Source organism: Lytechinus variegatus, chromosome 17, assembly GCF_018143015.1.
Source record: "Lytechinus variegatus isolate NC3 chromosome 17, Lvar_3.0, whole genome shotgun sequence".
Lineage (NCBI taxonomy): Eukaryota > Metazoa > Echinodermata > Echinoidea > Temnopleuroida > Toxopneustidae > Lytechinus > Lytechinus variegatus.
In genome coordinates this window covers 13,732,622-13,804,710 of record NC_054756.1, presented here as the reverse complement: position 1 = coordinate 13,804,710, position 72,089 = coordinate 13,732,622, and the positions used below count along the sequence as shown (strand labels likewise).

The 72,089-nt window shown below is 36.1% G+C and overlaps 2 protein-coding genes and 1 long non-coding RNA gene across 3 annotated transcripts; all 3 read right to left on the bottom strand.

Annotated features, from left to right (window-relative positions):
• Positions 1-857: 857 nt before the first annotated feature.
• Positions 858-2,832, bottom strand: LOC121430687. The gene is made up of 2 exons (XR_005972056.1): positions 1,856-2,832; positions 858-1,514 (listed from the first exon to the last, which is right to left on the bottom strand). It is a non-coding gene; the product is annotated as an uncharacterized LOC121430687 (long non-coding RNA).
• A 4,501-nt stretch (positions 2,833-7,333) lies between these two features.
• Positions 7,334-17,527, bottom strand: LOC121430951 (O(6)-methylguanine-induced apoptosis 2-like). The gene is made up of 9 exons (XM_041628387.1): positions 17,357-17,527; positions 14,653-14,774; positions 13,914-14,015; positions 12,927-13,103; positions 11,604-11,715; positions 10,862-10,965; positions 10,119-10,183; positions 8,486-8,676; positions 7,334-7,859 (listed from the first exon to the last, which is right to left on the bottom strand). The coding sequence occupies exons 1-9, from the start codon at positions 17,433-17,435 to the stop codon at positions 7,783-7,785; spliced, it is 1,029 nt and encodes a 342-aa protein (XP_041484321.1). The 5' UTR covers positions 17,436-17,527; the 3' UTR covers positions 7,334-7,782.
• Positions 17,528-33,994: 16,467 nt separating this feature from the next.
• LOC121431250 (deleted in malignant brain tumors 1 protein-like) lies at positions 33,995-71,352 on the bottom strand. The gene is made up of 8 exons (XM_041628760.1): positions 71,277-71,352; positions 46,878-47,189; positions 41,582-41,890; positions 40,818-41,141; positions 40,059-40,379; positions 36,215-36,292; positions 35,557-35,638; positions 33,995-34,335 (listed from the first exon to the last, which is right to left on the bottom strand). Exons 1-8 carry the CDS (start codon positions 71,350-71,352, stop codon positions 34,110-34,112), a joined length of 1,728 nt encoding a protein of 575 aa, XP_041484694.1. The 3' UTR covers positions 33,995-34,109.
• Between the last annotated feature and the right edge of the window lie 737 nt (positions 71,353-72,089).

The window sequence follows — 72,089 nt, the reverse complement described above, 5'->3', positions numbered from 1 at the left end:
AGTCTACTGAGCTAATCGGGCATGCAATGATGATCTTGATAGGCCATTTCCAGAGCTACCAAGTCTCACGCATTATGCGTGAGACTCAAGCATTTTGGACTCGTGTTCATCCCCTCAAATCTCTGTCTCACGCAACTATCACAGCCTATCCCCATATACATTGTACACAATGTCTGTGATCTCACTCAGATTCGCAGAAATTCTCACGCATAGCTGGTCTTTGAACTTGGCATCTCTGCATTTCATTTAGCGATTAATCGCAAACATTTGTGTTACGGGACCCTGGTTAGTAAAACTGACTGGCATCCTTATGTAGAGGATTACACGTAGGTCAGTGTGGTATTGTCTAGTTTGAAATTTCATTATCTTTTGGGCTTCCTCCTATGTGTTTTGTATATATAAAAAGAAATGTCTCAAATGTGCAATTCTCAATCCGTAAACATCAATTACAAGATATCATTAGCCTGGTCTGAATTTGTGTGCTAAGTCAGAAAAGCCAATCGTGATGCAAAACTCTTAAATGCGCAACTGGATCTCAGTTCACTCTCGACTGTCTGGGAATAGTAACAAGGATGGTTTTCCTCACAGTTTAGAGCCTGGGAAAATGACAGTAAAGCATACAAAACATGCAATGTAAACAAAATTGTGACATTTTCTGTATTCCAAACATTCAGTACAGAGCTACACCAAGGCAGAATTATGGCTTGTATTATTTGCTTTTAATTATCCATGTACACCTGTAGAAAATCATGATTTGATATCAGGAGTTGTAACTGTTGTAAAGTGCTACAATTTTTTGTAACATTAGGCAGCCGCAGATGTGTTAAAAAACTTCTATGACATACTTTTGCCACAAAAAATAATGTAATCGCTTTGGGAAGACCTTCATAAGGATCGGTCGTTACGTAAAGAAGCAGTGATTTAATCATGACAATCTGTGGCATGGCTTTATTTAGTTTATTATATTGATAATCAATAATGGAAAATACAGTTCTTTCATTTGTCAGTTACATGTATGTGTATATCTAGTTCTGAATAAAACTCGTTTATTATCACTTTTTAAAAAAATGTGATGTATAGCCTATTACGAGAGGGATCATTTAGGTAAAAATTCATACAGTATAAATTTTTTTTTTAGAGAACTATAGAAATTAACTTCATACGATTATTATGTCTGTAATTACATGTATAGTTAAAAGTAATTATGCTCTAGGTACATGGTTAGTGTTTTCACTTTCAAGGAAATTACTGAATTCTATAATATCCAGATCACTGTTGTGAAATTTTGGGAGAATGAAGATTCCGTGCAATGTGAAAATGACAATCACACAATAATTCAATACAAATAGGAAGTTTCAATATTCACGTTTATTTTTCAGGATTATTTTGTGTCATTATGTGGCTGCGCATTCGCATATGATCATTTTGTCCTCGTTTTAGGAAGTGCGTAGTCATTCCTTGGTGCCGAGTTAAGGCTTGCTGTATTGTTGTCTGATTTTTGTCTTAAATCAAACCTGGTGGGTGTTTCATAAAGCTGTTCGTAAGTTAAGAGCGACTTTAAGAACGACTGGTGATCCTTTCTTGTGGTAAATGTTATATACATTGGCGAAGGTTTAGCGCATAAGAAATGATCACCAGTCGTTCTTAAAGTCGCTCTTATCTTACGAACAGCTTTATGAAACACCTACCTGGTGGGTGTTTCATAAATCTGTTCGTAAGATACGAATGACTTTATGCACGACAGGTGACCCTTTCTTAATGATATCCCTGTATAATTGATATATGACCTAAGAACATGATCCAGTCGTGCGTAAAGTTGTGCGTAACTTTACGCACAGCTTTATGAAACACCCACCTGAAGATGCCAGGAAGTAACACTGAATTTCAGTTTTGGGTTATTTGTTTTTAGGATATTTCTTCGTCAACGCAGCGGAAATATATTGTACAGGTATCAGGCAATTTGAAAAATACATAATGCAGTATAATAGTTATATTGTATTGGATGTCTCTGAATGGAATACAAGAAATATTCCAAAAGTTCGGCAAAATATTCCACAAATCGCAGATGAGTGGAATATTGGCCCTAACGAGTAGAATATTTCTTGTACTATAATTATTACCATCTATCCCATCCCCCCAAGAAAAAGAGGGAGAAATTTGATTTTGAAAGTCATAGTACTAATCACATTTTGCCATTATCACTTATATTTTGGTCGTTGACATGCGACTTGCATGTAGTTCATTATGACGTCATGGAGCGTAGTTGTGCTCTATGCTGTGCATCGCATTGCTTTCATTGTTGTACGTGTTATATATTTCATGCATTCGCGCACGCGCCTGTTAAACAAGCTCTCATATTCAATAGCAAATTTTGTACAGGAGTCTATGGGATATTCGTCGAATTTCGGACCTTTTAGGGATTCTGCACAGGCAATCGATGCAGATCAAAATATGTGTTTTTAATGCATCGCTAGAACACTATATAGATGATAATTCATCATATTTTACCCCACCTATTAGGTAAATATCCATCAATGCATGGTATTATGATGATGGGCAATTGGTGTAATAGTTAGCATACCATCACAAGCAATGAAATGTCACAACGTATTCAACTAGTACTTTTGCAGGCCTGCAAGCTACTTTTTAAAAGGAGTTACTCCTTTTTTTTGTTGTTGAAAGTTTGATATACTAGTACAGTATATCACGTAGGTATTAGAAAACTCCTTTTTTGTCCAGATATTTTGTGCAGTCATCTATGGGAAATATTCTCTGACTCTTGTCTTTTTTTAATGAACCACTCTTATTTTGTATGTTTACAGGGGGCCGTTTCATAAAACTTCGTAATTTAAGAGCAATTTTAAGAACAACTGGTGATCCTTTCTTGTGGTAAATGACATTCCCCATTAAACGTTCATTGGTGATCATTTAGCACGCAAACAATGATCACCAGTCGTTCTTAAAGATAAATTCCAGTTTTGGTAACAATCTCAAAATGACTTTTTACAGAATCTAATATAATGACCACCCAGGTGTCTGTTTGTATGAATAAAAAATATGTGCCAAAGGATTCTGGAAGAAATTGTGTAATTGCTGAGAAATAAGCAGAATAAGCACGGATTCGGTCACTTCCGTCGGGTCTTTATTCCAGCAATAATTATACACTGTCCCACTCCTGAAGACGGACAGTCAACCTGTCCGAAACGTCGAGTCTCTCTACTAATCATCTCTACTCGCCGACGCAAGCCAGCATCTCCTCATCAGCTCTACTACTCAAGCTGTTCTCACTCAACATTCCTTCTGGTTTACAGTCCTTTTCAGGACTATTCTCAAGAAAGAATACTCTATTCTCAAATCTCCACTTTCTCGCCTATCCACTTCCTGCTCTTCTTCTATCCACTGCTTCTATAACACTCCACATGGTGTACCGTAAACCACATCAGCAACTGTCCCACGTGTGCCTATCTGTGTTGGTGATCTTCAGTGTGAACGTTTTTCAGCGTAGACTTCAAGATTTCACAAAGTTCAGTTTATGTAACTGTACCAGATCTAGATCCTCGATGATATAGTGACAATTAAGCCTGGTTTTACAGACTTTCTCATGAAATCAGTGTTTACTGCAACTACTGGTATTTCTCTTTAAAGTCGCTCTTGACTTACGAACAGCTTTATGAAACACCCACCTGGTTGGTAGGCCTGCTTTGGGGAAATTCTGTTAAAACTTGGACCTGCCTGATAGGAATGATTTGTCTCTTTTTTCATAGGAATAGTTGTACAATATTGGCTTTAGCTGAACAAATAGTGAAGTAAAGATGAACAAAAAAATGTAGGTTTGACATACAAAGAGGTTGATTATTTGGTTCCATGACATTTTCTCTGGCGACAATTGCTCTGCTGTAAATTCCACACTAAAGGAATAGCCAACTTCATTCCTGGATTTAACATTATATCCTATCCTAAAAGTAACCCTAAGCCTATCATAAAACCCTATTGCTACCCTTACCGTATATATAAAGCCCGGAGCAATTGTTGCAGTCCTGGGAGCGTTTCATGAAAGGACTTGTCGGACGTTTTATCCGACAAGTCCCATTTTATCCGACAGTTACTATAGTAACAATGCCTCTCAGCCAATCAGAATCAAGGAAAGATGTCAGATCTGACAACTTGTCAGACAAAAATGTTGATGAAACGGTCCCCTGAGCATATGTGTCTCCCGTTAGGGTATGGGATTGCCCCTATGATGACTGTATGTTGACTAAACTAAATGCTTTGAACCAGTGATCAAGAATGATTATGTTTATATAACCCCCAGTAGGTGTGATTTTATTATTGGTGCGTAAAAATTATCCAAGACTAAGATGGTGGGCAAGAATATATCTGTCAATTGCAAATTTCATTTTCAAAATAGATTAGTTTTAACTAAAACAAATTAATTTATATTTGTTGATTGTTTAGTTTAATTAGCTAATTGAATTAAATTACTGTAATTAGTTTGTTAGTTTAATTAATTAGTTAATTTAATGAATATAGTTAGTTTTATTAATTAGTTTGAATTTTCTTGCAATGCCCCATTAGTCACATAAATATTAATAATGATAATAAAATGATGATTATGATAATATTCCACTTTACTATTTGTAAATGTAAGAAGCAGACTATCATTCAATTGCAATGAATGCAGGACTTTCAATTAATTTTTGGACCAAAAATTGACTTGCGATCAATTTCGGGTTTCTTGCAATGTCCCGTTAGTCACATAAATATTACAAATGATAATAATAAAATAATACCATTACTATTCCACTTTACCATAGTGATTATTGCAAGTCTGATAAAAACAAATGAACAATGAAAATACACGTAGAATGGTATAAGAAATCACTGACAAGATCAAACCCAAAATGAAAGAGAATTTCCTGAAAGCTTAATTGGTCAGTTTTATTGGTGTTGATATGTTATACAGTATTTTTGTTTAAGAACCTTGAACTATACCCGAGTAGATAAGTTGAATATAATTTTTTATAATGTATTAATTTGAATGTAAGACTAGGAGATTATTATTATTAATATTTTTCATGGTGTATCATCTGGTATCTCTATGGGCTTCCAAAGGTAAATATAGATTTAATTACCCTGGCGTTAGCCTGTCTGGGTTTTTTTTCCAATTCACAAAAATTTCAAGGGAGTAATCCCTCCCACCAGTTACTCATTTACCTCGTCCTGGGTTGGGTGTGGCAAATGTTGCTTATGTCTTGCTAAAGGACATTAGTGCTGCGGGAGGGATTTGAACCTCGTACCTTGTGGTTCGGTGTCAGGAGACTTGTCCTCTGACAACCTCTTCCCCATATTGAATATTGTAATTGATTGTAAGGGACCTTATAATTGATTTTAATTGCTGATATCATTGATTGTGAGAAGGCTGAATCAAAATGGGGTATCTGAGGCTTTGTTTTTGTAAGTGTATATCATGGATTACCGGTAATGTGAATTTAACATTTCAGTCGTATTTTATGAAAAATTCATCTTGATTGTGTGCTGCATATGTATAACACATTTTTGGGGCCAGTTACACAAAGATTGTCATTTAAACACTCCTCTATGTTGTGATTTCAGTAAACCAAAGAGCACTCTTCTGATTGGCTGATAACAGAATTTTATTTGATTTTTTGGTTTTGTGTTTAAAATTGACTCTTTGTGCAACAGTCTTTGCCATTGCAGAGATATGAATGACTTATATGTAGTCAAGAAACTGTCTTCTTTACAATGTGGAGATGAAATTGATTATTGGCATTCTTTACAAATTATGAAGAGATTTATAGTTGTAATAAAAATGGACGTAAAGATATACATGTATTCAGTGTAGAGTGTACTTTGTACTCTTATATGCATGTTGAATATTGGGTGATTTCAACCTACAGCCAGACCAGTGGCAGGTCGTATGAAAGGTGTATGATCTCTGTATTCAGGGTGTGCTGGTGGACATATTTACAGGCTATCTAATCCAAATGATGCTAATAAAGTTAGAAAAGGTATTTTCCAATGTCATTTGGTATTTCATTAATCTTTATTGTTGGTGGTGGTGGCAGTGGGGGTGATAGAACAAACTAAAATCCAACTTCCTCAACCTGTCCAAAGTTCAGAATTCCAAGAAAAACCTTTTGTTTGGAAGGTGTGCATAAAATATCTTGGCTGTAATTTGCAGCAAGAAAAAAATGATAAAATCGTTTGAAAATTTATAGTTTGGAAAGAATGGTAGCAGAGAGGCAGCAGGAAAGAAAAAAAAATCTCCAGCGAGCAAAGAAACATGTTTGACCTCGTAATAATTCAAATTCAAGGGGGGACATGATTTTTTTTTTTTTTTGCTTAATTTGGATTAGAGAAGGTTGGCTTCTGCAGATCTGACCTTGCTATGAAACACAAGTCGTGCTTTACATAAATCTTGTTAATGATTTATTTCCCCTTCACCTGCTTACGTATTATAATTTGCAGTCAAGTATATCAATATATAGATTTTGCAATAAAAATGTACAATTATTACGTTTTCTATAACTTATGTACAAACTAAATGAAGACTCATGAATTGCTATTAATATTTCTGTTTTGTTTTTATTCCATACAAAATTGTAAAAAATATATATTTACACATATACACATCTGTTCAAATATATACATCTGTTCAAATATATACAAATAAAATACACATTTGATGCAATATGCATTACACCGAAATGTAAACAATTACAAAAACATGACACAAACGAGTAAGACAATGACTTTGGGTGCAGAAAATTATTGATCTTCGAAACAACCATGTTTGTCAGACACAAATATGACAACATTCATAATCGCAGCTTGTTTCAAGCTGTAGTAGGCAGTCTTTTTTGTGTTTTTTCAGAGGTAATAACACATCCTACACAACCAGGAGAATGATTTTGCTGATATCGCATAACAATCTGCTTCACATTTCTTTAAGAGATTGCTATACAAAAAGTCTAGTGTGTAGGAGATTTTTATTACATAATGAAGTTGAAAGCTTTTCTCTTATGACAAAAAATGCTAATTAAATTTAGTATAAGCAATAATATTCCCTGTAAATCCATAGAAATACACCGAATGTTGGACTGGAAAGCCATTTGAAAATGTAATTTTTCAAATAATCTAAGGAAAATATTAAAGATTGCACTTATAGACCAGTTTGAAGTTAATCCATGTTCCAAATGACATCTTATGTCTATTCATTTTAAAACATGGATAAATCTCTGTGAGTTAGATTAGACACAAGTAACAGAGGTGCATCATGAACAGCTTGTTATTTCCTTTTTGGAAAGTGAACAGCTCCAACTCTTGTCATGGAACAACGTTATTAAAACACAAGAAAAAAAAATCAAGGGATTTGATCTATCTATACTGGTAGTTAATAGCCAACAGACTCAAACCATGCTTTTATTCACATAAATCTTCTATTCAAAACATCAGTCACAGACACCAATATATTTGTTAATTGGAACTCAGACCGAGTCTTCCTTGGCAAGTAAAAAAGAACGTTGAATGAGGGTCTTCAAGTCAGCATGATGACTCGGCACTCTTCCCGCATTTGATGTAGATGCGTGTATTAAAGTAGTTGTTCAAGCCAACCAACAAACAAAATCTCATGTATGACTTCTGACGATCCTGCCTTTGATCCTTTCAAGCTCGTCTTCGGCAGTGCGTTCCTGACAATCTTGATTTTGATCCCCAGTCTTATGAGTTTTGTTACAAGTTTGATCTGAAAGCTGATCATGTTCAAGGTAGCGCCCATTTAGTCTGAGCGTTGTAAAGGAACGATTGCTTCTTGTTCTGTGTCTGCGGCCTGTATGTAGCTGCAGAAAGATACAAATAAAAAAAATAACGTGATTAAATTAATTCATCTAGTGATCAAAACATTGGCAAACAGTCATTCATTGAGATTGAATCAATATAATTCATTGAATTTTTGAAGAGGAGAAAAAGAAGGAGGAATAAATTCGGGCAAACAGAGCATATGAAAACCCATTTGTACACAATTTTTTTTTTACAGCCAATGGGCATACCTAATTTTAAATAAAGAAATATTTTTTTCTGTGGTTTGTGAATATTAATTTTATCTCACCATTCAAAATTTGCTATAATTGAATTACAATTTACATTAGACCATACAAAAATTCAAAGGGCCCTTTTTTTTAAGTTCTCGAGGTCTTTTGTGGGTAATTCTATGATAACAGGATCCACAATTTGCCACAAACCCCCCATGTAACTTTTCCCTGCTAACATTTGCTTCAAATGTGGCACCCTTGCGTACATTTGAGCTGAACAAGGATACATGGCGACACTGTTGTCAATCAATCTCTCTGGAATCGTGTGCAGGAATGACATCAAAATACTAGGGCACAAAGTTTGTGCAACGCTCGAATTGGACAGTCTTCCCATCATGCAACATCACACATCCGCACATGATATATATACTAACCTGGGCCAGGAAAGTCAGTATTCTGAGCTTCGCCCGTCCATCGACTGGTAGACGAGACAAACACCGATCCCGACATGTAATGCTTTGGTGGTCCCTTGTAGTTGACCAGTTCATAGCTACCTGGTCCTGGGTCTGGGAGAGGAGGGGGGAGGGGCATGGCTGGTGCGGAGATACACAGGTAGTGCTTCTTCCTAAAGTAGCAAAGATAAACAAGGTATTTGTGTGTTAGATTTTGGATTATTATGTGTTCCGACAAAAACCCAATGCAATGATTATATGGTATAACACATATTAATAATAATAATAAAAATAATAGGTCCATTTATATAGCGCAGCTACTATGTGCATATACTCTACTGCGCTTTGATAATTGGTATCATATTATTACCCCGGCTGTAGCTGAGCCGCCATATTAATAGGCGCTAAAGCGTTCAAGGAAAAATCCTACCGGGTACCCATTCACCTCACCTGGGTCGAGTGCAGCACAATGTGGATATTACACACAGCAGGTGTCCAAAAAATGTACACATGTAATGATTCGTCCAAAAGTAGCAAAGATAAATAAGGTATTTCTATCTTTGATTTTGGTTTATGATGTTTTCCAACAAAGACACACTGCATTGATTATATGGTTTAAACATCACTAGCTATCAAAGGTGCATACAGGGTGTACAACTCTGCCTCGGTCAACTCTCTTGGGACGACAAAAATCGGTTTGACTGAAGCAAACTTTGACTAATAGCTGTTATTAACATGTGTTTTGCTTATTCCTGTCTGAAATATTGCTTTGAGTAAGTTGATTGACTCATGCTGTGGCTCCATGACATTTGATCAAGCGACCATTGCTCCGATATAAATTCCACACACAAATCCAATGACTATCAGTAACTTCAACTTTGGATTTAACACTATACCCTACCCTAAACCTGACCTAAAACCTTATTGCAACTCTCACCACAACCCTACATATTTTAATAATAATAATAATATAGGGTATTTATATTGCGCACATATCCACCTTGTTAGGTGCTCAAGGCGCTCCTATATGAAAGGTGACAAGATAAATGACGTTTAGAGTACCCACTACTACTACTACTATTTCAACAAAATAAATCCCGGATCAATTGTCGCAGGAGCAACTGTCATATCACCTCTCCAGTATCTGACTGAAATGAATGTGATCTAAAATACAAAATTCTAGTCACTATTTTCCGTTGAAAATATATGGAGTATAGAACACGGGAGACTGCCATCATCAGTGGCAAAAAGCTTGGATGGATGCCACAGAAGGGATTTCTGAGATTGTTATATGAATGACTTTATGCAGAGAATAACCAATTTATTTCAATATCAAGCCACAGTCACACAGTAACATCAGTACCCAGACTGACCACAGCTATTACATTATTTTAAATGGTATACCATTGATCAATATGGTGTCAGTTTTGTTAATGTGACTGAAGCAGCATGCTTCTTCCATTAAGGTAGCAAATGCAGCAGTGCACATAAGCATTAAACAAATTCACTCAGCACTCCAATGTATCCCAAGCTATAACCTATTTCCACAGCTGTTAAATGTTGGTTTGTCATATTTTCATATATAAATAGTTTGATTTTTTTAAGGGAGACTTACGGAAACAACGTTCTTGTAGCCTCATCGACAGGCTCATGAGGGTGATAATGGCCTGGACCAGGATTCTGAAATATAACAAAAATAATCAGAGATGAACAATGAAAGGTGACGATGGATAAATGACATTTATAGTACCCACTACTACTACTAATGAGCAAGGTTTAGCGAAAGACTTATTACCCAAACATGTTTTCAATTCTTAGCTTGGATTTAATTGAATTCATTTCCATTTGACTAAGAAATATTACATTGATTTCCTTTCAATCTTGATCAACTACTTTACTGTTGTGAGCCAAACTAAAAGTGATATCATCACATTAAATAAATGCAAGCACCAGTTATGGACCATTTGATGCACATTTATCAGGTAATTGAGGCAATAGCTTCCACAATAATTTTCTTAAATATATGCTCAAGAATTGTCCTAATCAATAATATTACTAATTAAGAGTTTGGGGTGAATACAAAAATTGACACTCTATTTCATTAGAGAACTAGGAATAATAGCATCATTATTTTCCTTTCATTGCCTACAGCACTTCAAATTAAGTGTTCATAATAAGCTTATGATCATAGCCATCATTATCACAGCAATTATGGCCTAAGTGACATATTAACCTAAAAATTTTAGGTGATTCATGTCCGAACTATTAACAGGTTTGCAATTATGATTACAACATAAGCTGCAAGGGAAAACAATATTTTTTAGATTCTGAATAATGTTAAACAATCCCTTTAATTACCTTTGCTTTGTTTGGTATGAGGTCTCTGTTTGACGTTGATTTAAAACTGCTCATAGGAACTTTAGGTGCCTCTTTAGTTAACGTCTCATTGATTGTATAATGGCCTGTGTGGATAGGAAGGAACGGGAGAAAGAGAAAATAGATGGGTGAGAGATACAGAGAGAAAGGGGAAATGATAACAACAAGGAAAAGATGTTAATTCAATTCAATTAAATTCAGTCTTGTTCTATTATCTAATGCTTAATTCTTTTTGCTCACATTCTTAATTCACATATCACATTAGCATTACATTCATTAGCTACATTAACAAAGACAATAAAATTCGTCAGAGAAATGCTATCAGCAAAAGAATTGAAGACTTGTAAATTTTATAATGGAGAGGACTGTCATGGTAAAATTAATGGGGGAAAGACTTGGTGATTTACATCATTCTTTATTCGTTTTTATTACTATTAGTAATTATGTTTTGCAAGCTTTTCATTCAAAATTTTTCAAAAGATAAACAAAAATATTCAGTGATTAAACCTTTTTTTCTTTAAATTCATCCCAACTTCTTATGATTCCATCGGTTTTAGAGAGAAATATGAAATCAAAAGAAAATGAAATATGAAATTTGTATTTCATGTACCAGAATTTTCGAAACAATTAACACCAAAGCTCAAAAATTCAAACATGTGCCCCAATGTGAAAAAAAAATAGTCCTAAAAATGTATTCCTACCCTGATAAATGCTATATACTTACAAGGAGCTGGGGCAACACTCTGGACTTTGTTGTAGTCAACTCTTTTCGATGTTGATTTAAACGATGCTTGGAATTGGCTGCCATAATGTCTCCTCATAGTGCTGTCTGAAACCTAGAGTGTCAACAGAAAATTTCAATAGATCAAATATTGTGGTAACGGTCGATATTGTTTTTTTATTGTAATCATTTCTTTATTTCAAAGAAAAGCAGAATACAAATAAACAAAGTCAAACAATGAAGAGTAACAATCGAAACCAGGTCCATGAACCTGTACTGGTTCAAGGCAGGTTAACATGTATATAAAAAGTAAATTACAAAGGCATAACATATTGATTGCGAACAAAAAGCAATCATAGAATATAATGATAGTATTTAGTAGTCTTGTTGAAATACCTCAGTATTTCTCAAAGTCTACAATCTCAACTAACTTGGTGGGCGATTAATGCAAGGCCGAAGATTGCAAGTATCTTTCAGTTTGAACACAGAAAGTTTTTCACCATTTGATTGACAGGCACATTGCCATCACGTCCTCCATGAAAGGAAATACTACTTTCAATTCTTTTCTTTCATTATGTGCGTACTACTTGAATCAAAACTTGCTTTACCATAAAGTTACTTATGAGCGTAATCATAACGATTAAATACAATCGATCTGTAAGTCAGGCGAGTAGTTCAAAGTTTTATATCTGGTTTTGAGCCGCCAAAGAAGGAGAGGGCGAATTCACATCGCACTAGCTCAAGCAGCAATCGCCCCTATCAATCACCACCCTTAAATACTTTTCATGATTCAGTGTTTCTTTCATCCTCATTTCAAAACCCCTTAGTCACCCCCCCCCCCCCCCCCCCCCCCGCTTCTTCCATTTCTCCTCAGAATCAATTATCAGTTGGTAGAGCCTCAGTCTCACAACCGGGAGGTCGGGAGTTCACACCCCGGCCGCATCAGACCAAAAGACATTAAAAGATGGTAGTTGCTGCTACCCTGTTTGGCGTTCAACAAAGGGATAGAGCCTCGTCGATCTGCACAGCAGCTGCCGGGCTCATGATCAATTGGGCAAAGCAAATTTTCAGAGTATTTCATTTCATGTCTATTTCGAACAATAAAATATTTATTTTCATATTTTTTAAATTTCCAATCGCTCTTCCCTCCTACTCAAACCTTGAAAACCTAATACTTAAAACGTGCCTCCATCAGCAGTATTTCATCAAGTTCTTGTTATTATATTATTAATTATTATTATTACTTATTATTTGTACTGCGCTTTTCCCATTAGGCTCAAAGCACTTAAAAAAATTATAATAAACAAATGTTCAACAAAGTCTTACCTTGTAATGATTTGGTGCAGGTAAATTTGATTCCTTGTCCCTGGGTACCGCAATGGGTGTATGAAAGCTACTTGTTGCCGTGGCACTGTTGAAATCTTTCTTTGTGGTCAGCATACTAGGTAAAGCATAGGCCGGACCTGGGCCCGGGGTACTCTTGTGTTTCTTAGCTCTTCTTTCCTGTATCAATAAAAGTGCGATGAACAATTAGAAGTCTAATCACGATTTGTTGAAGAAAATTATCAAATTGAAAAGGCAATATTTACTTTTACTATGAGGAAAAAAATTACCCTCTGTGAAAAGCATGGAGTCATGAATGGAGTGTTCAAAAGCAATATACATTAACTTTGACAAAATTTTAACTGTTTTGTGTAATGGTTGTGGTTGTATTAAAAATAACTTGTCAATGTTAATGATGTATTTCCTCCATTCTTCATTCTTTTCATAAATTCCTTTTATTTTGAGCTCATTTGAATGTTCAGTATACCAATATATTTAATTTTCATTATTTTCTAACTTCTCATGGTTTACACATATATAATGCTTTTATTCTATTTTGTTTATTCATTTATTTATTCATTAGTTTTTATATGGGGGGGTATTTAATTTTAATATAAAATTACTATGGCCTGTATTTTGAACTGAAGTTGAATTAAACTATAGTCTGAAGTCGTGGTTTAAACTACGGAAAACCAATTGTAAAACATATCTCTCACATCACAGGTCCAATCTATGAATGCATTTGACATTAAAACTTTTTTTACTTTTCATAACTTCAGCACAGAATTATACTACATGGTGTAGTTATATTGGACAAAAGAATACGGGTAATTTAATATTAAAAATAATAAGCAAGAATTGGGCAATGAAAACAACAAAGGCTTATAGATGCATGGCATCTGTAAAACATAATAAGAATTATCATTAGAATGAAAATACACACTAATATTGTGGCAGAGGTTTTGGGATAAAAAGGAGGTATAAACTCACCTTGGAAACAAATCCCACTCCCATTCCTTTCTTTGAGAATGATGGTTTCACGAGGATAGGTTTAGTTTGGTCCACGTATGAACCGGGACCTGGATTTTCATTCTGGAAATAAAAACAAAATGCAATTAAAGTCTACACAAGTTGAATGATCACATGAGCTAAAAGCATATTACCAAGTCCATATTATGCCAAATATGAATTAGTTAACACTTAAAAATCAATGGATATCATGGATCTCCCAATTCAAACAGATTTACCTGCATACATGAACAGTACCAGTGTATATTATCACACTCAAGATGGGCAGTATAACCTACATGTACATGTGGCACCATATCCTATCACTTTTAGATCAATACTTGAATATACTATATTTTCAAATATCCTTTTCATTGCAAGAACTTGCTGAAATGACAACAGCTTAATATCAAAATGGAGACAGTCTGGGATATCTGATGATGTGGCACGACAAAGGGACACAAGTTAAGTGTAAAATCTTTAAGTAAAATAGAAAAAAGCTTTCTCAAATGGTCCCAATAGCAAATTAAGCTGAAACCTTTAAAACCAACACAAACATTCCGACAGCATGAGAGCAAATCAGCATTGTCAAACTATTTCAGCAGTTTAATGTGCACCATTACCCTCATATTTTCTTGTAGAAATTTCCTTATTTATACCATACATGTACTACTGTAGGATACACACTAGCACTACATTATCAACCAAAGAAGTAACTTACAAGTGTAATGTCATAGTTGAATCGTTTGGAAGTAGCACCAAATCCTCTTTGATCAGCATTATTGGTAACAATAGTTTGGTATTTACTTGGAATGGAAGATGTTGCTGCTATCACCCCTTGTCCTGCAGATGAAAAAAAAGTGGGAAACCTCATAAAAATCACAAAAATATAACAACACAATATTTGTGTCTCTTTAATTCCCTCTCAGATAGTTATGGAGAGATACAATTTCCTTGATCTTTCTCAAAACCCCGAACTGCATGTTCGAATATCTTCTACTCTTAACAATGTTCATTTGAAAGTGAGCAATAATGGAAAAGCTGATCCCGACGATAAGCTGGTTAAACTGGAAGTTGTTAAACCAGGGCCCTGTCTGATTGATCCAATCAACGTCAACTCTATGAAAATCCATCACTGTCATAATTTTTCCTCTGGAAAATTTTATTTTCTGTCCTTTGTAAACAAAGAGAAGCAGAATAAATTTTCAAGAAAACAATGAATGTATGAATATACAGCATATCTGGAAAGCATTTTGAACATGCATTTTATATATGTTGACATTGCAGGCCTTTCACTCAGAAGTCTTTACATCCTTTTTTTCCCCAGAGAGGGTTCATCATCATATGGAACACTCTCCAAAAATTTGGCTGCACATGTTTATTTTTAAAGAAAATGTTAACTTAAAGTAACCTGCTCAAAATTTGTTAAGCTTTTCTGAAATATTTTTTTTTTGTTAGAAAATGTCTTTTCACAAAATGAAATTTCCATCAATTTTTGTTGAATATACACATGTACATGTAGATCTAACCTGAGACCTATTAGTCTAATTTTAATTGCAATGTTTATGGCAAGTTCCCCCAAGTCCGCGCAGTCCCCCTTATCTGCGCGATTCTAGTAAAAGAAGATACGCAACAAACACAAACTTTACACATGCAACATATAGACAGATATTCATAAAAAAATCTGACTCAAAATGGTGGAAAAATAATGATTTTTTGGCATTTCATGTGACATCCTGAAAATGCAGCCTTTCTCATCAAAATACCCGAATCGTGTGCAAAGTAAATGGGTGCGCAGACATGGGGTACCTTTTTTTCAATCTGAAAATGACTGCCCAAGGTTTTTTCAAAGAAAATCCTATATTTCGTTCAAAGTTTTTTTGAGATATTTGGTACACTTACTCATAATGATATGAGGAACATTATCAACTGAAAGATTTTGTGAAATAAAAAAGATATTCATGTTAAATCTTAACTCAAATCGTTAGGTGCGCAGACTTGGGGACCACCATCATACATGTATTTTCAACTTCAGAAAGAGTTCCCCTTGTGACAGGCTGACAGCCACCCAAAATAAGAAAAGATTGTTGAGACTTCCACTTTATTCTCTTCCTGTTTCCCTAAAAAAATTGTGAGGGTGCTTGTTTCTTACCTCAGCTGGGACTCTAACTTGTAATAGCAGTCAAGATTCTGCCCGCTATGCTAGTGAGAAGCGCCGATACTGGCAGTTTTCTACTACCAATCATAAGACAGTTCTTTGACTAGTCAAGGCTTTCAGACCCTTCACTGACTAAATAAAATGATGTCTAAGACTATGGACAATAATACATGCACTCGATTCTGCTTGAAAATTTCACGGAATAAAGGCCATATTTTTGGTATGTATTTCCACAGTCTCGTCATATCTAGGTAATCTATGTTAGGGCAAGATATGTTATTTTAAACCCTTTCCATATTTTTACTCTCAATTTTGGGTGGCTTTCGCAAAAGGAACTCATCCCTTAGGCCTCAGCTTCTAAATCTTGACTTTTAATGAATTGATTGCCATAAATAATACCACCACTCTTGTCAGCTCAGACTCAGAGTTACAATTCCTGGCTGATGACTTTGAGATACATGTAAACGACTAGAACCTAGGCCCTAAAAGTAAAAGGTAAAAAGCTACGAGTCCAAGTAACTTATTGCGGCCGCTATTCAAAATCCCCCAATCCTGTCCATAGCCTTAAACGTGTGTAGACTGCAGTCAATCCTCGGGCCTTCCTTCATCAAAATTATCATTTCAATTTCATAAATTCTGGAAATATTTTATTTTAATTTTGCCAGCTAAATAGAATCTACCAGTACCGTAGGCGTAGCTCGTAGACAGCTGGCAGGCAGCCGTCTGTTTCGAGGAGTATTTTAACCTTTTTTTTTTAAATTTCTCCTCGAGTCCTCGTACACATTATGAAGCCAACATAGACCGTTAGACGTAGTTCAGCTGAACAACCAACAGAGACCGAAGCTTTTTTAGTTTTGGTCTACTCTAGTCTAGAATCTAGGCCTACCATGCCTACCGGTACCGACTACCGGTACCTTACTATTCTAGGCTCTCTTTAGCCTGAAGTCTATCTCTTGAGATGAGAATTACAAAATATTTACGCTATTTTTTGTAGAATAGAATCTATGCATGATTTTCATCGTTTACAATCTCCACCCAGCCCACGATTTCCCACGGCCCGGCGCGGCCCAGCGATCGCGAGATGCCGGTCAGCTCACCCCAGCCGACCGGGCCGAGTCGCTTGAGCCTACGGCTTCGCTACGGATGCGCTCTCGCTCGCGCCGGGCCAAAACCAAGGCAAGCCCAAGCAATCAAATTGAAGTAGGCCTACCCCGGTATTTTCAACTGGCTTATCCTCATATAAAATTGGGAATAAGATAAAACTTACCTTTATGTAATCGTCCTGATCTAATGGACCCTGCAATTCTTTTGTAATTAGGGTCAAGGACTTGAACACAATCTGCCATTTCTGAAACTTTGCACGTCTTTCTCGCAAATTAAAAATAGTCGATCGATCGAGAGTATACCGTACGATTGTTTACAATGTTGCTAAGCGGATTGGAGCCGATGCATCGTTCTGTCAAAACTCGGCTTCAACCTTAAATCGAACCACACAAACGAATTTCACCAAGAAATATTTGCGAAATAGAAGAAATAATGGGCAGTCCAAAAAGGCTTATTTCATTTAATGGGACATATAACCACTATTAATAACTTATTTCTACATTTTTCTTTTTCATTTCAAATAACATTTTCCCCAATATTTTAGACTCTGGTTTTAAACGTAAGGTCGAGTTGAACGGACCTCTTTTGTTTGTACCATGAGTGAATGTTGCGTTGGCCGAGTTACCTCGTATACTAGTATAGTGTATTGTTTATAATTAGAACTGGGTTGTTCAAAGAGCAGGATCGAATTGCTTTTTTTTCCACCATAAGAATTGGGATAAAGATTCAGATGAAATGGCAATGATCACTCAAATTTCAGTTAACACAGTTAGAAAACAAACAGAAGATTTTACAGAAGACACTGATTTGAAAAACAGATTTTACAGAAAGAATTACAAATTAAATCATTCTGTAAGTTGTTAAAACGAACAAAATTTCCCAGGACCAAAATCCAGTTAAAACCAATTAGAGCAAAACCAATTGAAAGTAGTTGGCCAACTGGTTTCAATAGGGAAATTGGAACAACTGGTTCCAATTGAAAACCAGTTGCCAATTGGTTCCAGTTAAGACCAATTGGGCAACTGTAACCAGTTGGCAATTGGTTTCAATTGGTTTACAATTTGTTCCAGTTGTTCCAATTTCCCTATTGAAAGCAATTGAAGGCAACTGGTTGCAATTGGTTCCAATTGAAACCAATATTGGAGGCAACTGGTTTCAACAGGAACCAGTTGAAACCAATTGGTTTCCAACTGGATCCAATTGGAACTTCCAGTTGGAATGAACTTAATTAGTTACAAATTAATTAGCATTTGCACTAACCATGCTAACTATTGCTCATGCCAACACAGAAGCAGTGTTATTTGTCTATTAATACCAATGTAAAAGGCATTGATAAAATACAGACTTTCATATGTTTATAAATGTAGGGGAGATCTTCAAATATATGTATTTTTATTTGATGTGATTTGGTAACAGTTAGTGGTGTACTAATTATTTTTGAATCTATTTTAATTATAATCTATAATATTTATGAACATGGCTTTCACTGCTAAGTATTCTAAACACTTATCTGAAAAAAGTGTGGTACTTCAAATTGAAAAAAAATTAAATAGATACATTGTAAATTATGATGAATCTCATAAAACATTAATCTGTGCACACTGGCAGAAATATGCAAATTAACTGGTTTCAATTGGATCCAGTTGGGTAACTGGAAAATTTCCAATTGGAAACCAATTGGAAATCATTTCCAGTTACCGAACTGGATCCAGTTAGGATTTCCAGTTACCCAACTGGTTCCAATTAGAATTCATTTCCAGTTACCTATCTTTCCAGTTAGAAGTCATCTCCAGTTACCCAATTTGTTCCATCTAGGATTTCCAGTTACCCAACTGGTTCCAGTTAGGATTTCCAGTTGCCCAACTGGTTCCAGTTAGGATTTCCAGTTACCCAACTGGATCCAGTTAGAAATCATTTCCAGTTGGAAGTCATATCCAGTTACCCAACTGGTTCCAGTTAGGATTTCCAGTTACCCAACTGGTTCCAGTTAGGATTTCCAGTTGCCCAACTGGTTTTAATTGGTTTCAATTGGAAATTGTTAAATTCCAGTTAAAACCAATTGAAACCAGTTGAAACCAATTGAAACCAGTTGGAAATTCAACTGGTTTCAATTGGATTTTGGTCCTGGGTTATTTTTTTTTACAATTTTTTTTTCTACAATTAATACAGTGGCCCGTAACATGGCAAAACTCAGCAATGATCGTACATTTAATTTTTAAGTAGAAATTTTCTAACAGTGTACATTTGTAGGCCTACGTGCATTAGCGGCGGAAGCCAAACAAATTAGAGGGGGGGGGGGTCCACCTGAAATTTTGTGATGGACACAGCCGGTAAAAAATTGACAAGCAAAAAAAAGGGTTATCAACTAAGAATTTAGGGGGAACCGTCCCTCCCCCCACCTCAAAGTTAGGGGGGACCTGTCCCCCCCCCCGGCCGCATGACTAGGCATAATTATAAATTTGTCATTCGTCATCATGATTTAATATTTATAATGAGGTGTAATAGAAATAAGATGAGTAGGCCTATGTTAAAATGACAACAAAATGATATATCTTTCTCTCTCTCTCTCTCTCTCGTGATTTAGTCTGGATGGGATTGGATTAAACGACAACGCGAAGGAAGGAGAATACATTTAGACCAATTAGACGTACCTCTATACAGAGGCGGATCCAACTTCCACCAATCATGCCAATTGGGGGGCGAAATTTTTTTTTAACCCGTATTTTCCCCGATCGGCAGCTCGAAGTTGATTTTATTTTGTTTTTAGAAGGGGTTGTCCCAGTGGCGTAATGAGCCAAAAAAATTGAGGGGGCTCGATATGGCATATCGCATAAAAATTTATAAGTTAATTGCGGACGAGCGGGCAAAGAGTTCGATATTTTTATTACAAAAATCCTAGTTCGTGATAGATTTTGACATATTTGGAAAATGATAACATATTTCACCCTTATTCCTTTTTTTCGGGTCGTGATTTTTTTTTTTTGGGGGGGGGCAAGACGCCCATTTCCTGACAAGTTGGATTGTGAATCAGTGTCGAATTTGTGCTGACTTTGTGTGGGAAATATTATCATAAACCTTTTGCTACTTGGAGTTATGAAATGTACCGGGGCAATTTTGCCTTTTCATGCACATAAATTCGATAAGTATTGGCGCCAACTGGTGCGATGAAAAATTTGACTCGGAATAGCGCAGGTGGGTGTCAACTCTGTTTCGAGTGGAGTGACTCGTTTCATTTCCGAGTTTGAATTGGAACTGCTCCGCGACTTACGGAAGTAGAGATCACCATGCATAAATGCAAATAAAAATGCCCGTCAAAATGACAAGAGCCTGGGAGGTTTCTGTCGAAAATGGAACCGGAACGACAATTTCGTCTTCTATTCAGTTTCGGAGCCGACGAAAACTTGCAAATTATGTCGTTTGTTAAAAGTCACGGACGAGCTGCTGTTTTGATACACCTATTTTCGACAAAAACCTTGTGATTGTTCTGTCATAAATGGCATATGAAAATACATTTAGAACCCTTCGTACGTCGTCGAGCAAAATTCCCTCAAAAGACCAAGGCCATTCTTCTTACCCTTTTTACCCAACCTGTACCACTTTTTGGGGCTCTAATATGTTTCAGTATAGGGCAGTAGCCCCTGCAGTGCTCCTGATGGAACTAAAAAATTATAGAGAAGGGACAAAGCACACAAACGAAATAACTTCGGACGAAACATGTTATTCAATGAATAATAAAAATAATAAAGATGATAATAATAATAATAATGATAATAACACTAATTTTTCTATAGCACGAATTACATTTAAATCTCTTAGCGCTCTGAAAAAAATTATGAAAACGAAAGAAAGAGAAGAGAGAGAGAGAATGAAAAAATAACATAATTGAGACTTAATTCAGAGAATTTGGAATTATATACAAAATGCATCAATATAATGAAAATTTGAATTAATCTATGGAGGAGGAAACACTTTAACATAGACTCAAATAGATCAAGAGAAGAACATTCTTATCGGGAAGTTTATTTTATATAGTTAAGGGACTGAATATTAAAATGCTCTTAGTCATTATTAAATACGTATACAGTGCGTCCCAGAAAAAACGAAACCGAGATTTAGCGATCATTTATCATTACTTAATCATAAATAAAATAGACAAAATGACCTACTAATTTAAAGCTTAGAATCTCCTCTTTCATCTGATATTACTTAGATTATTTCTCATTCACGCATGAGTGAGCAAATGCAATTTGAAGAAAGGATATCAAAAACTCATTTGGCGGGGGGTATCTGGGTTTCAAAAAGAAAACCACATTTTTGAAAAGTTCAATATCTCCTCTTTAATTTGATACCTAAATTACAGAAAATGGTCCCGAATTAACAAAGTTCTGGTCATTTGAAATAAGGCTTGAATTTCAATAATTTCATAAAATGAAGAGGTTCTCCAGGCTGGCTTTCAAACTCTCTCGACACTCTGTTTTGTTGACGATCAGCCATGCATTAAAGGGGAATCCAGCCTTAGCCATAAAATGTTGTGCTGGGAAGGAGAAAAATATATTAAACAGAATGGTGAAAGTTTGAAAGAAATTGGACTAGCAATAAGAAAGTTATAGACGCTTTAAAATTGAGATCACTAATACTATGTAGATTTCAAATTGGCAACTGAGTAAGTAAATTATGACAGGTAAGCAATGAATTCCAATGCCCGGAGTTAGAAATGAATATTCATTATGAATGACGTATTCTGTAGCGCGCGTAATTTGAAAGCGTTGTACGCGTTACGTAGAGAGACGTGATTATGTGGTGCCAAAGAGAACTCGTTTTTTAGAGAACGGTACGGTGTAGAGAACTTATGTTGGTTACCACAATTATTTTAATTTCAGTCTTCTCGATCTCGGTAGGCCGGGGGGGGGCACTCAAATTATTTTTTGATGGGGTGTGCCTCACGAAACTCTGAAATGGGGGTCTAAGGAACTGACTAAAAGGGTAAAATACGGGCCGTCTTTTCATTTTTTTATCTCTATTTTAATTAAGAAAAAAATGATTTAAAGAATCAAATTGAAATAAGAGCCAAGTAGTATGAATAATAGGTGTAATGAAAACTGCCAGTGTAAGAAAATTAAGCATTTGCCCCAAAGAAAAAGAGAAAATAAGCCAAACATTGCCACCCTTATTTTGCCACACATGGAGATTAACCGAGAACAAGGTTATATTATAACCTTGTTCATTGAATGAGTGGGTATACCCTTGAGCTGAGGGTCAAGTTTGAGAGATAGGCCTAAATAGCAGCTAGACCTACTTAGTAGGCTACTGAGCCAGAACTAGTCTTAGCCTTAGGTATCGGAGCCTGAGCTGAGACTATGTACCACTAGACTTCAAGTTGATCAGGTGCACTGGCTATAGGAAGGGAGGGGGGGGGGGGGTGGGGGCTGTTACCACAAATATTTTGAAACCCGGATGGCTTGGGGGTGGAGGGGAGGTGGCTCCACCCCTAGGTTTTTATATAGGCTAATCCCATATAAAAGTGATGTATTCGACCCTAGTTAGGCGCTCACGGTGCCCCCTCCCCCAGGGTTCAATGACCCATAACAAGTTGTGGACCCATAGGCCCTATTATATAACCCCACTACACAGTAAACCTAAAGCTTCGTTGGGTTTATCCCCATCGACCCAATGGAGCCTCAAGGCTCCCTTATGCTGTAAAAACCCTGCTATCTAGCATGTGGGGAGGGGGTGGGGCTCCCTCTAACTCCACCGCCAGGCTTTCATATAGGCATACCCCACAAAAAAGTAAATGCAGTAAAACCTTATTTTTTTTGGGGGGGGGATCAGGGCTTTACCACTGGACCCACTAGTCAATGCCAATGGGTATTTAAAAAAAGGATTTTACCCCCGGCAATGGCCTCTCTTTCAAAGAGTGTAGAAGCCCTCTGGCAAATCCTTGACTCCAACTGGTGCAAGTTTTGCCCCTGGACCACCGGCCGTGGGGGGGGGGGGTGAGCCGTTTGCTTTGCTTACTTTGCAAATTTGTACCCCACCTAATGTTAAAAATCTTCCTAAGCCTGTGGATGTGCAGTGTAGTGGCCTGGGGAGGGGAGGTAACAGGGTTAACGGGTAACCACACGCGTTACCTGAGACCTTGACAGGGGGGCCACTTCCATTCACGAGTGGATACCATGCGCGACCATGGGGGTCTCAAAAAGCACCCTAAACACGTATATTTCCATTTTCTGAAAATACACCCCTTAACAAGTATTGCCGTGTGAAAGCCTACCCTTAACAAGTATTGCATGGAAACAAAACAATACTCTTATCGGTAATATTCCCTGAAATGAATCCCTAAACAAGTACAGGAATGTTTTGTTACAGGTCCTTCGGTCGTCGGCTTTACCTTATTTGATTTACCTTATTTGATTTGATTTGATTTTTTTTACACCTCGAACAAATCGGACTCTAAACACAAAGTTTTGGGGCAAAAAGGACATCCTTTATAAAACATATTTTAATTTTGTTTCATCATGCCCGCATATTCGACCCTAAACACGTAATTTTCCTAGCGTAGACATTTCTTTATAGAATCTGATATTTTTGTGTCATTTCCTTTACTTTGAGGGTGTTGAACCAATCCGCTTGTTGCCAGTTTTATACATTCCTCCTTCCGCCGTTGCCATGGCAACGGATTAATATGTTTAAAAAAATAACATATTGAGCCTATATGGTATATTCCCCTGTCAATATTTAAATGGTCAATCATCATTCTTAGCCTTCCAAAATCAATTTCTAGATATATGCCTATCAAGTCATCAAAGTATTAGTTGCAAATTAGTTGCAAAAGATCCATTGCCATGGTAACGGCTTATCTTTCTCGCAGAAAAATGCAATTGTCTGCAGAGACAGGGCGCCGCTTTTTCCGACGTCGACGCGAGGGCGGCGTCGTAAACATTGAAATCTCAAAACAGGATAAGGTTTTCAAATTCATAAGTTTGTAGTAGGCCTATTGATTTCTATAAGCTATCATGAAACTTAGAAATAAGGGAGTCAGTGAAAATCCTATAGTGATCGAGTTCCGGTCATGCCACGGTCAAAGGTAATTTAAGGTCAATGAACTTTGGCCCTGTACGTTGGGGGCATTTATTGAATTGTCATCATAAATGAACGTTATAGTGGGAAAAGATGAATGGTGGAAAATGCCAAAATCTACATTCGACCAACTCATTTAAATTAAATTTCGAACACAACAGAGTGTTCTGCATGGATATAAGTTCATTTGAATGCATGGTAATGGTAAGTTACCATGGTAACACCTGATTACTCTACTAATTCAACTCGTGAATCTATTATGAGATGAATGTAGGAATGTCTGAATTTATTTCAGGTCATAATTCAGTTTCGGCCTAGCAAGGGCAGATTATAATACGTGAATAATAAAGTAAGTCTTAAAAAAAGAGATCGAGTTTTATATAAATTCAATTATGAACAAAATTCACAACGAGAGTATTGTATTCAGAGAAAAAACGAGACATTTTAAGCACTTTTGTAATGATGTTTTAACTTGCAAACCGAGAATGACTTGAAAACAAGACATGAATAATGAAACAAACGGGCAATGCAGGCGCGAAGCGCGAGCTGAATAGATATTTTGTTCTAAATGAAATGTATTTGTCGGCCCCCAACTTTCATTTTCGTCTTGTCTTCTTCCTTTTATTTTACTTCCTATTATTTTTATTTTCATTTTATTATTTTCCTATTCCGGCCTCGATTGATATCCCTTCCGTTGTTGTATTTTTTGCCACGCGGCCATTTTTAATACTCTTACATTTTCCTCTCTCACTTCTCCTTCAATTTTTTTCTCCCCCTCTCTCTTCCGCTTTTCCTTTAGCTGATGGTGACGGCAAATAAAAGCCCCTCGGTCGTCAACGTTTTATCATGGAGCATGCAGATAAGCTGACGTTTACAGAAATTTTGAAAGATAATCAAAAGAATTTGTCAATTATTTCAACACTGTTCACCAGAGGTATATAATCATTGCCCGGGCCCAAAGTGTTTTGGAAAAGGTTTTACAAAAATCTTGCTCTATAACGAATCATCGTAGGGTAATCAATGCTAAAAAAATGAGACTTCGATGTATATCAATTTCAACTCTTATTTAAGACTGCATACCGACGTACAAACAAGTTAGAGACATTGATAGGGATAGTTTTGTTTTGTTCGGGATGAAGCCCCTCCCTGGTTCCGCGGCCCCTGCAAGTCTATAAAGGCTATATTATCGATCGTTATGCTGTTTTTATGTGGCCTATTCATATTTTGATGATTATGATTACTTACTCTGAGTATGAAATTTAGGGATAATTTAATTGGAATTAAACAAGGATTTGATACAGGTGACATCAAATAGATGTGCAATTAGGCCTTTGTGATAGCTTATGAGCCCACTGATACGTATATGCCCATTATCTGTAGGCCTATTTGATTCATATAAATGAAATAAAGAATTTAAATGAATATAAGAAAAAGTTTCCCGCTAATAGGCCTATAGAAGCCAACTCGGTTAGTAGTTTCCTGATTGATTTGAATAGATGAAACTTTGTCATATTTCTGGAGATTTCCTTTTTTAAAATTTAAATTGACCAATATATTTTGAACAAATCGAATTTTCTAGAGTGTCTTTTTCTCTCTCCGACTATGTACATTGACGGGAGTTCGAATGTGAACTTAAACCAGCGAGTTGATTAAATATTTATTGTTGTTTTTCCAGATGAGCTTTTTTTAATGAAAGTCAGTATTAGGGAATTCCCCCCCCAAAAAAAAAAAATATCACACATATATATATTTATTATCGGACTTCAGTGTTCAAGGTTTATTCACATAAACATTTCACATTTTCAAAAAAATCAACAATTCAATACAAACAATAATATTATACAATAAAAGTTTTCATAGATAAGCAAAATATCGTAAAAAATATATAATACAACAATATAAAAAAGTACTAAATGTATTCTTGTAATTGGTTCTAAAATAATGAAAAGGAAAGAAAATGAGAGTTGTGGATATGAGGGAGATAAACGTAAAAGCAAAGCTTGTTGGTTGAAGGCTCCAAATTGAGAATATGCAGTGAGAGTCCCATAAAATATCAATACCACAAAAAAAAGTAGGGAAATAATTATAAAAAAGAGTAAACGAAAAGTAAACAAAAAAGGGGGATACACGAATACATACTTGTAAATAATCATGATGAGTCAATAGACACTGTAAAAGCAACAAATTGGAATTAGAAACCGAAGGAGAATGCAAATAATAATTATTTCTAATAGTAAAATATAATAATGGAAATCAATGGTAAATAGCATCAGGGGGCAATGAACGGAAGGGACGAAATGGGAAGGGGGGGGGCATGGGTGTCGATCGGTATTCTTGGTTGGGGGGGATGATTGACACAAATGTTCTTGTGGATGGGGATATTTCAACATTACCCCCACTATATAAAATCACAAGTTAGGACATTTGGGAGTGGTTAATATGCATGGTGTTCTTGGAAATTCCTTCATTGTTGTAGTGTACTATACTTGTATATTTTTTTTGAAAATTCAATTTGTGTTACAAGTATAAGCCTATTCTAAACTCATACCGAGAAAAAATGACAAAAATTGACTGGACCATGTACATAGTGATCTGTTTATTGAGCATGATGTATACACAGGGGCGTCGATCCATTTTTCAGATGGGGGGGGGGCAAAATTATGAATCAACGTTCCAAAGGCGCTCGATCACAATATATATATATATATGTATATATATATATAACTCATGAGAAAGAGACACATATCTCACCTTCACCAACAATGCGAGCGCGAAGCGCGAGCTAAATTTTTTTAGTATGTCATGAAAACAGGAAAAATGTACCTGTTTACGTTTGTTTGTAGTAACTCATGAGGAGGGTCGATACATGTATCTCACTAGAGAGCGAGCTGAAATTTCTCTATATTCTGACCTGAAAGCTTGATATTCTAAGCATTTTTGGTACCAATGATTAAGATGGGTATCTAGAAGAACAATAGGCCTAGATGCGAGCGCGAGCTGAAAATTTTGATATTTTGATCTGGAAAAAAGGACATTTTAATGGAAGATATATATCCAACAAAAGATTATTGCAAAATCAAAGTTCTTTTGAGGTTTAGAATTGAAAACGGGACATTATATTCACCTATATAATCATGAAAAGTATGGGGTTTGGGTACATGATGCGAGCGCGAAGCGCGAGCTGAAAATTTTTATATTCCAATCTGAAAAGCAGACATTTTGAGCATGATTTTAAATCAAGATCGAGTTGGTATCTCAATCTCGCTTGCTGATTTCAGTGTAGCATTACAATCTTATTTTATTTTTTAGTTGCACATGCGGAATTATTGGGGGGGGGCAAAACGATATGTTTGCCCCCCAATATTTTCATTGGTGGGGCGATCGCCCCCTGTCCCCCCCCCACCCAGGATCGACGCCTCTGTGTATACAACTTCTCTCTTAAATCTAACCTGACTGGCAATATCTTTATTCTTCTTAATGCATGATGATAAAATGCAGATTCGGACCAATTAAGACTAGCACAAATTACAACCTGTGTGGCTTCTCGTGCGCCATCGGGCTTACCGTCATTCCTTTATTTATCTTGCCACCCTTTTACTCCCGTTTATTTTTCCACCCTTTTGAGTTAATGATATTTAAATTAATTTATTCACCACTGGTGGGATGGAACACCCAATCAACAAAATTTGATTTTCGTTGGGGTCCTTTTATGTCGTGTGTTAAAAAATATCAGATACATGAACATTTCATTCTTTTTCATCTTGAACCTCCACCATCTGTTTAATAGTCCTGAAAAAGATTGTTTTTATTTAATAACAATATACACAAATTGCGAGGGAAACAAATTGATTGATGGCATACTATAATCATGATCAAACTTTTCATTTTTTCATCATCACTGTTATAATTTTTTTACCCTAAATTATTGGGGGGGATGATAATACAGGCCATCCCCCCACTTGAAATATTGGGGGGATATATCCCCCCCATCCCCCCGTGATCGACACCCATGGGGGGGGGACTCAAGTTGATTTCTTTGAATGGTGAATGTGCTAAAAGAACTTTATAGCGTTTTATTTATAAGATGTAAATTATCAATAATGATATTTTAAGTAAAGTTAACTTGACTATATTCTATCATATATATTGTTCTTTAAAGTTTTTTGTTTATGCTGACTCTTTTTATCCGCTTCCGATTTTATGTACAGGGTCAAATAGTCTTTAATGACTACAGTAATTTATTTGATCCTATCAGTCCAGTGGGTGCTCAATCTATACTCTGATATGCTGTAGCCTACAATCATGTTCCACTGAATTTCATATACTTTTCATTTCCGAAATAAATAGATAGATAATAATTATACACTCATAAAATTCATGACGGTAAGAATCATATTCATATAATTAGACAATAAAAATAGGTGAAAAAATTGTCGGGAAACGTTTTTTTAAATATATTTTATAAAAAAATACGGAATATATTTTGAAGGATAAAAAAAATGATATAGGCGTAGATCAGTAACAAAAGCAACAAAAACCCTAAAAATAATTGCACTTGGTGAAAGGAACATTTTATATAGTGTATTGTACTATAAAACTTATCAACAATATATTCAATCACAACAAAATTACACACTTTTTCACTCAGAAGTGCAAGTAAAAAAGTTCTTAAAAAAGGTAGAAAAAAGAAGTCAGGCCTAATATACACGTATGAATGCGCGCGCTAAGTGAGCGGGGTTAGGGCAGTGGTGAGCGGCAATGGGGCAGGCGCAAGGGTGCCGAAAACGGCCAATTACCATGATTACACAGCGGTGCTTTGAAGACATATAATTATTATCATATGAAACGATTTTCCAGCATTTTTTCTTTCAGATGACATATAGAAGTAGGGATATCGTAGCTATTTGAATGAAATATAAAGGAAAATACGTAAACTGAGCGACGATTGGGCAGCGTACGGTACGTCACGTCGCTGTAGTTAGCTAGCTACAACGCTATCAAATTACGCGCGCTACAGAATACGTCATTCGTAATGAATATTCATTTCTAACTCCGGGCATTGGAATTCATTGCTTACCATTATGACAAGGGGCAAGGACAACTTTCTCATAGGCCATGTACTTTATTATCACAGATTTGTGGTTTTCTCCTAAGTACCCATTTCCCTGGGGGTGTGATCTAAATATAACCCAGGTAGTATATTGTATGTTCTCATGAAAGAAAAATATAATTTGAAATAAAACTTTTGGGGAAAATGACATTTTAGCGATATTGGATTACATGGAAGAGTAGTCCTTGCCTTACATCCCATATGCGGCCAATTTGAAGTCTCCATGGGTATAGTGATTACCAATATTTACAACTTTTAAAAATTCATAACTTTCTTGTTGTTTGTCCAATATTGTTCAAACTTTCACCTATCAACTTGTCTGATTTTTCTTTTCCTTATAAAACAAGTATTTATTTGGGTTGGATTCCCCTTTAAATCTTTTGTTCACCATGCGAGAGCTTCTGTGGGGAAACCGGTGAAAACATGTTTATCTCACGAAATACAAGCCTTATTTCAAATGACCAGAACTTTTTTATTTCTTGACCATTTTCTGTAATTTTGGTACCAAATTAAAGAGCAGATATTGAACTTTTCAGAAATGTGGTTTTCTTTTTGAAACCCAGATACCCCCCGCCAAATGAGTTTTGGTATCCTTTCTTCAAATTGTTTTTGCTCACTCATGCGTGAATAAGAAATAACCTGAGTAATATCAGATGAAAGAGGAGATTCTACGCTTTAAATTGGTAGGTCATTTGTCTATTCTATTTATGATTAAGTTATGATAAATGATCGCTAAATCTCGGTTTCGTTTATTCTGGGACGCACTGTATAGCTGCCTAATCAGCGTATAAACCATAAGATACAGATCGACATATCTTTTTAATTGATTATACGTTGTCATTATTGACAGGAAGAAGCAAACTTCTTAATTGTTCGATGACGGGAAGACAAGCGGTGAGGTTCAATTTTTCCTTCATTAAAGAAATTGAAAGTCCAATTTCAGATGATCATGCCGATCAGGCATAACTCTAGTTAAGGAATCATTTATTCAACCAGGATTAACTACAGCATACAGCTGTATACAAGGCGCCACATCATACCGATAGTAAGGTGCGGATCCTATATCTTTAAAAAGGGGGCACATTTCCCGAGGAAAATTTGACAAGCAATACAAAAATATAATAACAATGAAATAAAAGGTTATTTTCACCCAAAGTCAAGGTCATTTTGTCCTCGGAAAATTTGTCAAACCAAAAAAAGGTCTCGCTTTCAAAGGGAAGTCGGCACATTTGGGTTAGTACGGGATATTTACATTGCAAATTTTGATTATGCCTCTCAAAAGGGGGTGGGCACCGGCCAGATGTGCCCCCGCTGGATCCATCAGTGCGATCGAGTAATGAAAGGAAAAAACTGGAATACATGCAACAATCTTAACTTGGGCAACAAATGTGAACTTCACGTTAAACATTACTGTCATGACTGTTGTAATGTGAATTTGGCAGCCGTACACCCTTATTGGTCTTGCATGACAGACTAGTAGAACTGGGGCCGATTGCACGAAAGGGTCTTTCCAAGGACCGTCTTTCGGGTCGCCAATCTTTTATGATGCGCTGTATGCGGGAAATTTCTGAAATGTATGATAAACAAATAAGCTTTGTTAACTAGCATTTACATCAATTTGTATACGATATCATGATATATCACATCATTTTATAAACAAAGATTTTCTTTACTCTAACGGATGAATAAAACATGTTTGCTGGTAATTTATGTAAAATGCGTTTCCCATGGCGCATCATAATGAATGGGCGACACGAAAGACGGCTCTTGCAAAGACCCTTTCGTGCAATCGGCCCCTGGTTTCAATATGAGCCAGTGGCTTTTTTTCAAAATTCCTTCATGGATTCATTCAAGCATAGTCTGAACTTGAGTGGAGTAACCAGTGTGATCGTGGTAACTGACCAGTCAAGATCAGTTGGGGTTTGAATAATGTACCCACTGTAGGATGCTTTCTTTTCAATTCAGCCAGTCCATGATTTTGGCGGGAAAGGAACAGAAGCAATTGAAATCGGAGGGAGCAAGTTGTCTCACCAGTGTCTGGTCATTCAAGTGAGTTGATGGTTATTGTTATTTTATGATATTACTGGTATATACTTATTTTGCTAACTTTGAACGATTATGTGTTTTACTATGGCGATGTCCACAGAATTTTAGTCAACTTTTATTATGTAAACTGACATTTATACCTCTGAAGTTATGACTTTGCAATTATTATAATACACAGTGCATTATCGGTCTACGGCATACATAAACACATGTTGAGCTTTTACTGGTTAATGCAAAGATGTTCAGAACGGTATTGTTTTATTTAACATATTTCCGATAATACCGTCAGATCTGACCATGATGTATAATTATATTGCCTATTTAGCCCAACCTAATAGCAATAAAGGATAATAATGCTTGTAGGCCCAGAGGATAGCTAGAGGAATTGAGAAGTTTGGGCGGTGAGTCTATTTTAATCGGAATTATTTTACTGCAATAAAAGATGTCTTGTTATTATGCGATGTCTCCAGGAATTATTTCAAATTGTTATATTTTTAGTTCAAGTTGATCATGGGCTATATTCGAAATATACATGTATGCACATTTGCTAGACCCTCATGTGTGAATACTGGTAATAATGGCATCTTGTGACGTATATAACCGTATTGTATATTTGTATTATAACCTTTTTATAGAAACAATTTGAAATTATTATGTGGAAATTGGAATTATTGCAGTACTTAAGTCATTTGATTTGTTTTATCAACATATATTTACAAGTGTATTTTCATCATTGGCATTCCGCAGCGAGGCTGTTGGTTTTCTTGGAATAAAATACCATACCAGTCTGGATTTTGCCTTCTTTCATTACAAAAGTTATACAGACTTATCATTACTATATATAATCCACAGTAAACAGTTTAAACATGTGTTTAAATCTTAAGCAACAATAAATTAAACATGATTGCTTAAACGGTTTAACAAATACTGTAAGGTTCATAATTATAGTAAACAACGTTGTATAAAATCTTAACCAGCGTTTTTGCGGTGTAAAACGCTTTGAAACAACCTGTGTCTCAAGCAGTTAAGTGTGATTTTGAATCATGCTAAAAGGCCAACGCGCAAATGCTATAAATCAACATAAATCAACTCGAACACAATAGTATAACCTTTAATTAACCATGGCCAAATGGAAATAATTTCAAAACTGAGTAGGTGTTTAAAAAATGACAAAGACTTCTACAGTTTTAATTATTGCTAAGTTAACAGATAAACTTAACCTTAGCAGGCAGCTTACACAAAATGATACTTAGAAGGTAAAAGAAACCTGAAAATAAACACGTACAATGTAAAATAAAATGATATTTGCAACAGGAAACAATTGAAAATAATGTGTAAATGATTACGAAATGCTTTAATAGTATTGAGCGTAATCAATTTAATACAATTTGCATTTATTTTATTCTCCATTGAACAATATTCTCAAGCAAAAGTGAAAATGAAAGTCGAATGGGGAACTGCATACAAATGCCAAGATGCAATCGCAGTTCCCACAACATTCATGTCATGGATTACAATGTAAAAATAAAAGGACAAGAGACAATAATAAATTTGACACAATTCAAAGTATTAACAAAAGACAGAAAAAATGACTATGCATATAATCATAAATGCTTCAATATTTTTTGAAGGAAATAACCAACATGCTTTTGCTATATGGTCGGTTAAAACAGCTCAGCGTTTCAAAGTATAAATTCATGTCAGGTACTCATTTACCTCACCTGGGTTGAAAGCGGTAAAATGTGGATAAATGTCTTGCTGAAGGAAATTACTCCAAGAGAGTATAATCTAGCAGGACAATTCTACAATTTTACCGGCAATTTTACCACATTTTGGCCTAAAAATGCGGTAAAAGTATAATGACCGTTCGTCAGCATGTTCAGTCTAATCTAACATAAATTTCGTCCTTTTTCCAAGATAACACAATATTGTGTATATTGTCAATAATAATGCTTTTTCAAGTTTTGAAACTATGCTACAACATGCATGGTTTCGCTATTGTGTCGTGCGCTTATTTATTTGTTTATTTTTTCTGTGGAAGTTTGAAGTTCGCCAAATTGGAAGTCATATAAAGTAACACAGTGAAGAGATTTGGGGCTCTGTTATTATAAACTCATAACGAAATCACAACCTTAAGTTGAAATCTTCATACTCCTTCAAAAACTGAGTAAATATCATCAAATTTTCAAGTTTAATTAGAAAATCAATACAAAAATATAAGTAGTATATCCGAGGGGAAGGGGGCACTAGATTACTTGCATATTATGAGCTATCGGCGCGCCGCGGCGTCCTAAAATGAATCAGTAATATTTCCGGTCAAATTTTACGGAGAAAATAAAATTTACCAAAGACTACACTTAACGGTCAGATCATATTTTAACTTGAAACCCACAAATTGTTGCATTTACCGTAGTGGAAAGTAGTACGGCAAGTCGCAATGATTTTTACAGTATACGATGAATCCGCATACTTGTCCATGACTGTGCCATGACACCTGGCTTAAAAATAATATTTCTTGAATTCGGGCCGCAAAATTCAGGACATCAAGAGTAATCATTATTTATCTGTTTAATTTCAAAAAGGCATTTGACAATGTACGAACCATATGGGTTCTTATATTCAGGTTTAAATTATTTCAACGCACTGGGAATTGGTGACCTTGAATGGGATCACTGAAATAAATCTATAATCGAACATTTTCGTAAATTTTGTCGTCATTGGTAACAGGTCGTGGTGTATCGTATGGTCCATCCCGATTGCTTGAAGATCCTCCTTGAGTTCGCGAGCCAGGGTGAATGTTAAGTTCCATATACGCTTCCTTGTCGGACTGTGGTCCGTTGTAACAGTTCTCAGTTGCTGGAGCAGAAATCTTATCGGCCACCTTACTTCTGGATTCCTTTATTAATCGGCTGAAGATGCACAGAGGAACACATCATGAATGGATTTAACACGAAAATGTTTTAATTCCACCGACTTTATAAAAGTTGATTCTTGCACAGGTGTTAACTCTTAACATGCCAGACGATCGAAATAAACTCTAAGAACTCTTTTAGAGTTTTCTCATTTAAGCTAGGGTTACACCAAATAGAATTCTCTCGAATAAATTCGGACCGATTCTGCCTGAATACGGACTGATTCGGAACTTGTTTGTTTCAGATTAGGGGAGCCCCGAATAGGTCCCGATTCAGCGCAGAATCGTCAACAATGGACCAGAATCAATTTTGGTCATCCCGAATAAAGTCGAATGCCACCCGAATATTTGCAAGAATCGAAGCAAATGCGTCAGGAATTGAGCCGAATGTCACCCGATCACTTTACGGTTATAGCCGAATGACGACCCGAACTGAATGTTGACCTGAATGATATGAAGTAGGTCAGAATCTGTCCGGAATTCTCCGAATGCCTGCCCTAATCCAACTCGATGTCATTCGAATATATGCAAATGTGGCCTGAATAAAATTTGCGGTCACTTTCGTGGGTATTTTGGAGGGTATTCGGCTAGTTTTGAACAAAAAAAATCGTACACGAATGTTTCCGAATCTCTCCTGAATTTCTACGCATATTCGCGGAGGGAGAAAATTTATACGTGTTTTCAGATGGATTCGCAGCTGATGCGCATCCAGTGTAACCCTAGCTTTACAAGAAAAATGTCCCTTTTCAAGAGGAAGTTTGTATCTTTTTATTTCCTCAAAGTAAAATACCCTTTTTGGAGTAGCACATTTCAGGTTAGAAAAAACAGAATTTCTTATAATATCAATATATATATTTCATCAGTCAGAAATCCCTTCCAAAAAAGCTTTTCTTAAATAATGACCACGAAACAAACAGCAGCTACTTCAGGCAAAAAGAAATCTGATTACAGATAATTACTGATAACTCTATTTTATTATCCACTCACGGGAAATTTGCCTTTCACTGGTGTATTACAAATGTCTGTTTGCACTGAAATTACCATTTTAACATAAGTGCTTTTTTTTTTTTGGGGGGGGGCTTTGCGCTTTGCCCGGCCCTCCCACCCTAACGAAAATATTTCCTCCGCCCCTATATACTTGTAAATGTATATTTATATATATTAACCACTATTTGACATTTTAAATGTATTTCAGTGTACTATTTATTGTAAGACATACCTGTATTTCTGCATTCTTAACGTCACGATGATACAAACCAGGAGGATACAAATTACCAAGGCGATTAAGAATCCGAATAAACCTGGTTGAAATGAAAAGAAACCTATGAAATAGCATTCTAAAATTATGGGGTAAATTATCTATATCTATATTTACAGTGGCTTGCCTCTCATACAAGCATGGCCATTTTCGGGCAGGAAAATCCGTTTTATATTATTGTCACTTTCTTTTGCCGAAGACATTTTCGTCTAGCTCAGTTTCTGCTTTTCTTTTCTTCTCGGCTATTTTCCTTTATTTAAGATTTCAAGATTTATTTATTCCATTCGATGAAAGGATTTTAAAAGATTACATTCAAATTTACAAAATTTGCAATTACAAACAATGCAAGTAATACAGACACGAAAAGATTAATGATCTTACTTACAAATAGGGTCACTGGAATAGGGTCACTGCAAGAGTTAAAAAAGACTTGAACTTGTCGCTGCTTTGGCCCAAACTAGACTTATCCGTTAGCTTTAATTAGATGCCACAGACTAAAATCCCTTTTCTTTCTACTCTTTCTGATTTTGGATCCCATAAAATGACTTGTTTGCATGATTTATTCATATCAACTGCACCATTTAATGTAAATATACTGATAAATTATGAATGAACTTACCATACATCGCAGCCATGGATAGACCGATTCGATTGCCAGATGGCATGGTCATGGTTGAAGACGATGCTTCAGTCACTTCTGTTGACAATCAAGATCAATAGAATTATATACATTTAAGTCCAAATAATAATAATAATTGGATTTATATAGCGCTTTTTCCAGAGGATACAAAACGCTGTTAATTGCATAAGACAAGTTAAGGTTTGTGGTTATACATGTATAAGTGTGTTTTGAGATGTTTTTTGAAGAGGTTAAGAGAAGAGAGGTTTCGAAGAGATGGAGGGAGTTTGTTCCAAAGACGGGGGCAAGAGATTGAAAGGAGTTGAAACCGGCCTGTTTTCTGGACTTTGGAATTACATAGGAAGGAGCAGCAGTAGAACGAAGAGAGTAAGTAGATCTTTGTTGCTGAAATAATGAAGAAATGTAAGAAGGTAGTGTGGTTGACAGAGACTTATAGGTTTGAACAAGTATTCGATAATGTATTTTATCACAAACAGGTAGCCAATGTAGTTCATTTAGAAGAGGGGTAGCATGACACCATTTTGGTTTTTGACAGATTAATCGTGCACATTTGTTCTGAAGGCGTTGAAGTCTTCCAAGATCCTGTTTACTAATACCCCCAGCAAATGCATGACGTTGTGTTATTACAATAATTGCAAAATAATACCAAAGAAATTTCTACGATGCCAGTCGTCCCCATATCAAAGTCAAGGTCAAGGAACTCTCGCATTATTTTTTTAAGGAGACTGCGATGGGTCTATAAATTTTATCTTGTCCAAGATTCTCATTTGGCCTACCATAACGGATTTGTGCAAAATCAACATCAGAACTGACATGACTGATATTTGTATCAGTACAATTTCCTTTCTTCCTACAAGAGTCCAAGTCCGGCCACCACAAAATCAGTTTTGCGATGATACGGCTTGTTTTCGATAATGCTATGAAACACAATTTCACTGTCATGAAACACAATTACACTGACAAAACATGTAGATTCAAAAATAAGTATTAAAACATGTCTGTTATGAAAACACGGGGCAAATCTTTACTTAAGTTCTGTGAAATGTACCATCTCTGTATGTTCAAACACAACAATTATGTTTTTCACTGATGTATTAAAACTACATTGCCTACTCAGTTCGTACATTCTTACAAAAGTGGGATTAAATATATATCTAGTATTGATATAAACAGCGGGATTTGCTTCTTCACAAGCATCTACTTCCGCTGAAATTGCCCGACATGGATGCAATCTTACTCCCAACATGCCCAACGCAGCGTGAATTTCAGTGTCCATAATAGTCCTTCCCCAGCGTTACTACCATTTTCAGTTTCAATAAATTTTGCATATTTCACCCGGCTGATGAATGTCAACCAAATTTTTTTTTAAATTAAGTTACTGCCGAAATTGATAATTAATTTTTTATTCAATAATCACGGACACGGACTTGTTTTTCATCATTTATTGTTTGTTGTTGTTATTTTGACGCCTTTTTAATTTAGAAATATGCATTACCAGTGGCGTACCGTGAATCACGGCATGGGGGGCACTAGAAAAAATTTGATTTACTTAGTGAGCGCGCGAAGCGCTCTTAGTTGCAAGGTATACTGACCTAATAGGGATATTTAAAGAACAGTACCATCAAACAGATGTGTATCTCATTGCTCAAATAATGCGAGCGCGAAGCGCGAGCTGATTTTTTTATATCCAGACCAAAAAGGACATTTTAAGCAACTTTTTGTAATCATAATACATACCTGTCTAGCTAAACAAACAATGCGAGCACGAATTTTTTGATATTCAGATCAGAAAAGGGACATTTTAAACACTGACTTTTAGGAATTCATGAAGAGCAGACACTTATCTCACCAATCTACTATTGCGAACGTATAAGCATTAACAATAGGAAATGTTTTATATTAACACCATAAAATGGTGCAATCACTTTAAAGGTCAAGTCCACCTCAGAAGAATGTTGATTTGAATCAATAGAGAAAATCAGACAAGCATAATACTGAAAATTTCATTAAAATTGGACGCAAGATAAAAAAAAGTTATGACATATTAAAGTTTCGCTTTTATTTCACAAAATAGTTATATGCACAATTCAGTCACATGCAAATGAGAGAATTGATGATGTCACTCACTCATTATTTTTGTTCTTTATTGTTTGAATTATACAATATTTCAAATTTTACAGATTTGGCGATAAGGACCAACTTGACTGAAATATAAAATGTTAAACAATGATAATTCCACATGTTCAGGGAGAAATAAAACTTTTTTTCACCGGACAATGAGAAGAAAATTTGAATATTTCATATAATAAAGTACGAAAGAAATAGTGAGTGATGTCATCAGTTCCCTCATTTGCATACCGACCGGGATGTGAATATAACTATTTTGTGAAATTAAGCGAAACTTTAAAATGTTACAACTTTTTTTTATCTTAGGTCCAATTTTGATGAAATTTTCAGTATTATGCTTGTCTGATTTTTCTCTATTAATTCAAATCAACTTTTTCTCGGAGTGGACTTGTCCTTTAAGTAGTTATGAAAAAGAAGCATACGTCACTACATAAAACAATAATCATGATAATAAGTCGAAGTGCAAGGAAATACATTTGGTGCATAACAAGACAATAACATCGATGGTGCTTCGGCACCAATCGGCAACGAAGAATTCCCGCCAGTTCAGAAGAGCTGAAGAAGCGTCCCGGATCGGACGTGAAACTGTCCTCTGCTTCAACAAGTAAGTCCAGATGAATAGATTTATTTTTTCCATCGATATTTGGTGCATATTGACTTAACCCTATCTAGGCCGGGGGGGGGGGGCCTCGGAGGCCCCCCCCCCCCTCAACGAGTCGCACGATATTTTCGCCGCGCAAATTTTTTTGACCGCGCGGCTCGATGACTTTTTACTTTCAAGTCTTGCGCAACTTTTGAGACCAATTTTGCGTCACCCGGGTACGCGGTTCTGAAGTTACGCAACGTTATGTAAGTGCATGTCAGACCAAAAATTGCTCAAAAACATGATTTCGTGTACAAAGTCAATGTAAATTGTGTTTTCAACCACAAATCACAAATGTATTATTATTTTTAGTTTTGCTGGCCTAAATGTATGTATTTTATGCTGTTTATGATTGTAGAAGAGTCCCCAACAAATTTCATTGAAAAAACAATGAAAAACAAAAGGTCCAAAAACAAAGAAATACATAAGAAATTGCAAAAAACAATATAAAACATAAGAAATTGATCTGATATCACAATTTTTTTTCATGTACACTTGCTAAGAACATCACAAAGAGTTTCTATGCCAAAAATTAGAACATTTGGAGCTTTATTTATGGAGTTAGAGGAAAAAGTATGATTTTGCAAACTAATTACGCATAAATTAACATAATTATGTAATAATAATTTCATGAAAAAAATTATTATACAATTTTGTAGATTATATCCCAGACAACCTGCGTGCCAATTTTCGGCGCAATCGCGTGGTCGACGGCCGAGATCTCAAGGGGGGGCCTGGGAGGCCCCCCCCCCGGCCATATGAACTCCGAAAATACCCCGGCCTAGATAGGTATAAAAACCTTAAACAGACAATGCAATTACCGGGAACAGTGAAGACATAGGCCTGAGCAAATAATGATTCATAAAGATATGAAAAAACTGTTTCTCATAATTATAACATAACATTATAATATATTATAATGAACAATAATTTCTTCTTTCCCACTATATACGTTTCTCTTCCTTTCTCCCTCCTTTTCTCCTCTTCCCCGTTTTTTTTTTTGGGGGGGGACGTGCCTCCCACGCCCCCCGTAGTTACGCCACTGAGCATTACCAAATTCAATGCACGATACTCCTACATCTTCGGAGTGGTCACAGTTGTGAGTCTCATAATCACTTCTTCGACAATGGCCTATATTGGATTCTGTGCCTTCGCATTCAACTTCATCCAGGAGTATGGGTCCAGTTCCTGGTCCAAAGGCGGGACAACAGGAGTAGCTTTCTGCCCTTTCGAAACCCAACATTCTGCATACTACGTTTGCATCATTGAGATCCCAGTTGTCATCGCACACTGTTCCCCACGTACCAAGGTAAAGAATCTCTACTCGACCTTCTTTGTCAGAACTTCCATTGACCAAGCGAACTTGCAGATCATCTGAATCAAATGAAGCGAAAAACACATCTTCACAGTAGCCCTGGGTAAGTAATTGTGTACATTGCTACTTTAGAATTTGTTGTGGATGATAATAAACATAATAAAACGGCTAAAGACGATATCGTTCCTATTGTTTGTGTCGTTATCGTCATTAGACTAAAAATAAATTCTTTCATTATCATTGTTATTTTATCTTCGCAATTAAAGAAATTGATGCTGTTGTAATTAGTTTTGAGCGGACTCTGCTCTATCCCTTTTGATATGAGGAAAATGATTTTTAGCCATCGCCTCGTAATTGACGGTTGACATGGACCCTTTTAAATATCATTTAAGAACCATAATGGAGGCTTATTATAGAGTGCCATAATGGAAGCTACTATGACTGTGTGTAGCGACGGTATTTATGTTGCATCTTTTTTTTTCATTTCTGCATCTTACCCAATGTTAAGCATGACACTCCTATTTCATATGTATGTCCACAATAGGTGACACCAAGATCATAAGCTCGATTACATTCCAAGAGACTCGATTCTTTTCCTGAGCATCTAGGTTCACTTAGAATGATTTCTCCAGTCCCTCGTCCATATGATGAATAAAATGAATATGCTGCAGCCCCAACATATCCCAGCATTCTGCAGACCACTTCCGAATCGAACATAGTCCATCCGTATTGACACACAGTGCCCCATGATCCGAAATAAAACATTTCAAGGCGTCCTTGACTTTCATCTGGACCGTCTACCAGGCGAATCTTAAGATCGGCTGCAAGAGAACATCAAAGTAATATTTTTTTTCTTATTATCAGGTGCAATCATGATTAAAAGACTCATCTTGAAGGCTTCAGATATGACTTATTACAATACAACAGATGTGAGGTTATAGAGGATCTACAGTATATGTTGGCCGATTCATTTTAATATACTTGATTCGAAGAAATGATAAAAGAATACAGTCAGAAATATATTAAAGTCCGGGTATTTACAAATTATCTTAAATTTGAGAAATATCACTGGAAGGCATTTTATTATTTTTTTTTTATTTCACAGATTTATTTTCGCCTTATTGGATAACCTTTCTTGCTAGTAAAAACAAAAATAAACCGTCCTCAACTTAAAATCAATATGCAATGCAAAAAAGTATATGCATGGACACTATGAATATCTGTAACAACGGAGATTGATTGTACAAACTCATTAACTAACCCTCCCCGCTGCATATGACACCCACGTCTTCAGAATGTGAGCAGTTGTGGATCCCATAACCATGGTGATTACAATGTGCGAGATGTGTTTCTGATCCGTTGCAGTCCACATCGTCGAGGATAATGTCACCAGTGGCCTCTCCGAAACGGACCAAGGCAGAAGAGACACCTGGATACCCAAGCATTCGACAGATGACCCTTGCATCGTTGATATCCCAAGAGTCGTCACAGATAGTACCCCAAGAATCGAGATAATATACCTCGACACGACCTTCATTGGGTGCATTTCCTTCGACAAGGCGGACCGGCACTGTTGTAAATGAATTAATTACAAAGTATTGGAAGGAATGGAAAAGTCATGATTATATAATAATTTTCCCACTTGATTATGTGGGGTGCACTTGCGAGCGCGTCTGCGGGCGTGTGTTTCATACGGTTTGATAGTGTGTGCGTGGGTGTGAGTGTGTGTGTATGCAGTTATATAAAGTGTTATAGGGTGTGTGTGTGGGTGTTAGTGTGGGTAGTGTGGGGATGGGTGTGCGTATATTGTCAGTGAGCTATCTGGCGCATTTTGCGTAGCAATTAATTGCATAAAATTCTTTTTCTAACAATTTCTCATGATCAGTTTAATTTATGGAAAAATCAGTAGTGGATCTAGAATTTTAAAATGGGGAGGGGCCTATAATTGGGAGAAAACACCAATATTTTCCAATGTTACCATGATCTAACAAGTTGTAGAGGATACTAACATAAACCACTATGACGATACGTCACAATACAGGGGCCACGGAACGGTTTTCAAGGGGGGGGGGGTGACCATGCAAAAAATCACAATCGTATGGTCATTTTTACATTTTTGTACATACTTTTGGAAACAAGTGGGGGGCTGGAGCCCCTAGCCCCCCCCCCCCGCTTCCGCGGCCACTCCAATACATTGTGCTCACTCAGCAAAGGAAAAAGGATATCAAAATTGTGTGTAGAGTGGGTAAATGATGGATAGTAAAACAGCAAAACACCATACAATTCACCTAACAACAACTTTTGCCCAACTTTGTATTCCCACAATCTGAAAAACGACTCTTGCGACTTTAAAAAATTGTCATTTTTAATTCAATTTGTCATTATTCATGCATGAATCAACTGATCAATCTCATTTTTTACCAAGAGTTGCTTAATGAGGGTGGAAAATCACCTACGAAATATCATATCTCAAGATAATTCCGTTCAAAAGTTACAGCAGGTTGATTTAGGGGGACTTACTATTTTTGTTGTGTATATATGAATAGGGATTTGATAATAGAATTTTGTGTTGGATAAAATAATGTCTTTTTATCCAAAAAGAAGATGTCCAGTAAGGTTTCACGATCACCTTTCTGTACAAAAAATTGTTGAGTGAGATGGAAATAATGTAAGGAAGTGTATCAAAATCTCTTTTTTCAACTTTATGATAAATGATCTGCATAAAATGCAAGAAAAAGTAGAGATTTCAGTCTTTGCTTATAATATACACAACAAAAAAAGTAAGTCCCCCCTAAATCAAATTGCTGTAACTTTTGAACCGAATCAGTTTGAGATATGATATTTCATGGGTGGTTTTCTACACTCATTAAGCAACTCCTGGAAAAAAATGAGATTGATCGGCTGAGTCATGCATGAGTAATTAAAGATTGAATTAAAAATGACCATTTTTGAAAGTCACAAGAGTCATTTTTAAGATTGTGCAAATTCAAAGTTGGGCCAAAATTGTTTTTAGGTGAATTTTATGGTGTTATGCTGTTTTACTATCCATCATTTAACCACTTCAGACCAAATTTTGATATCGTATGTTCATGGTTGAGTGAGCACGATGTATTGCAGGGGCCGCGGAAGCGGGGGGGGGGGGGGCTGGGGGCCCCCAGTTTTTTCCATAAGCAAGTACAAAAATGTAATACGATTGTGATTTTTGGCATGGCCAGCCCCCCCCCTCCCACTTTGAAAACTGCTCTGCGGCCCCTGTATTGTGACATATCATCATAGGGGTTTTTTGTAGTATCTTCTACAACTTGTTAGATCATGTTAAAATTTGAAAAAAGTTGATGGCTCCCCCGATTATAGGCCCCTCCCCCATTTAAAATTTTGGATCCACCACTGATCTGTCCATACATTCAACTGATCCTGAGAAATTGTTAGGAATAGAATACATTTATCCAGTATAAAGAGTATTCATTCCTAAGTTTTCGAATGTGCTCGCTCAACCATGAAAATGGTCAAAGTTCGGAAAGTGTTTGGTGATAGAAATGATGTATGATAAAACAACAGCAATTAAAGACACATTTGAAACCAAATTTGCCCCCAATATTCACTTTATTACCCTTTAAAATGAGTCTGTGACATTGAAAATACCAATTTTCCCACTTTGATGCGTGCTCACTCATCCATAAATTAACAAATCGATTTCATTTTTGCACAGAATTATGCCCATAGGTTGATAAACATTACTGCCAAACGACATTGCTAAAGACAGCCTTGAAAAAAAGTTCCACCATATTGAATAAGGGATTACTTATGCTTAAACATATGCACACATAATGTACACACGTCTATGAGAGAGGAAGTCAAAATTTTAACAAATATGAAATGAGGGTTTGTTTCATGGACGGTTTTTGTTACTTCTGCCAACAGTTATTTCATGAAACTTCGCATATGGCTTCAGAGTCACACTATCCAAAAGGTGCGCACACCAAAATAACCATTCGATACGGTACAGAGTGGGGCCAAGGCCTTGAACTTTCTTCTCATTTGCATAATTTTCGAATATTGTATGCTCACTGATGCATTAAACATCGGGATTTTCATGAAAATCAAATCAAATGAACTGTGCAAGGAGTTTTGTGGCAGATATCCATAGTTACAAATTGCATTTTTTCCAATAACGTAAAAAATAGCTAATCACATTCCACATGTTCATTCAAGCGTAAATGTTTAATTTGACACCTTTGAATCATTGAAGCATGTTAATTAGTCATGAACATAACGTAAAAGTTGAGAAAAGATCATTTTCAGTAACCAAAATGAAGCAATACTTGCCTACGATATTTGAAAATCGCATTTTTTGTTTCCAATAGATGTTCATTGAACCGTGAAACGATGAATATTGTTGAATATAGTCTTCCCAAAAATAACTGTCATCATATTCTGGCATTTTTATTGAAAGAAATGTGTAAAAATCCATTTATAGCAAATTTGGACTTGAGTTTATTCAACCGTGAAATTTAGCTTAAAAAGTTGTATCGTCTTTTAGAATGTACCTTTTACAAGCCTTCTGACTATTTTTCATGATGAGAATGTGGAATTAGTTCCAATAAAATGGAATCAAAGTCATGATATTTTGCTTGTGACTTTTGAAAAGTGACATTTTTGCCTTCTGATGATGCTCACTGAAGCATGACGTAAGATACATCCAAAAAATTTACTCGGAGGGTAACTTATAAAATTACCTACACGCTCATGTAAAAATATATCAAAAACTCGCATTGGTTCGGAAATTATTGATGTTTGTTTAGGGGGGACTTACTTTTTTTGTTGTGTATATATGATTATGGTTTTCTTACAGGAACCCCTCTTTCATCGTAAAGAAATTGCAGACAGCAGCAGTTTAATACATGAATGGTGCAAAACATGGGAATGCACATTTCGTCCTCTAAATCAACAGCAGTTATTTTTGGTAGGAAAAAGGAGTTCAACTTTGACATAAGAATCAATAATGAAAATATTCCAATAAAAAAAGAACATATGTTCTTAAGCAGTGGCGTACCGTGGGTCACGGCATGGGGGGGGGGTCCAGCAAAAAATTTGAATCAGTGAGCGCCCGAAGCGCCCTATGAAACAGATATGTATCTCACTGATCTGCGAGTGGAAGCGCGAGCTTAAAACTTTTGATATTCAGACCTAAAAAGGGACATTATAATCGACTTTTTGTAATCACGATACGTACCTGTCTCGCTAGACAATGCAAGCGCAAAGCGCGAGCTGAAATTTTTGTCTATTTGTATTGACCCCATATTTATGGAATCCATTACATATCTCACCACTATCATTTAATGCAAATGTTAAGCGCTTGTTGATTTTGTCAGACTTCCACATGAAATGAAGTCATTGTCATGATTATTAACATACGCATCTCAGTAATGAAATATTGCGAGCGCGAGGTAAAAATTCAGGAAATTCAGACCTAAAAAGGGGCATTCTAAAGCTTGTCTGTAGGGATGCACTAAGACCATACGTATTTCATTAACGAAATGATGCGAGCGCGAAGCCCGAGGAGAATTTTCTTAATATTGAGATCAGAAAAAGGGATATTTTAAGGAATGATTCTAGGAATTCATGGAGCGCAGACATATCTCACCAATCCACTAATGCGAACGTAAGCACGGACAAGAAATGTTTTATATAAAGACCTTAAAATGGGGCAATCACTTTAAGTAGTCATGAAAAAGAAGCATACTATTCCACATAAATCAATAATAACTCGAAGTGCGAGGAGGTATATTGAAAACGGGAGTTTTAGTATAACATGATTTTATATCTCGTTAAAATTTAACAGACAATGTGATCACCAGGAACAATGAAGACTTAGTCCCTAATCAAATTATGTTTCATAAAGTTATGGAAAAAATGTGCCTTATGTATTATAACACAGTTATAGTATAATACAACATCATAATGAACAATAATTTCTTCTTTCCCATTACGTTTCTCTTCCCCTCTCCCTCTTTTTTTCCTTTCCTCGTTTTGTTCGTGGTCAGCCAATGGGGGGGGGGTTAAGCCACAATTCTTTGGAATATGGTTTGACTCGAAGCTGACATCGTAAAAACACATATAGGAAATAGAAGTAAAATATAAAAAAAACACTCAACCTTCTAAAATGCATAGCTGATACCGACTGGGGCCAAAAATCTGATATCTTATTTTGGGTCTATAAAGGTCTAATTAGATCAGTATTTACATTGTATTATAAGAGAATCGATATAAAAAATGTGCTTATAAAGAGTATTCATATTAATTTGATATAAAAGGTACATTTTGCACTGACATCGTCACCAGCATGAATCATCAACATTGTCATCATCATCATCTTCATCATCATCATCACCATCATCTTCATCATAATCATCATCATAATTATCATTATCATCATCATTATTATCACCATCATCATCACCATCATCATCATAATCATCATCATCAACAACTACCACCAGCAGCATCACCTGAATCATCATTATCTTCATCATCAGCAATAACATTATTATTCTTACGTCTAATGCACGTAACTCCAGCAACTTCATGATGTCCACAGTTGTGGTCTCCAAGCGCGTTATGCTCGCAATGTCCAATTGTCACTTCGTCACCCGTGCACTTGAGACCGTCAAACAAAATTTCACCGATTCCTTCTCCAAATGCTGCACAACATGAATAGGACTCCGCGAAAGTATAGCCGAGCATCCTGCAAACTACGTCCGCATCTGTGGATCCAAACTCATCGTCGCACACAGTCCCATATGAGGTTTGGTAGCGGACCTGCACAGTTCCTTCTCTGGTGCTATTTCCATCCCTGAGATATGCATAAGCTTTTTAAACAAAAAGAAATTCATTCAAAAAAAGGAACTAAAATGAGTTTCCAACGTCTTTAACTCAACCGATTGACGATCCTTCGGATTTTTTGTTTATTCCATTGAGCTTGTCATATTGCTTTGTTCTATTTGATTCATTCTGTTCAATTCAATTAAGAAATACTTTCGCATTTATTCGCTAAATAAAGCAGGTTACAAGGAATATGAAATTACAACTTGATGATACATTCATATCAAAATTATCAATCAGTAAATGCATTAATTAAAGTGCATCATCGGTGTAGACGACACAAGTACCCAAAGTGTACCTAAATATACCAGAAATAACTTGCGAGAATACAGAGTTTAACTAATTGAATTCAATAAATTTATTAACTGGTACCTTTTACCTTATCAGTGAATTATCTAAACATGATTTGCTACTATATAAATCTAATCGCTATAGCTCGGACCTTAGCAAAGGCCGTGCTGACTATTAATAATCATTGTGACTGAATAAGACGCACAAGTATACAGTGCGTCCCAGAAAAAAACGAAACCGAGATTTAGCGATTATTTATCATAACTTAATCATAAATCAAATAGACAAATGACCTATCAATGTAAAGCTTAGCGTCTCCTTTTTCATCTGGTATTACTTAGATTATTCCTCATTCACGCATGAGTGAGCAAAAAGAATTCGAAGAGAGGATGCGAAAAAGTCATTTGGCGGGGGTTGTTACACCCACAAATGTAATAATCGCCCACAAATGTAATAACGCCCACAAATGTGATAACACTTTACCCACAAATGTAATAATTTCACCCACAAATGTAATAATTTTTGATCGCCCACAAATGTAATAATGACTACCCACAAATATAATAAATTTGAAGGGATTTTTGGCAAATCCGCTCTAAGCTAAAATCGTATAGTAATGCGTTTATTGAGCACAAAAGTGCAAAGTCTTTTTTCCTGACCCGGTTAATTAACAAATTATAATGTAAGTCCAGTCTTTATTCCAAACCCGTTTTTTCAAACATTGTGATATAAATCCAAAGTCTTTTATTCCAGACCCGGTTGTTTAAAAAATAATAATATGAGCCCAAAGTCTTTATTCCTGACCCGGTTGCATCAAAAATAACAATATAAATCCAAAGTCTGTATTCCTGACCCGGTTGCTTCAAAAATAATAATATGAGCCCAAAGTCTTTATTCCAGACCCGGTTGTTTAAAAAATTATAATATAAGTCCAAAGTCTTTATTCCAGACCCGGTTGTTTAAAAAATAATCATATGAGCCTAAAGTCTTTATTCCAAACCCGATTGTTTCAAAAAATGATGATATAAGTCCAAAGTCTTTTCTCCAGACCCGGTTGTTTCAAAAATTATAATATAAATCAAAGTCTTCATTCCAGACCCGGTTGTTTAAAAAATAATAATATAAGTCCAAAGTCTTTATTCCAGACCCGATTGTTTCAAAAATGATAATATAAGTCTAAAGTCTTTTCTCCAGACCCGGTTGTTTCAAAAATTGTAATATAAATCCAAAGTCTTTTTCCAGACCCTGTTGTTTCAAAAATTATAATATAAATCAAAAGTCTTTATTCCAGACCCGGTTGTTTAAAAAATAATAATATAAGTCCAAAGTCTTTATTCCAGACCCGGTTGTTTAAAAATATCATATGAGCCAAAAGTCTTTATTCCAGACCCGATTGTTTAAAAAAATGATAATATAAGTCCAAAGTCTTTTCTCCAGACCCGGTTGTTATAAAAATTGTAATATAAATCCAAAGTCTTTTTCCAGACCCGGTTGTTTAAAAAAATCATGATATAAATCCAAAGTCTTTTTTCCAGACCCGGTTATTTCAAAAATTATAATTTTAGTCCCAAACAAGATACATTAATGATATTCCAGTGGAATAAAAATGAGAATCGAGCTTAGTCTTTTCTCCAGACGCTAATAGTAAATTGAAAATCAAGCATAGTCTTTGCTCCAGACCCGGTAGCTAAAAGCTGAAGCGTTATAGTAATGCGTTTATATAGCACAAAAATGCAAAATCTTTTTTCCACACCCGGTTAATTTAAAAATTATAACATAAGTCCAAAGTCTTTTTTCTCGACCTATATATTTAAGAATTATAAAAAGCAAAGACCCACGATCCTATTTATATTGAATAACATGGAAATGTAGCGTAGTCTTTCTGTCAGACCCTGTTATAAAAGTCATTAAAAACACAACAACAACGACAAAACAAAGACCCTGCAACCATTAAAGATCAAGTCCACCTCAGAAAAATGTTGATTTGAATCAATAGAGAAAAATCAGACAAGAACAATGCTGAAAATTTCATCAAAATCGGATGTAAAATAAGAAAGTTATGACATTTCAAAGTTTTGCTTATTTTTAACAAAATAGTTATATGAACGAGCCAGCTACATCCAAATGAGAGAGACGATGTTGTCACTCACCATATTATCCGCATACATTCGTAATTCCGAAGCTTCGTAATTCCGAAGGTTCGGTTATTCCGAAGGTTCGTATTTCCGAAGGTTCGTAATTCCGAAGGTTCGTAATTCCGAAGGTTCGTCAATCCGAAAATGAAATAAGGTTCGTAATTCCGAAGGTTCGTTAATCCGAAAACGAAATAAGGTTCGTAATTCCGAAGGTTCGTTAATCCGAAAACAAAATAAGGTTCGTAATTCCGAAGGTTCGTTAATCCGAAAACGAAATAAGGTTCGTAATTCCGAAGGTTCGTTAATCCGAAAACGAAATAAGGTTCGTAATTCCGAAGGTTCGTTAATCCGAAAACGAAATAAGGTTCGTTAATCCGAAAACGAAATAAGGTTCGTTAATCCGAAAATTAAATAAGGTTCGTATTTCCGAAAATAAAAATAATTCATTTTGGTAACAAAAACGATGTTGTCATTACAAGATTACACGATATTATGCAATGATAGTAATAACGATCGATGATACATGCGTGTGTTGGGGCCAAAACATGTATTTCATTAAGAATATAGGCGCCCTGATCAAGCATAGGCTAATTTTGATTTTATCTGAGCAATTGCTGCCTATAAGCAAATGGTTTAATTAAAGATGCAGGGGATCAAGTGTGTTGGAAGCGTGCGAGCAACCTCTAGATAATAGGATTTGTATTGGAGGGGATGTCATTTTTAATAACAGCTTCTGCTGGTAATAAAAATAATACTGATAATGATCCTTGTGAGATGTTGAAAGCGAATCGCAAGCTCAAACTAGTAGACATTTCATGTAACAAGACGTGAAGTGAGCATTCGGAGCATTTTTTGTAATCGTGAGAAAGATGTGTATCTTTCTAAAGAATTAATGCGAGGGCGAGCTGTAATTTGTTTATATACTGACCTGGGGCCCGTTGCATGAAACTTTTTACCTGAGAAAACTCAGGTTGTTTTTACAGGAGTTTTTGCCCTGTGCTAAAGTCAGTGGCGGAAATCAGACTAACCTTAGTTTTCATTTTTTACCAGAGTTTTCTCAGGTAAAAAGTTTTATGCAACAGGCTTCAGAAAGTAATATTTTAAGGACTGCATTAAGTGACTCATGAATAGAATATATATCTTACGAACTAAATAATGAGAGCGCGAACCGCAAGCTTAAAATTTGTGATATTCCAACCTGAAAACTGAACATTTCATACTTCTTTTTTTGTAACCAGGAATAGAATGAGTTCCTCAATAAACAATACTTGATGCGAGCGAGAAACGTGAGCCAAATTTTTCCGATTTTCCAACCTGAAAACTGGACATTCTAAGCATTCTTGTAAAAAAAATAATAATAGCTGGGAGAATAGTTTTCAGAACTGAAGTGGCTTCCCTGGGTAAATGATATCTATATCAATATTATCATTCTAGGCCCACATGAAATTTCCAAAAGTTTGAGCACGTGATTCGCTCGCAACATCTCACAAGGATGCCCTTTTAACAGTAATTGACCAAAAAGGTGAATTTTACATCTTCAGATTTGACTTTTTCCCCAAAACCGCTTGCTCTCTACGCTCGCAGAAATGAAACGTAAATATATAACTTTAGTGATCACTTAAAAAATTGTGCTCAATTTAGTTACTACAAAACACACAACCTCTTTACACAGATGATAATCTAATGGTGAAAATATCCGTTTGCACCAAATTGCCCCTATTGGCCCCTTTTTTTGCTTTGCCCCCCCCCCCCCAAAAAAAAATACGTTCCGCCGCCATTGGTTAAAACACGCATCGTCTTCATGGCTAACTGCAAAAAGTTCTTAAAATGTCCCCTTTAGATCAGGTCGGGAGGGAGGCAGGGGGCATCAAAAATGAAATAAAAAACATGGGAATTAATATTTTCCAAAATGGGAAAGTTCCTTTTTCAAAAATAAATATGCCGTTTTTCATGTTTTTTCGAAATAAAATACTCTTTTTAAAGTATACAAGTTAAGTTAAGTTTTCAGGCTGGAATATTGAAAATTTTCAGCTTGCGCTTCGCACTCTCATTCGATTGGTGAAATATGCATCCTAAAAAGGTCACTAAATGCTTTCTTTAACAGGTTCCTTTTCTGGTCAGTATGTTTAAGCTCGCGTTTTGCGCTCGTGTTAATTCTTTAGTTAGATGCACATCTTTTTAATGACAGCAGAAATCTGCTCGGATTTTTAAAAACTAATTTTCATTTTTTATTGAAATAACCTAAAGTTTTAGCTTGTGATTCACGCTCGCAACACCTCGCAATAATGCCATTTTAAGAATAATTGACCACAAAAAACGTTATACAACTTCACCTTTGAATTTGTTTTACCAAGCCGCTCGCTCATTATACTCTCTCCCGAAAAATAAAGCCTAAATATACATTTTGCCATAATAAGAAGTCACTTCAAAAAAGGTTTGTCTCTACTTAATCACTATCAAACACGCAATGACTTCAAGCAGATGATAATCTTAAGGTGAAAATATCACCAAAGTGCCCATTTTGACGTATGAGTTTAATTTTTTGGCTTTACCCCCAACGAAAATTCGTTCGGCCGCCCTTGCCTTCCCATCCTCATAATAATTGAACGGCAAAAGTGTCCCCTCCCCTTGCCTCTGCCTCTGCTTTCCCGGTTTTCATTTTTCGGATTAACGAACCTTATTTTGTTTTCGGATTAACGAACCTTATTTTGTTTTCGGATTAACGAACCTTATTTCGTTTTCGGATTAACGAACCTTCGGAAAAACGAACCTTATTTCGTTTTCGGATTAACGAACCTTCGGAAAAACGAACCTTATTTCGTTTTCGGATTAACGAACCTTCGGAACAACGAACCTTATTTCGTTTTCGGATTATCGAACCTTCGGAATAACGAATCGTCGGAATTACGCCACAAATGTTCGGATTAACGAACCCCTTTTCGTTTTCGGATTAACGAACATCGAGGTATAGGCAATTTACGTGTTTCGGAATTACGAACCTTCGGAATAAAGAACCTTCGGAATTACGAAGCTTCGGAATTACGAAGTGTAACCACTATATCTTTTGGTTTTCATTGTTTGAATTATTCGTTATTTCAATTTTTACGAATTTGACGATTAGGACCTCCTTGCCTGAAGCACAAAATGTTAAAATAATGGAATTCCACATGTTCAGGGAGAAATGAAACTTTATTTCACATGACAATGACGAGAAAATAAAAATATTTCATATTTCATTTAAGAAAATACAAAAGAAATAGTGAGTGATGTCATCAGTTCCACATTTGCATACCGACCGAGATGTGCATATAACTGTTTTGTGAAATGAAGCGAAACATTAAAATGCCATAACTTTCTTATTTTACATCCGATTTTGATGAAATTTTAAGTGTTATGCTTGTTGAATTTTTCTCTTTTTATTCAAATCAAGTTTATGTTGGGGTGGACTTGTCCTTTAAAAAAAATTCTTGTATATTCCTTCCTTTTTTCTATGAAAAAAACCTAAATAACAAAACATTAAAATACATGTGAAAAAAAAATGAGAAATAAGATATCAGTAAACAATAGGGGGATTACCGATTTGGGAGTATCTGATGAATTACAATCAAAACTTAAAAAGGTTTTGGATCTGATTCATGAAACTTGGACATAATAGTAATCAAGTATCACTGAACATCCTGGGCAAGTTTCAGGTCACATGGTCAAGGTCAAAGGTCATTTAGGGTCAATGAACTTTGGCCGAATTGTGGGTATTTGCTGAATTACCATCATAACTTTGAAAGTATGTTGGTCTAGTTCATAAAACTTGGACATAAGAGTAATCAAGTATCACTGAACATCCTGTGTGCATTTTAGGTCACATGACCAAGGTCAAAGGTCAATGAACTTTGGCCATAATGGGGGTATCTGTTGAATTACCATCATAACTTTGCAAGTTCATTGATCTGACTTTTGAAACTTGGACATAAGAGTAATCAAGTATCACTGAATATCCCGTGCAAGTTTCAGGTCACATGATCAAGGTCAAAGGTCATGTGAGGTCAATGAATTTTGGCCACATTGGGGGTATTTGTTGAATTACCATCCTATATCTGTAAGTGTATTGGTCTAGTTCATAAAACGTGGAAATAAGAGTAACCAAGTATCACTTAACATCTTGTGCGAGTTATAGTAGTTTTCAAAGTCAGCACTGCTGCTATGTTGAATCGCGTGATGCAGGTGAGACGGTTAGAGGCATTCCACTTGTTTATTATTATTATTTCTTGTATATTCATTCCTTTTTTATGAAAAAAAAAAAAAACCTTTAAATACATATAAAACAAAAAAACTGAGGAATAAGATATCAGCACACAATATGGGGATTACTTCCCGTAAACGATAAGGTTGTTGATCGACGATCTATGAGATATTATATAAAAGAAAATCATTCTAACAAAAGGGGATAACGTTTTAACAAGTTCTTCGGTACTTTAAATTTTCAGTGTACCAAGCACCATTTGTAATATATTCAGCTTTTTTTTCATTAGTTACAATTCCAATAATCTCAGTGGCCTAAGATATATTTTCTGGGGTTATATTGACCCGTTAAGTAAAGAGAGAGAGAGAGAGGATTTATGTGATCAAGAAGTGATAAGATAGGAAAAAAAACTGATTTGAAATGACTGAAAGAGAGACAGGCAAAGAAAGAAAAGCCCCTTCCCACACCCGTACCAGAGTTACGGAGTTAGGCTGTCCCGTCGGTGGGGGTTTAATCTTTCCAGGGGGCAAACGTGTGTGTGTTTGAGTTTTGTCAGACGTGTCTCAATCAGATATGATTATTTACGTCTGGGACCGACCTTTAACGTCACCATCCGAAAGACGTGACCAGGGTTCAAACCTCGAACCTCTGCATCAATTTGTAACTTCCCCACATAGCTTGGATTACAGGCGCACGCCACAACGCCCAGTCTACTATTGTGTAGTTTTTGCTCTAGACCCATGCAGTTATTTAAAAAAGGAAATTATTAGAAACGATAAAAACAGATAAACAATATTAACAAAGACGCCACAATATCATTGATGTAGAATAACGTTGTTGTTGTTATTTTGGGTTTTTAAGACGCGTACCATTCAGATCTGAATATTTAAGCCTTTTATTAATTTGACGTTTTTGTGGTATGCCTTATCACAGGGTTTTATATTTTTGGAGATGCTGGTGTCTAAGTTTTTAGATTAATCTTTTGCTTAATTTGTATTTTAAGAGAACTGGATGTGGGGTAAAGACAACTCTCTAAACCCAAGCATTTTAACTTGGTTTAATTTTAAAGATTGGTCTTAGCTTTGATTTTTTCAATATTTGTTTATCTTATAAATAGCTGGGTCTAGACGAAGGTCTAAGCATAATAATAATGTTATTCAACAGGAATAAGAATATGACAAAGTCTTATGTTTTTAAGATTGTTTGAATTAATTTCTAAATGACTGGGTCTGGAATAGAGACAACGCTCTAAACATGTGCTTTTGTACTTGGTCTTAATTTGGAGGATTGTTGGTTCTTAGATTCGTTGTTGGGGGTTGGGTTTTATTGTTTTTTTATTCTTGAAATAATTGTCTGGAGGAAAGTCTACAATCGATCTCCATGTTATTCCACAGTAGTTAGATTATTGGGTATTTGTTTTAGACAATTTCATTTTTAAATAATAACCAAGTCTGGAAAATGGACGTTTTCTTTGCCCATGCATAATTACAATGTTTTGTAGGAGTCTTAGTATTATTATACAAAAAAAAATCTGGGTGTGGGGTACAGACATATTTTTTACTGGGTGTAACTTTTGAAAACTGGTTTTAGATTTGATTTTCTTTTTTAATTCATTTCTTAGATAACCTGGTCTGGAGGAAAGAGTACGTTTTTACAACTCATGTTATTCCAAGAGAATATGATAGGGTCTTATGTTAGAATTTTTTTCGTAATTTTTGTAATGATTAGGTCTGGAATAAAGACAACATTCTAAACCTCTTTTTAAAAAAACATGTTCTTAGGTTCAAGGATTGCTTGGTATTAGATTTGGAGTTATTTATATTTTTACTATTAGCCTTATTTTGAAAAACAAATGACTGGGTCTGGCTGAAAGACTACGCTATATGTCCATGTTATCCAGCATTAATAAGATTATGGGGTCTTTATACGGTTTTTGTTGTTGTTGTTGTATTGTTATTTTCAATTTTTGAATAACAGGGTTTGGAGAAAAGGCTAAGCTCAATTTTCTTTTTTTCCACTGGAATATCATTATGGTATCTTAGTTTGGACTTAAATCATAATTTTTGAAATAACTGGGTCTGGAAAAAAGACTTTGGACTTACATTATAATTTTTGAAACTACTGCGTCTGGAAAAAGACTTTGGACTTTTGTGCTATATGAAGGCATTACTATAGGGTTTTAGTTTTTAGTTTTAAATAACCGGGTCTGGAGAAAAGACTATGCTTGATTCTCAATTTACTCATAGCGTGTATATTCACAATACGTTCAGTATAATTTAAAACAACAAAGACTTTGATTCCTCCAGTTTTAATTAACTGGGTCTGGAGAGAAGACTAGGCTCGATTCTCATTTTTATTCCACCGGAACATCATTATCGTATCTTAGTTTGGACTTATATCATAATATTTGAAATAATCGGGTCTGGAATAAAGACTTTGGATTTATATTATAATTTTTGAAACAACCGGGTCTGGAGAAAAGACTTTGGACTTATATTATCATTTTTGAAACAATCGGGTCTGGAATAAAGACTTTGGGCTCATATGATTATTTTTTTAAACAACATGGTCTGGAATAAAGAGTTTGGATTTATATTATTGTTTTTTTAAACAACCGGGTCTGGAATAAAGACTTTGGATTTATTATTATATAATAAAGACTTTGGATTTATATATTATAACATTGGCGCAAATGTTCACTACTGAATGACACGCGCTATAAGCTAAAACAACAACAACAACAATTTTTTAATCAACAGGGTCTGGAAAAAGACTTTGGATTTATATTATAATTTTTTAAACAACCGGGTCTGGAGAAAAGACTTTGGACTTATATTATCATTTTTGAAACAATCGGGTCTGGAATAAAGACTTTAGGCTCATATGATTATTTTTTAAACAACCGGGTCTGGAATAAAGACTGTAGGCTCATATGATTATTTTTAAAACAACCGGGTCTGGAATAAAGACTTTGGGCTCATATTATTATTTTTGAAACAACCGGGTCTGGAATAAAGACTTTGGGCTCATATTATTATTTTTGAAACAACCGGGTCTGGAATAAAGACTTTGGATTTATATTATAATTTTTGAAACAACCGGGTCTGGAATAAAGACTTTGGGCTCATATTATTATTTTTGAAACAACCGGGTCTGGAATAAAGACTTTGGATTTATATCATAATTTTTGAAAAAACCTGGGTTTGGAATAAAGACTTTGGACTTATATTATAATTTAATGAACCGGAACAGGAAAAGAGACTTTGCACTTTTGTGCTATATGAACGCATTACTATACGATTTTAGTTCAGAACGGATTTGCCAAAAATCCTTTCAAATTTATTACATTTGTGGGTAAAGTGCATTATTACATTTGTGGGTGAAATTATTACATTTGTGGGTAAAGTGTTATTACATTTATGGGCGTTATTACATTTGTGGGTAAAGTGTTATTACATTTGTGGGCGTTATTACATTTGTGGGTGCAACAGGATTTCAAAAAGAAAATCACATGACTAAAAAGTTCAATATCTGCTCTTTTCTTTGATACTTTAATCACAGAAAATGGTCAAGAATTTAAAAAGTTATGATCCCTCGAAACAATGCTTGTATTTCCCTAATTTCATTAAATAAACTTGTTTTCACCGGTTTCCCAGAGAAGCTATCGCACGGTAACAAAAGACTTGATGCATGGCTGATCGTCAACAAAACCGAGTAGTCCAGCAGCCAAGGGGCCCGGGTAATGTTATATTGGAATGTCATAGTTTTTTTTAACTGATTTTGACTGGTGAGACCTTCTATTTGAAGAATCTACATGCTGGAGCTCTGTCAGCATTGAGCAATTTGAGATATACGCGAAAATCCAAAATGGCCGCCGGCAGCCATCTTGGATATTCTGTTTACTCATTACCTAAAAGTTTAGAAACTTGGGATTTACATGTTTTAGGGGGTGGAGAATCCAAATCTGAAGTTATTTTGGGAAAAAACATGCATTGATGTCAAAATATACAGATAGCGGCCATTTTCCAAGATGGCCGCCATATAACATGTAGGCCTATTATATTGTTTATTTCCTGTATAGGGTACTTATAATTTTCAAAACATGGAATATACTGGTTTTAGGGGATGGAGAGTCCAAATCTGAGGTTTGTTTGGGGATATGACCATGCTTTGGTGTCGAAACATACAAATAGCGGCCATTTTCCAAGATGGCTGCCATAGAACATGCATTATATTGTTCACTTACTTTAGCTTACGTGCAAATTTTCAAGCCTTGGAATATGAAGATTTGAGGGATGGAAAATCCAAACCTGATGGTGTTTAAGGAATGTGATCATGTTTTGCTCTCAAAATAGCGGCCATTTTCCAAGATTGCCGCCTTGGAATATGCACTATTTCGTTTACTTACGAACCTAGAATTTTCAAAACATGGAATATAATGGTTTTAGGGGCCAGAGAGTAAAATCTGTGGTTATTTTGAGGATAGGACCATGCGTTGATGTCAAAATATACAAATAGATGAAGAAGATGGCCACCATAGAACAAGTATTACAGTAGGCCTACCGTAATTATATGCAAGCAGATACCTTATTTATCAGTCATTTTCTTTTTGGACAAGGTGGAAGGATTGGGATAATGAACAATATTTAGACTTCAATTGAATGAGGCAGTAATTGAAAGATCAAGATTAAGTGCAAAAAGTAGGATATCTTAGTTGTTATCGCTACATGTATGTGTATGATGAGGCATATTAATCATCTGAATCATTTCCAAATTATATCTCTTGAATGACTATTTTGATGGTTGTATGGTTTTTACATATATCACTGTGATGATGCAATATAATATAATTACTCCATAAGATGTCTTAGAGTAACCTAAAGTATATGGGAAGGGGTGGAATGTTTATCTTCTTCTGAAGTAATGGCTTGACCTTGACAAAACAATCCTTTATATCATGAAGTGATTAACACATTGCCAAATTTGCTGTAAAATAAATTTAGTTTCAAATGCTTGATTATTTTGCATATCACTGCAACTTTACAGTTAAATATTACATATGCATTGCACTGACATTGTTGTCGAAACAGGATTAGAATTGTATGCTGAAAGAAAATGTTTGAAACAACTGACTGTCTTCATTTGAGAATATAAAAAAGGAAAAATCATGTTTCGATATTAATCTCCATTTACGGGACCACTGAAAACATCTCTGATTTTGCCACTAGCAATGATCCAATTGAAAGCTCTAGTCTAGTCAGTTCACGTATGGCATCATCATGTCAGCAACAATGATTCCTATCGACTGCAGCCCTGAATTATTTCTTAGGACTTTCAACACCAATAATGATAAATGCCCAAACTGTATTATCTAGTCAATTACTTGGTACCATCAGGCTGTATTGCACTATGAAGAGTATGAAGCCTTCTCCTGTAGCTCTTTTCCAGACAGTAGCCTAAACACAACGGCTTACCATATCTAGCACTCAACTGATTCCTTTATGTAGGCAAGATACCTTTACCTCTCGAACTTCTTTGTTAATTGAAGGAATTATGTAATGAGCACAGACAGAGCAAGCAAGCACCACACAGCCCATAACATGATGTCTCTCAGTCGTTGGAAAATCTGAAGTCCTGGGATATCGACCCCGCTGCTGAATGGCCAGCAAAGACAGACAACCTAAGGTGACACCTGCATCAAGATGAGACCTACAGAGTGTTATCCAGGAAAAAGAAGTGAGGTTGGCATGCCATGGAAGAGAGTGGTGCAATGTCAAAAGGCCGATGGCCAACAGATCTCAAAGTGGGGCCTCCTGACAGAACCTTAGCGCTTCTTTAGCTGAATTGGATATTAAAGTGGGTAAAGGAGAATGTTGAGCCAAGTTTCCACCAGGGCATGCAAAGTTCGGGACCCCGCTAGTAATTTTGTGGCTGAATCATAATTACACATCGGGAGCAGTTAAGTAAAAAAATCTCCTTGCCCAGAATGGCGATGAGGAATATTTACATGTATGTTTCGACATCAAAGCATGGTCAAATCCCCAAACAAACCTTAGATTTGGACTCCATCCCCTAAAATCAGTATATTCCATGTTTTGAAAATTCTAGGTACCCTATACAGGAAACAAACAATATAATGCATGTTATGGTGGCCATCTTGGAAAATGGCCACTACTTGTATATTTCGACATCGAAGCATGGTTAAATCCCCAAATAAACCTCAGATTTGGACTCTCCATCCCCTAAAACCAGTATATTACGTGTTTTGAAAATTCTATAGGAACCCTATGGAGGAAACAAACAATATAATGCATGTACGTATATGGCGGCCATCTTGGAAAATGACCACTATTTGTATATTTCGACATCGAAGTATGGTTATATCCCCAAATAAACCTCAGATATGGACTCTCCACCTTTTTTAAAATGTGGTTTTCTTTTTAAAACCCAGATACGGCCCGCCAAGTGACTTTTTGGTATCCCCTTTTCAAATTGTTTTTGCTCACTCATGCGTGAATGAAAAATAGTAATTTCAGATGATAGAAGAGATTCTAAGCTTTAAAATGGTAGGTCATTTGTCTATTGTATTTGTAGTTAAGTTTTGATAAATCATCGATAAATCTCGGTTTCGTTTTTTGTGGGACGCACTGTATAGCACAGAATAAAGGAAGTCCCTCCCAATAAAAGCGGATTATTTGAATAAAAGTAGAAAAAATCAAACAAGCATAACACTCAAAATTTATCGAGATTGAATATGAAATAATCAGAAAATTAAAAAATATATATCCCATGGTCACATTTGCTCTACGGCGGGCGTACGGCGCGGCGGCCGTAGATACCTGAATTCGAGAGATTTCTGCGGCGGCCGCAGAAAATCTGCGGTGGCCGCAAGGTCAACGTACGGCGGATTCCTAATTTTTACAGGCCGTAGGGATGGCCGTAGAGTTTTAACCCGGAGTTATAACATTTTTTCTTTTCTATGCTCGCCGTAGCCATGGCGTAGACCTCAAATAGAATATTTTGAGAAGTTTTGTAAGCATGAGCAGGATGGGCATCTATCTATCTGTCAGCGCGAGCTGAAAATTTTTGATATTCTGACCGAAAGTTTGAAAATTCTAAGCACTTTTGGTAATCATTAGGCGATCATTAACAGGATGTCCATCTAAACTAATCATTCGAAGCACGAATCACCTCAAAAGTCGAATCCCCTTTCCTATAGGTCGAACATTACTGATCTTATAATATTTAGATCAGAGTCGAACATCAATTTGGCGCCCCCCGGTCGAACTTAAATTTGACGCCCCCCCCGGTCGAACTTCAATTTGACGCCCTTGGTCAAACATAAAATTGGCCCCCCTAATGTAGAATATAAATTTGGCACCCCTTCCTAGGTTGAACATCAAATTAGCGCCCCAGCACTTTTATCATTTCCCTCTTTTTCTCTTCTCTCCTTTTTCTATTCTTCCTTCTCTCTTTCTTTTCTCCCTTTTCTGTTTCTCTTCTTTCCCCTTCCCTTTTCTTTCCCTTTCTTCCGTCCCTCTTTTTGGTGCCCCTTTTTCGCCTACCCGGAAGCCCGGGCCCCGAAAGCCCCCACCCCCTCCCTCCCGCCCAGAATACGCGCATGGGCATATAGTGCGTACACTTTGGAAACTTTCTATGAAATGAAATGTGTAATGAAAAATATCATGAGTGTGACAAGCAATTCATTGTATACTCACTGCATGTATATTCCCCCTGCGGCCACCGTGAGGGCGCCTTGCGGCCACCTCGCGTCTGCCGTAGTATTTGTCAAAAACCTACGGCCAGCGCAGAGTCGCCCTATAGGGCGACCGTACGTCATGATTTCAAGGACATACGTCAGCCGTAGATTTTCTGTCTCCATAAATTAAAAAATACGCCGTGCGGCAACCCTATCATATGTGACCGCTACAGAAAGTGGCCGTGGAAATTTTGCGGCGACCGTAGAATTGCTAGTCGCCGCAGAAATTTTAGAATCTACGCCGGCCGTAGGAAATGTGACCGAGGTATTAATAACCCAAAATAGTGCAATGCATAACCTAAACGGTATGCGGAATGGGGATCGGGTGACCGACGTCACCCACCCGATATTTCTTTTTCATTCTATTATCACAATTATTTTTTTTCATAGTAAGGTCAAACAAGTTTGATTCCTTCCTGAACATGTGCAACTGACAATTTTTTTTTTAAATATTTTGTGGTTTTAAGAGTTACCTTTATTGTAAAACATGCAAAGACAAGAATATCGCATCATTTTTTTCAATAAAACTTATAAGTGATAATGAATGTTTGACATCATACAATCTCTATTTTCCACATGACTGTGCTTTGCAAACAACTGTTTTCGTGAAAAAAATCTTTAAAATGCAATAACCCTTTTCAATCTTTCATCGGATTTCGTTGTCTACATCATTTTATACTTGTCTGTTTCATTTTTTTGCTTTTTATTCAAATCATAGTTTTCTTGAATGGATATCCTGTAAAATAGAGTCAATTCTAAGCTGGTCTGTGAAACATGCATCATAACTTTTGTACCTCACAATAGAGGCGCAATCTGAGTATCTGCCACAGTAAATTGGAAATTTGTCTATAGATCCTCCTTCGTTTTCTTTTTCGTTTGATCTCATCCCACATTTTAATCCCAATTCGTACATCACAATGCAGATCATTTAACCATCAGGTCTAACTTCTTCTATTTAGCCCTTTCACCATTTTTTCAAAATCCCTTTTTTACACCTTCATGGATTCAACATGGATCATCACGGATCTCAGTCCTTGGTGATCCGGGTGCCAAATTGATATTTTTCTAGTATTGCCCGAGTGAATACGGATTCAATTGGGCATTACACGGAAATGTATGGGAAAGAACGGTTTCTTTAAGGGCGGACAAGGTAGCATTAGGGATCTGCTTGCAAGTTACTGGAAGTCAACACGGAATAAACGGATGTTACTAGGTCCTTACACAGACCTTTAAGGTCTCTATATCTCTAGAGAATTGGCCAACATTGAAGTCTATTTTATACTGGCAACGTCTAAAGCGTACACATACATGACCTTGAACACGTACTAACGTTCATGTACGCAAACAATGGAACAAGTTCGACCACGGATTTAGCCGGTATTAGTAAGGAGCCTCCCGGATGCATTCGGTAGCTACGGATGTACAAGGTGGCTACAAGGATAAACATGATTATCCGTCCGTGTACTCCGGGAACATCCGTGTAGCTACCGAATGCACCTTGGAGGCTCTTTGTAAGAACCGGGAGGTCCTTAATATCGGCTATATATCTAGGGACGAAATTTAAGTGTCTATTGTTTGCGTTACATGAAAAATAGTCCGTGTTCATGGCCATGTACATGACTTGTATACGCTTCAGACGTTTCCACAATGAAAGAAACTCCAATCTTGGCCAATGCTCTAGATATCCCAGTAGAGACCGTAAAGGTCCATAAGAGGACCCAATATCATCCGTGTATTCCGTGTTGCATAACTTCTATCTTATCAAGCAGATCCACAGTGCTATCTTGTCTATCCTTGTAAATCCTCGTAGATAATCCTTGTTACATCCTTGAAGTGTAAGAGGGGTGATGAAAATTAGACAAGACAGTCTGCATTGGACTAAGTAATCGTGGAGAAGACCAAATGCAATTAGACCAAATTGTCGATCGTAGAATAGCCCATGTGGTATTAGACACTCGTGGAAAAAGAAGAACTGCTTGAAACCAAATGCGAGCAACTGAATATGTGCAATGACTTAGGCTGCTCTGGGGATTACTTATTTCTCACCAATTCCTTCGCACATGACTCCTGCATCTTCATTGTGCCCGCAGTTGTGATTATAGTAACCGTTATGTCGACAAAATGCGATGTTTGACTCAGTTCCTGTACACTCTACATCATCAAGGATGATTTGCCTGTACCTTCACCAAAGGATGCACTTAAGTTATAAGCTGAAGCTCGTTGATATCCCAATGTATGACAAACCGCATGGGCGTCATTAAGATCCCAACCGTCGTCACATAATGTCCCCCAAGAACCTTGGTAATAAACCTCAACTCGGCCTTCAAAGGATCCTCTTCCACCAATTAAACGGGTCCGGAGAGGTTCTGTATTTGATAATAGATCGTAAGATTACCATGATTAATAGCCAATTGAGGAATACATCTCCCAAAATAATTCACATCAACATTACACTTCTATAAAAATATATAACATTGACCTATAATGAGGTATTTTGGCAAGGACTCAAGTTCAATTGAGTGGTGGTATTTTAAGGAAGGCGTTGTGTTACTATTTGCTTTTAAGTGTTGTTATCTTTGTTTTATTTTTTTTTTAGATGATTCGATCAAGTTAGGTATGTTATTCCAGTAAACAAATGAACGAATATGTATAATTTTTGTTTGTTGCAATAAAAACGACGCTATTGATTGTATTGTTATAAATTACATGATAAAGGTTCCTGCCGCGGACGAGGTTGCAGGGTTATATATCACAGGCATGATTTGATTTCCATCTTTGTTGACGAAGCTCTGTTTTCATTTCTCATTTTTAAGATAAGTTACACTGTATTCACGATATCGTCATTATTTAGTTAATAATGCTGCCAGCAGGGATTTCTTTCACACAGCAAAAACTGTGGTGTTAACCGGTGTACATAGAGGACCACACCAGTTATTTTACACCGGTGTTAAATCGGTGGTGTTAGTTTTACACCTATAGGTGTTATTTCAACACCTATGGTTGTTACATTAACACTCTTTGGTGTTATGTTCAATCTCTAGGGTGTTATTTTAACACCTCAGGGTGTGGTCCTCTATTAACACCAATTGTGTCAGTTTTAACACCACAGTTTTTTTCAGTGCATATTCACGTGATGTCATCAGTTTTTAAACAACATGAACTCAATTAAGGAGTTCTTGCGAGAATCGTTGGATCGTATGCGTCACAACTGGATTTATTTGTGGTAGACCATTAACATTAAATGCATATTTTCTCCGGGGTGGCGTTCCATGGGAGCATAGAGGTGACCACATGCAACCTCCCAGATGAAGTCGTGTAAAACCTCTCTTTCATCCCCATCTCACCTTGGATAGGATTGTTGAGTATTCTGGTTGATAAATCGACGGGTTGACCACGAACCGCCCTGTCTAAATTCGCTTTTAAAGATTCCCATCTTTTTTTATGCCTTACATTTTCAGAAATGAATTTTTTTTGTTTATCAAAAAAAATACAGACCGTTGAAAAGGAGAGTAACTGATAGTTTGTGCCAGAGAACACGTTCTTATGGCACATTTTGCGGGACATTTTGGTAAAAGAAATTGCTACCAAAAGTGTTTCGATAGCGCATCCTGACAGGGTTTATTGCTACCAGAATGCGCAGTTATAACCTGATGTGCCTGCACATTTGATTTAAGACAATATGATATGCAAATTTTGGTAATGGACGTAAAAACAAGATTTGACGGATATGATGTATGGACAGCCAAAAGGGCGAAAATTAAAAGTTTGAGAAATATATGAATATGTCAAAAATAATCCAACATACTTAAATAAATACAAAGAGAAGGCAGAAAAACATCTAGCTGCAAAATCATACTTAAATAAATACAAAGAGACGGCAGAAAAACATCTAGCTGCAAAATCATGGACAAACACATCAGCTTATTACAATCGCAGAAATATAGGTTCACTCAGAAAGAGAGATGGTGTTGGAAATATGGAACTGGAAAAAATAGGAATTTCTATGGCATTCTGAATTGGTGATGGCCTGGAACGGAAATTTAGGCTGAAAATGGGGGCCTCAACCGCGGCACATACGTATCATATTTATAGTAAGTGCCCCGGGGATGGGCCACTGGAGCTGTGGTAGCTTATCGGTGAAACGACTAGTCCAGATTGGACCTTGGTGTATGGAAATTCCCTTTCCCGAAACTAACAAAGAGGGCACATGTCTCCAATCTCTAATCCTGTGCGCGCCATCACCTCATCGACCATCCTCACCTGGTAGATGAATTGGTACTGGCTCCTCTATGTTAGATTTGGGAATGGAAACGTCCATATACCATGGTCCAAACTGGACTATGACCCAACTAGCACGATGATTGTCAATCTAGCATGTCGTCGCTGCACAAAATGACAATCTCCAGCTTTCGGGTGTTTTCCGTGGTGAAGGGTCCCACATTGCATATCCATATTCCAGGACAGGTTTGGGGAGAGATTTGTAACATAGTACCTTGAGGCTTTGGGGCACAGTAGCTGGTTACGTTGCAAGAAGTGTAGAGTTGGCTCTCTTGGTAACCATGCTAATATAGTGGCTCCACTTCATGTTCTGATGAATATGAACATCAATAGAGGCCTATTTAGCAGAGCTGACCTTTTGTAATAGCTGATCATGAATTTAGTATGTACTTTTTAGCGGTTTCCGCTTAATTGTTACTGAGATAGTTTGACACTGACTCCCACTCTTGAAGTTTGCTGGCGTCATCCTGAGATTGGATCTTGCGGTAGAGTAGGCAGTCATCGGCAAACAGTTTTGTTGTTGTCTGAGATGAAATGCAATGAATGAATGAGGTAGATCATTGATGTAGAGTAAAAAGAAGGTCGAGAGCATTGCCTTGTGGTACGCCCGACTGGACTGAATGGGATACTAGTAGCTAGTATTCGATGTACATCAATTGACGTCTATCTTTGAGTTCTTTGAGTTGTGAAGGAAGCCTTGGAACTAGCACAGGGTATATTAGTAATACGAATGCCGTAGAACTTCAGCTTGTAGAGGAGTGGGTGGTGTCAAGTCCTTTGCAAGGTGTTCACAGGTGAAATTAGTTCGATGATACAAGAACATCGCTTACGAAATCCACATTAAGCATGTATCCAGGTGATCCATAATATAGCTGCAGATAACATGTTCTAAGACTTTGCACATGAGATGGACGGCAGAGATATAGGTCTGTAATTCTCCTTTCTTGAACACGGGAGCATCATTTACAATTCTCCAGTCATCTGTGATAATGCCTATAATGGGTAGACACTTTGAATAGTATTGTGAGCGCTGGATGATCTCGTCAGTAAATGTCTTGAGTAATTTGTCAGAAATTCCATCTGGGCCTCTTGCTCCAAGAGGATCAAACAGCTTATTGACACCCGGTTGGTGAAATGTCAATGTCACCAAATTGTAGAACTAATTTATAACGATAAATATTTACTTTCTTTAATGATAACTTTAAATTAGTATTGGTAAAAAGATTTTTTTTGTATGCTTTTAGGTCCCCTTTTAATATCAGTTTTTGCTGAACGGGCATCCTATTGGAATATTATTTAAGTAAATGAATAAATGTAAGATGATGCTATCTGAAACCCAAAACCTGAAAAGTAGTGGAAATTTACAAACTTGCCTCGCTCGCTTGCACATAATGCATTTGTCATAGATCCTCTCAGATTATGATGTGTTTATCATGCTTTTTCACATCAAAAACTGAGAAACACTTTTGTAATTGGTCAAATTGTAAGCAACCCTTTTAAACGATTCTAGGACGTCCCAACATTTTGAAGATTTCGATCAATCACCCCCTCCTCCTCTCTTTGTCTCCTCACTCCTCGAAATAATGCTATGGGTTTTCATTTGATTGATTTATCGATTAGTTAGTTTACTGACTGATTGTGGTGTTAAAACTGACACCAATTGGTATTAATAGAGGACCACACCCTGAGGTGTTAAAATAACACCCTAGAGATTGAACATAGCACCAAAGAGTGTAAATTTAACAACCATAGGTGTTTTAATAAATAGGTGTAAAACTAACACCACCAATTTAACAACGGTGTAAAATAACTGGTGTGGTCCTCTATGTACACCGGTTAACACCACAGTTTTTGCTGTGTGGATGATAGGCTAATGATAATTGGTCGGCTGGCTAACATTGATTGTGTGGTTGATTGATTGATTGATTAAATGTGTGGTTGATTGATCGATTGGTTGATCGATTGATTGGTTGATTGATTGGGTGATTGATTGATTGATTGGTTGATTGATTGATTGTTTGTTGGCAACATGAAATAGTAATATTTTTGTTTTCGGGTGCGAGAAAAAATTTGTGCCGTCCAAAAATCCAAAATGGTCGTCATTTTCCCAGAAAATCACCTTTTTTCCATAACTCTGTTATTTTGTGGAATTTTCACATGATTTTGGTGTCTATAACTATTTATAAGGGAACAAGAAATCCATTAGTGCATGCAGAAAGAGTCGCGTATGATTGGTAGTTGACAGGATACATTTTTTAAAAACTTAATTTCATCATTCGAATGTGTGATAAAAAACACTAAGGCAGACAAAATGAAATAAATATTGATGAAGCATTTGATCAAAATTGACTGAAAAATAAGAGAAGGAATATTTGATTTCTTGAATTTCTGATGTTATATGCAAGCAGCATATACCGTGTTATATAAACTGAATAAATCCCCATTTATTGATGGTTCAAAAACCGAAAATATATGTCTATACAGATTCACGAATGAAAATGATAAGTCTGCAAATGAAGGCAAGGGTAAGACCATTCTCAATTTTCTACAAAACTGCAATTTATCAAATGTGTATCACAGCAATGGTGGAGGTCCGCATACATGTATGTGACGTCACAAAACCGAATTTTTGGAAAAAATAAAAAAATCTGTATAATATTTGATGGACTTTTGCCAAATATTCACCATCATAACTCCAACACAGGGTGAACATGTATCAAATTTTATTTTTGTAACCCCTATAAATACTGGTATCAAATTGCTTGGAAAATTTGATGAAATTGCTCAGAAAGGGATGATACCCCCTCCTCCTTCAGACCTGTCGCGAATTCATACACTATTCAGTGCATATCGCTTGGGATGATCTCCTTGACAGTCATTATGCCAGGTTACGTGTACGAACAGAATACCAAGATCAGGAAGTTCAAGTTGAACGTTATACGTTGTATTTAAAAAGCTATTTATGAGACCAAGGGTGGTCAATATAATACCGTTTAGTATAAATAAGGACTAATAAATACACCCTTAGTGATATAAGTTTATTCAAACCAATCAGGTTATATAATAGAATTATTTAGTACAAAGGTTGGCCCAAAAATACAACATGAAAGGCGTTGGACTCCATAGAAGCAGAGCTGGCGAAAGGGGCCACTAAATAAAATTAATTTATTATTGATGATAAAAGAAACATACATGTAGAAAAATACATATATAGTTACAATGATAAACTAGAAAGTTAACAAAAGTTTAATTGAAGACATTTTGCAAGCTTTGAAATAAGCATTTTCGACATGCAATTTGTAATATAGGCAGTGTTGGACTGGATCTATATGCTTTGATGTAATCTATTCCATTTTAATACAAGCTACATTGTATTACAAATGAATTCAAAGCAGTTTTTATTCTTCCAAATGGTTAATCAGTTGATGGTAATATTTTTTTGACGTATATGGTACGTATGAATTTTGGAGTTAACAACAAAAGCATCTGTTAAAAATGAAAAGTTTGGAGTCGATTGGGATTTGCACATGAATATAAAGCACTAAATCATCAAGGGGCAGAATAATGAGCTGCAGAAAAAAAGAATACTTGGACTTTTGTAATTTGAATATGTAATGAGTCTGAGTTTATTAAAATGATTTCTACATTTAAGTATTTTCAACACGCAACATCACAATAAAATCACGTGAGGCACAATGACATTACATAGTTACTAAAGTTTGTCAGTTTGTTGACATGGTTGAGGTAAAAGAAACGCAACTTATACAGTGCGTATAAAAAAATAACACTTAGGAAAATCCTGTAAAATTATACATTTGTAATATCCTGATAATTTTTCCACATATTAAAAATCGGTACAGATCCATTTAAGCAATTGAAGATATAATTGTCGAAAAATATTTCCGCTTGAGTGAGCACCACTTACTTTTGAAAAGTTAGTGAAAAAATAATTTGCGCAGAACCTCAAAATAGTTATGCGAATAAAAGTAAACCTTAATCATGAAGGACACGTTAAATTTAGCTAGTAAAATTGATTTGAAGATATCTTTTAACTTTTTTAACTTGTTTCCTTACCCAAAACACTTCGAAGAGTGCATTGCGCCCCACCCGTTCCCCCACACACCGAGGCCATCGTGACGATATTTGCTTTACACTGAGCTGTGATTTACATGAAATGGCTTAGGCTTGACTTTCATTTCGTTAATCATTGTCAAGCTTGGGAAAAGTGTGGAGAAACAAGTATCAATGAAAAATGAAATGTAAACCCACTTTAAATGATAAAAACTTAGCAAAAAAATGCTGGAGTTGTTCAGATTCAGTTATGACCTCAGATCCAGCTGGCACAAAAGGGGTAAAGGTTGTGCTTACTAAGTGTTGAAATTTCAATTTGGGTTGAAAAATTGTATCAAAATGCTTGAATGTATCTGTTTTATTTCAATTAACCGAAAGTGCAAGGGAAATGTATGAGAAATGTTTCGCAGTGTAAGTTTGATTTCGCCTTTCCCCTTGACACCGCGTGAAAGCGAGAACTTCTGCGCAGATTTTTGCGAGCTTTACAAAAATGGACAGTGCTCACTCAAGTGTAACATTCTGTCAAAACTTTTATTTTCATTGGATAGAAGAGATCCAAACCCAAGTTTACATGTGAAAAATTTACCTACATGTTGTATATTTTTTTAACTCCCAGGGCTTTTTCAAAGTGTCAACCTTTTTTGATAAACACTGTATATCACGCCAACACTCCTTGAAACCTTGTTACAAATATGCTGACGTGATTTTTCCATGATAAAGGATCATCTACTACAACTCCCAGAAACCGCGCATCTTGACTCCGGATGATCTGATGGCCTCCTATTCGGTAGCGTACGCAGATTTTTTCTAAAGGGGTGGATGTTCAAGCTGAATGAATTGTTGACCCCCCCCAAAAAAAAAAACAATGACAAGCAAAAACAAAAAAAAAGGTCTTCACCACTAACTTTATGTCTTATCGTACCACAAAAATTTGATAAGCAAAAAAAAAACAATTCTTCAAAAAAATCTTCAAAAAAATTCAGTGGGCGTTTTTAATTATAGGAGGGGGGTTCAAACCCCCTAACCACCCTGCGTACGTCAGTGCTCCTATTGATAATTATTTTCTATCATAATGGATTCTTCTACCCCTTGTCCCTGTCGACAAATTGAAAAATTATGGCAAAAATTTTGGTCCGGTATATATTTTTTTTTGTCGGACCTGAGAAAAAATATTGTCATGTTGAGATACATGCGTGACAGTCACATTGATATCATACAAACAATGCTCAGTCGTAGAAAATCCGATTGAACATGTCTTTTTTTCAGTACAAAAAAAACAAGATAATTTGATATCAAAACTCACCAACTGCGAACACGGACACCAACAATTGGATGAAAAGAACTAAAGTAATCATTCCAAATCTCTTAGTTTTCTCCATTTTGGTATGACTTAATCAGAACGATTTTGACACAATGAATAATTCAAAACTTATTTCCTGGTTATTGAGATTATTCCATATTTTAAGGAGCACTTATCTATTTACACATACCTACCTGCTAATGCTGTATAAACATTGTGTACAATAAAAACACTGCAGAAGATCTGTTTACATGATCTAGTCATGTTATCAGCAAACACACAACGTTTTAGGTCCTTACATCTTCGTCTAAAATGGACATTTTATAAAAGGACATTTTTAACGTCGAAGTTTGGACTTGGCATTTTACGCAAAGGACATTTTTTAAATAACGTTTTTAAAACGGTCGTAAACGTTATGAAACGTCCTTTTAAAGAACTTTTGAAAACGTTATCGAACGTGGTAAAACTACAAACAAACAGTTTCAAACGTTTCCAGGTATTGATCTGACCTATTTTGTTGAATGTAATAATGATGGTATTGTTTTTACTTATTGCAAAGAAAGCATGAATGCTAGTGAGCAAGCAGCCAGTGGACCGACGACGGAAGGTCCTCTCCGAGGGACCTGATAATGAGGATGAATGCATTACCAAAGGGCACAAGCTAGTGCACCAAGTGGGAATCGAACTAGCTGGGTCTCTAGAATCCGAAACCCCCGTTCGTCCAATTTCAATCCTGGATTCGAACAAACAGAAACCAATTGTTTTTATTCCCCCCCCCCCCCCATGCCCGAATGTCTTTATTTGTCTCTTTCCTGC

Bases quoted from the DNA above. Each gene is read 5' to 3' on its own strand.
- LOC121431250 (XM_041628760.1), bottom strand. From the start codon at position 71,352: ATGGAGAAAACTAAGAGATTTGGAATGATTACTTTAGTTCTTTTCATC. The intron at 40,380-40,817 runs GTAAGATGCAGA...CATTTGATTCAG, and splicing joins AGTGTCATGCTTAACATTGG to ATGATCTGCAAGTTCGCTTG. The intron at 35,639-36,214 runs GTAAGTTCATTC...CATTTCAACCAG, and splicing joins ATCCATGGCTGCGATGTATG to GTTTATTCGGATTCTTAATC.
- LOC121430951 (XM_041628387.1), bottom strand. From the start codon at position 17,435: ATGGCAGATTGTGTTCAAGTCCTTGACCCTAATTACAAAAGAATTGCA. The intron at 14,016-14,652 runs GTAAGTTACTTC...TTTTATTTCCAG, and splicing joins TCAACTATGACATTACACTT to AATGAAAATCCAGGTCCCGG. The intron at 8,677-10,118 runs GTAAGTCTCCCT...TTGCTACTTTAG, and splicing joins GCTACAAGAACGTTGTTTCC to GAAGAAGCACTACCTGTGTA.